The sequence below is a fragment of the Ascaphus truei genome, unplaced genomic scaffold (genome assembly GCF_040206685.1).
Source record: "Ascaphus truei isolate aAscTru1 unplaced genomic scaffold, aAscTru1.hap1 HAP1_SCAFFOLD_1355, whole genome shotgun sequence".
Classification (NCBI taxonomy): Eukaryota; Metazoa; Chordata; class Amphibia; order Anura; family Ascaphidae; genus Ascaphus; species Ascaphus truei.
In genome coordinates, this window is record NW_027454234.1 from 21,966 (window position 1) to 85,000 (window position 63,035).

At 41.7% G+C, this 63,035-nt stretch overlaps 1 protein-coding gene across 1 annotated transcript; it reads right to left on the bottom strand.

Annotated features, from left to right (window-relative positions):
• Positions 1-32,609: 32,609 nt before the first annotated feature.
• Positions 32,610-60,332, bottom strand: LOC142475738 (centrosomal protein of 135 kDa-like). The gene is made up of 17 exons (XM_075581481.1): positions 60,197-60,332; positions 59,200-59,423; positions 57,471-57,626; positions 55,162-55,323; positions 54,791-54,868; positions 54,188-54,339; positions 53,080-53,195; positions 51,068-51,222; positions 49,988-50,043; positions 48,780-48,948; positions 47,513-47,623; positions 46,490-46,675; positions 39,625-39,834; positions 37,754-37,956; positions 36,731-36,835; positions 35,542-35,697; positions 32,610-34,609 (listed from the first exon to the last, which is right to left on the bottom strand). The coding sequence occupies exons 2-17, from the start codon at positions 59,392-59,394 to the stop codon at positions 34,588-34,590; spliced, it is 2,232 nt and encodes a 743-aa protein (XP_075437596.1). The 5' UTR covers positions 59,395-59,423; positions 60,197-60,332; the 3' UTR covers positions 32,610-34,587.
• Between the last annotated feature and the right edge of the window lie 2,703 nt (positions 60,333-63,035).

The following is a 63,035-nucleotide window of genomic DNA, read 5'->3' on the forward strand; positions in this document are numbered from 1 at the left end:
CACCCTCTCTATCCACCTTTAAGACCCACCTTAAGACACACTTGCTTAAAGAAGCATATGAATAGCACTGCGATTATACTGGACACATGATACATAAAGCTTGGCCCCCTGCAGACGCACTTACCAGAACTCCCTCCTACTGTCTCTATACGTTCTCCCTACCTACCAATTAGACTGTAAGCTCCTCGGGGCAGGGACTCCTCTTCCTTAATGTTACTTTTATGTCTAAAGCACTTATTCCCATGATCTGTTATTTATTTGATTACCACATGTATTACTGCTGTGAAGCGCTATGTACATTAATGGCGCTTTATAAATAAAGACATACAATACAATACAATTCTGTGCTCGGTATGGAATTAAATTAAAGGGGAAGTCCCAGCCGGCAAAGTAATCAATATAATCAACTTCCTAACAAAGGGTCACTGGCCCTTAAGGTAAAACATTGACTTTCTGTATGAATTCCTTGTGAAAACATTTTATTGTCTTCAGTTTCCTATACATTTCTTACCTGGTCATTATTGTTCTTCCCCTCTATCTCTTTAGTTAATGATAACAGAATAATAATTCAAGGTAAAAAATATAATAGATTACCAAACATGGCATTTTATAGATGTATTTACAAGCAGGATTATCATAAAAGAGATTAGATTACAGATCACGAAAAACACTCCAAAGTAAAATAGAAACGATTATTTACTACTGCCTGATTCTGTTTTCACAAAGGGTGCCAGTTATCTGCAGTAACCCCCCTGCTCGGCTCCTGGGGAGTTTACATCAGTGTCTGTATTATTTGGCTACTCAGAAGGCATTACCTTACTCACAGTGCTGGATTCGTGCGGCTGGGCGTTGGTAATGCAATGATGGGCGCCAGGAACTTTATTCATTCAAACAGCAGCTTTATTATCCTTTGGACACAGTCTCTCATAGATTATACACATTGCATCTGGTATGTCCACTTGGGTGTCTTTGGCTATACTCTTTACACGGCTTCCCTAGCGGCCCCTATTTCACCCCACTAGGGCGGTGCTGGGGCTTTATGCTTATTGTGTTACCTATGGGGTCCCTCTTCTCTACAGTGTCGTTGTGCTCCATATCCACTGGGCCGCTGTTGGGCTCTCTCTATGATCAGTTTACCTCGGGCACTGACTGCTACCATATGGCTTTCTGGCTATGGACCCTCCGATGGGGCTGGTCCAAATATGCCCTGGGGCTGCGACCTGTGGAGCCTCCTCTGGGCATACGCTGCCTCCCTGTGAACCTTTAGATGAGTGTACAAATACTGTACGTAAAAATACTTCAACGTTTTTAAAAAAGCAAATCATGACAAATTGTATATGGGGTTTTTAAATAAATCAGTGCAGTAGTACAAGATAATACTGACTGCAATTATCTATTATTTAAACTCCTAATGCATCCCTTTTCTCCTCCGCCCCCTCACCCCCTCATCTCCTCTTAAACCCCTCCTCTCTCCTCCCCTCCTCCACCTCCTCTGTCATCCACTCTCCTCATCTCAACCCTCTCCTCTCACCCACCCCCTAAACAATGCCTACCTTCGGTGGAGGAGGACCACGGGAGAGGAGGACTGCGGGAGTGGAGCAGGGCGGTGGAAGAGGAGATCGAAGAACAGGAAAAGGCGGTGCACAGCTGGAACATTCAAGAAATGGGTCTGGAGAGCACAAATTAAAAAAAGGTTCTTTAATCAGCATGGATAAAAAAAATGGAGGACCACTGGGTCTCTACCCAGCGTGAAACACGTTGGAGAGACCCAGTGGTCCTCCATTTTTTACTAAGGGCTGAATAAAAAACCTTTTTTCAATTTGTGCGCTCCAGCCCCACCGCCTTTTCCTGCTCTTCGATTGCTGCTATTTCACCCGGCAGGCAGCACGCTCACACCCTACCTCCAGCAGCCATCCAGTATGTGACTATTTTTTCTTCATTCAAGTCTTGAGATTGTGCCAGGTTGCTACCTTGGTGTTCCAGCTGGGCGGGCGCCCGCAGGCGGCTGAGTAGATCTCCAGGACCCCATTCGTTCGGTGGTCTCTATGATCTGGTGCTAGTGCCTTGTGTAGTCCCTGCCAGACACCAAAGCGACCTTTCGATTTTTAAAATATATTACCACACTGGACTTTCACAGAGAGTGCTTGTGTATAACACACGATATACGTTACATTTATCTCCTAGGCTTGCTGTTTAAATAAGGGAGGCTTTTTTATTTAATTGAATTGATGAACACTTATCATTCTTTTGAATTATATTGCTGGGGATCTTGTTATGCACTGGCCACGGACGTGTTCTATCAAAACACAGTGGCAGAGGAGGGCGGCAGGAGAAGAGGACGGAGGACCGCCAGAGGGGAGCAGGGCAGCAGAGAGTTGGACGTCGGAGCGAAGCAGGGCAGCAGAGAGTTGGACGTCGGAGCGAAGCAGGGCAGCAGAGAGTTGGACGTCGGAGCGAAGCAGGGCAGCAGAGAGTTGGACGTCGGAGCGAAGCAGGGCAGCAGAGAGTTGGACGTCGGAGCGAAGCAGGGCAGCAGAGCAGGACGGACGGGGAGGAGCTGCGCTGTTACAGCAGTAGACACCAGCAGTCAGTTAAGACTTACGAGTTGGACCACTGGAGCACGCTGCTCCTCTGCCATCCTGCTTCACTCCCACAGTCCAGCTCCCCTACCGCCCTGCTCCGCTCTGGCGGCCCTCCCTCCCTCTTCTCCCACCACCCTCCTCATTTGTCGCCACCCTGCACCGCTCCAGTTGTCTTTCTCTCCCAGCGCCTCCCTTAAAAAATCTTGCGCCACCCCAGTTTGCACACCGCTGCCATATACTATACTTATGAACCCATATACATTATACACAATGAGATCCCTCTTCTTCCACTCCTCCTGGGATCTGATCTTCCGGAAGCCTCTCCCCTCTATATATCTTGCCACGCTGTCACTATCTCTAGGCAGAACAGGGATAGGCTATGACGCTGTCTAGTCACCCAGCACCATGTGATGGAAAAGCGGCTTTATTTTGTGTGGGCCCACACAGTTAACCCCATTAGACTCTAGTAATCCCAAAGGGGGGTTACGCTGCTTTTAAGTTTGAACCTATTGTCAGTGCTATTAGTTCATTTTGGTCCAAGGGGACACTGCCCCATCAGAGCTTATGACACCATCTCGACATGTTAGCAGGCCCGTCCCTAACAGTAAGTAGGTGAGGCACAGCCTAAGGGCGGTATGTCTCGGGGGGGAGGAAAAGTGGCAACTAAAGGAGCAAATGCTCCCCCCTACAAAAAAAACATTCCCCTAGATGAGAAGCAGGGGGTCCCCGGAGCTGAAATGAACGTAGTTCAACTCCGGAGACCCCCTGCTTCCCACCTAGGGGGGAAACATTTTTTTTTGGGGGGGGGGGGAGGAGGGGGAGCTAATAGTGCTTGCCTAAGGGTGGCACATAACCTAGGGACAGGCCTACATTTTATCCAATGGTGCATGTCGTATTATAAGTGTTTAAACATTTGTATAAGGTGCCATCATATTCCACAGCAGAACACAGAGAGAGTAGCATAATATAATAACCAATGTTCCTATTGTTACACATACTGATAGATAAATAAGATTACAATGAAGAAGGGGGAGGGGCGAAACACAAAGATATAGAGGGGGAAGGGGATAAAAGCTGCTGTTGCTGAGGGTCCATGACTGAGTCTCGCAGTTGGAATAGCCTTCATTTGCCATGGGTGACAGGTGCTGTGCGGAGAGGTAGGAGGTGGAAGGACGTCAGATCTTTATTAATCTCTAGTCAGCACAGAATTTACATGTTGACCAAGGGGTAATGAATCGGGCAATTAAAATATGCGGCAGTGTACTTTCGTGAAGTGATCGCAAAGATCATGGGAAAGATACTGTGGTCTTGTGACAATGGTATGGATCTCTTTGAGGGCCTTATTCTACATACGCCAAAGCGACCATTGAAGGACGTTTTCGGACAAAAATCCACATTGAATTTTGTGATGTCGCGTCAGTGTATATAAAGAATTACCCCGAAGTGGGGTGAAATGCCATTTAAAAAGTAATGTCACAGGGAATGAAGGAAAAACAGCACAAACCTTTTTAACAAGGGGCGAGTCTCTTTATAAACATTTTTATACAGGCATACCCCGGTTTAAGGACACTCACTTTAAGTACACTCACGAGTAAGGACATATTTTCAATAGCCCCGTACCCATGTCCGTACGCTTTGCGAGTACGGACATGTATTCTGCCCTACAGACCGCCGTAGTAGTGACGCGCTGATTCCCCTCGCCCAATAGGCAAACGGCAGCTCGCGCATGCGCCTGTCAGCACGTCCTGAACAGCAATACCGGCTCCCTACCTGTACCAAAGCATCGATAAGTGGAAAAAAGGTAGTGCTTCACTTTAAGTACATTTTTGCTTTACATACACGCTCTGGACTCATTGCATACGATAATGCGGGGTATGCCTGTAATGCTATTTGCACCAGTGTCATATATGTCTGTGATGACATGAGGAATTTATTGAACAAGTGTGATGAGCTTAGTTTGGAGTTACGTGTATGTGCAGGTATATGTATAGTAAGAACTGTGCGGCTTGGGCTACTTTTCCTGAGTGTTTTCTAACTTGGCTTTCTCAGTCACCTTAACAGTGGTGTAAGCAGAGATTTTGGTGCGTGTGTGTAGGAAGCAGGGATCTCCGGAGCTGAACCGTGTATATTTTAACTCTGTGGACCCCTTGATCCCCTAGATACGTGTCACGGTAACTTGTGATAGGATATAATATCCACAAATAACTGGGTTGAATTGAACACGACTTAGATATAATAAAGATAGTTTATTCCTTAGTTAGGTGAACACACAAAATAATACAAATAACAGACAAGGTATAACACTTACTTAGGGGTTGGGTAATGAAGCAATCAGGTACAGGATTGGCAATTCATACAGCAATCAGGCATCAAGTAGTTGGTAAAATCGAAGACTCTGAGCATAGGGCTGACACTGGTTTATATGTGATTTCAGTCCTATACACAGTCATTGAGTGCAAGTCATTGGAGGACAATTATCTGCATCCAATCTCTCCTTGCCAGCTAACGTGGGAACATTGATAGATCATGCCCCCCAGCTAGTTGGCACATGCGTACTTCTGGCCCTTGGGGTCTCATTTCTTTAGTCCCACACAAAAGTCAGGGCGCCTACATGTCTACCAGACCTGAATTTGGTCAGGGAATCCTTTGTCTGTAAGTGTGAATTACAGCACTTACAGACCACTCAAGTCCTGCGTTTCTCTGCCCTAATGTATACAGCCAGAGTGGCTGAGCCTTTGATCAGGGGGTCTGTTGTAGACAATGGGTCGCCCCCCTGAACATTTACATTAAACAGAGCCAGTAACTTTCGCGGGCTTTTATCCCCGCTTTGAAATAGAGTACAATTTTCAATATCTATATATATTAAAATAATCCGTTCACCTGGGCCGAGCGGGCTGAAACTTGCCAGACCCTCATGCCGGAGGGGACTCTCCATGGTGGTCAAGTTTCAGCTCGCTGCGACCCACCGGACCGGAGATACAAAATTACAGTTTAAAAACCCTTTTGAACACAAGGCTTTTTTCCGCCATGCAAGTCAATGGCAGAAACCCAAACTTTGCAATTACCCCGACTCCATTCTGTTGCCCCGAGAGGGTCGGTATTTGCCATGCAATCCTGCTGGAACTAGGACTACATGGTGGCCGAATCTCAGCCTTCTAGGTTGAACAGAACCGGAGTTATGGGTTCTGGGTTTCTGCTCATTCTGACTTAGCTGTTTTTACTCGCGACTCTTCCCTCCGCCATTAGAGTCAATGGCGTGACCCTCGTGGCGAGCGCGACCCTTTACGGGGGTCCTTAATTCTCGGACCCGGTGGTGGTTGAGTGTGGGGGTTCTTAGGGTCTAGGGGCAACAATAATTTTATTCCTGGGTGCCCTAGAACCTAAGTTTCCCACGCCAATTGTACGTGAACTTGACCTAGTGTGATCAAAGCTCTTTTTTAGATATTGTATCCGCTTCTGCGGTCTGCGGTTTGGATGGCTGCCAACACGTTCCTGGAGGTCGGCGTCGAGGAATCCCCATTGAAATGAATGGCTCCATTCAGTTACAATGGGGAACCGCCGCTCCTCCTCTCAGGCGCCACTTGCAGGTCTTCTACTGAAACGGGCCCAAATCGCCGGATTCGCCATAGGATTGTATGGAGCTGCAATGGCGACCTATGGAGAGCTGCAAAATGGAGCCTGAAAAGGCGGGAAAATGGAACAAAGGGCTATAATCATTTCATAACTATTAACCCTTCTCCTCCCGAACGGATCCCAGTGTGAGTGTTGGTGCAGACACTGGAATGGGGGAAATACATTGTTACAGGGGAATACACATTTGGGTGCTGAAGCAGGGTAAAAACACATTACTGGACCGCAGTCCAGTTAACCCCTTGCCTCCCCAGTGAGGTCAGGGGGTGGCCATATGGGGTGCAACCCCTTTAATACCGGGCCAATCCCCCTCTCCCTCAACAATACGTATCAGGGAAAGTCCTGCCGGTAGCATTCCCTTTATGGGAAACAAAATGGTATTTAAATCTCCTGCACTACGCGGGCATTTATTAACCAGAACGGAACCGGTGGCACCTTCCCGGGTAATTTGGAAGCCCCCCACAAAAAAGGTTTTATGTTACCTTACACAACCTGCTAATTTTCCCTCTGGTATAGCTCTTGTTCAGCTGCTGTTGGCTTTTATAGTTCTTATCCAAATCGGTAACGAGCATGATTTGTCATCTCATTATTGATTGTCCATGCAGCATCCTTAACCTTCTAATCAATAATGGCAGGTGGGACCAAATAGTGGCAAAAAGAGGGTTCTCCCAGAGGTAAGAGTAGAATAGATGTTCTCTGGTAATGTCATTACAATGCTTTTCTTTCTGCTTTAAACCATTACAGGCATACCCCGCATTAATGTACGCAATGGCTCCAGAGCATGTATGTAAAGTGAAAATGTACTTAAAGTGAAGCACTACCTTTTTTTCCACTTATTGATGCATGTACTGTACTGCAATCATCATATATGGGCATAACTGATGTAAATAACGCATTTGTAACAGGCTCTATAGTCTCTCCACTTGCGCACAGCTTCGGTACAGGTAGGGAGCCGGTCTTGCTGTTCAGGACGTGCTGACAGGTGCATGCGCAAGCTGTCGTTTGCCTATTGGGCGATATGTCCTTACTCGTGAGTGTACTTAAAGTGAGTGTCCTTAAACCGGGGTAACACAAGGTGGTAGGAAAAAATAGGCACTAATACCCAGGAAACAAAAAAGAATGAATGATATCCAAGAGAGCGTGTACCCATAAAACTAATAATATTTAATGGATCATCCAAAAAACAGCTACATCACGGGGTATGCAAACCCCCACCAACGCGTTTCGAGCGTAAACTCTTTCTCTTGCTGTGCAAGAAAATCTGAAGCCAGGAGGATATCACCAACCCTTACGTGAGTATCATTTTATCACCTTGCAAATCCTCCATTCCGATACTATATGTCTGGAAACTTTATTGTGAGGTCCCTTACTGCATTGTTTGTGGAGACCCTAGCCTGCTAGTCGGATTACAATGGAGGAGTGATTACCATTACGTCATTACCACGTGTTTATGGGTTGGTAAATCCCTAATCCATTATTCAGGGGTGTTTACCACAGCAACTTTTCTTGTACCTTATTATATTTTTTTTGTTTATACAATTGATTGGCTTTTTTGTAGAGCACAACACATTTTTTTCTTAAACCGGGGTATCCCTGTATTCATCCCACGGGCAGTACAAAAGACACGGAGTCATCCCTTAAGGTTGGAGGAAAGGAGATTTCACCAGCAACAAAGGAAAGGGATCTTTACAGTAAGGGCAGTTACAATGTGGAATTCATTACCCATGGAGACTGTGATGGCAGATACAATAGATATGTTTTAGAAAGGAAAGGTATACAGGGATATACCAAATAAGTAATCATGGAAAGGATGTTGATCTAGGGAGTAATCTGAGTGCCAATATTTGGAGTCAGGGCCTTCCTTTCAAATGTATGTTTCCCCTAATGAGATATCATTAGATGATATTTCACTGTGATTTTTTTTTGTTTGCCTTCCTTGTGGATCAATATACTGTAAGTACAAATATAAGATAAAGTATCAGTCGTCTAAATTTAGCATAGGTTGAACTGGATGGACATATGTTTTTTTTTCAACCTCATCTACCATGTAAACGATGTGTTATTGTTTTTGTAAATGAAAGCAGCCATTCCCCTCTGAAGTTGATAATCATATCATTTAACTCATATAATGCTAGTATCTTGCCCCCTGAGCATTTGCTGCTCGGTTTAAAAAACAAAACAAAAAACATGTTTTTATAGTGGTAAAAATGATTGTTTTCTTATTCTCTAGCATCTGAGGTTGCCATGGGAACCTCACATTGCACTGGGCTCTGGGGAGACATCCATTTTGACCTCCCAGACTTTATTTCCACTGCTCAAAACTCCTGAACGACTCAGCAGAGACTGCCCCAAAATCAAGAATGAATCATTGAATATACAATACGTATTGCATTTGTTGCGCTCATGCCCGACCCATGAAAGAGATCTAGGGCTATTCCAAATTTGCAGTAATCCGGGTGTTGACCTGCAGTGTGTTTCAAGATCTTCTGTCAGCAATGTGGATAAAGTGATACTTTATAGGTACATGCAGCTTGCCAAAAAAACAAACCTTTTGTACAGGAATGAACAATCTAATTGGCTTCTTTAAACAAATCTACCCATGCTAAAAGCAAAGATTTTGTGGCAATTGTTTTGATGAAAATGAATTGCACTTCTTTGAAGTTTCAAAATGGGGGAGTGTATATTAGTTAAGTATTTCTTCTGCTCCTGCTCCCCCCCCCCCCCTGTCCTAATAAATAAATAATAAAACAAAAAATGTAATACTTATAGGTGTTAGATTTTGGTAAAAATGGCTTCAATAACCAGATGTTACCCTTAAAACATGTCACTGCCATTCTTACATGTTGGTCCTAGGAGAGATTGCCCCGTCAAATTACAATTTCCAAGCTAAATACAGTAGGCTCTGTGAGGTTATAATTGCTCAGCAATACATGTTACCATAATAGAATGCAGTTTACTCACATTCAGGAAAACGCTGCTTGCCTGACAACTAAAGCCAACTGAGATGGAAGCTCTTGCATTTCCAGCTAAATAAGAAAAGCAGTGACCAAAGCCTTCGCACAAAGTGACCTCTTCAAACAGGAGAGTCTTGCTCATGATGTCATATGCAAACAATCCAGGAAGGTGACCTTGGGCTTTCTGACTTTTGATGTGTCCTGTGGGGCAGGGATGGCAACAAAGCATTTCAGGAGTTCAGAGGGAGCAGACAATGACCTCTATTTGAAGGGAAGGGTAATTGCCCATCAGATCATTTGAGTGTGCAGCAAAGCAAAAGCTGTAAATAGCACTATATACAGTATGTATAAATAAATAAAAATATATAACAAATGTTCTACAGTTTCAAGTTACATCAATACCTACTGAACCAACATCTGCTAACATCAGATTTACTGTACATTTTAATTGCGATTGTATTTCACACCCAAATATTACTGTGCTAAGATGTCCATGTCTTATAAATAAATGATAATAATACACAGAAAATGTAATAATAGTAATTTACAGGCTTCAGCTTCGTTGTCTTTTCCTTTTTTATTATCATGTATTTAAGTTTTGGAAAAGTATTGCTATTCTTAGTTATTTTTTTCACAGTTTTCGGCTGATTTAGTAAGTTTGATAATGTTCAAATGAAAACGATCTGAAGTATTACAGATGGTTCTCCCATCAAGCACATTACTGCCATCTACACCAACGTTTGTTTTAATTGTTATTGAGATACTTTACAGTTCACAGACAGCTGCATTTACAAAATGCTGTGATTCCCATGGATCAAACGGATTCTGTGGCTAATAAAATGTATGCAACAAACGACAGAGAAGCCCAATGCTACATTCAATATGACAAAAATACGCAGTAAAATACTTATATATTCTCTTGAAAAAGGGTCATTTAGTTTAACCCTTTGGCCAAAGCATTGTAAGCCTGTGAGCCACGACAAGGCAGACCCTGTTTGCAAGTCCTAACACTACCAGATAAAATACTAATATACCTCTATTAGGATTAAAATTCTCATTTACCTCTATTAGGAGGGAGAAAGACCACATTGGATCTACATCCAGTAGACTGAAAGGACCTGCTGACTTGGGAACTGGGGAGGGGCGGGGTTAAAACCTGGGAAGAAGGAGCCCTAACCCCCAACAGCTGAAGCAGCTGAAAATAAACTTCCCAAGTGAGTAGGTCCTTTCATTCTACTGGATACAGATCCAATGGTGGTCTTTCTCCATTTCTCTCGCTTTCGCCAAAGGGTTCAACTAAATGACCCTTTTTCAAGAGAATATATAAGTATTTTACTGTGTATTTTTGTCATATTGGATGTAGCATTGGGCTTCTCTGTCGTTTGTTGTATACATATGCCACGCTCAATAGCTCTCCTTTTTGACACTTATATACATATATATATATATATATATATATATATTGTGGGGGCTCTGGGGTTCCCAAAAAGAGCTTGCTGGGGTTCTCTGTGTTTTGTTAATAAAATGTATGTTTTGAAATATTGCATGTATCCCTAACCAGAAAATTAGGTGTAAGCATTGTGCTCCTATATAATCATGAGACTTTGGGTAGCAAAACATCCTCATGATATCAAAATAGTAGCCTGGACATGGAGTCAGGTGGTTATGCTACATTTATGCTTTAAAGATGCATACGAAATGATGACAATAATTCACATTTCTTTTGAAAAAAAAAGTGCGCGAGAGGGATATGATCTAAGTGGTTAGGTCTCGGTAAATGTGATATTTTTTTGTTTGAAGGTCATTCAAGGACAAGATAATTTCCCCTCCCTGTAAATTAGGATGCAGAATACAAGTGTAATTTGTGCTAGTACATCATAGCACTGCAAGTACTTCCAAAACTGTCAGAAAAAAAATCGTAAAAGCCTTTTCATGCATATACTGTATGTTATCCGCGTGCACTCAATGTATCGATCCATGATGTTTATTCTTTAAGATAGGTGGTCTTGAAGCTTACGGGAGCAACGGATGAGGTCCCTGAGAGGATGGATCTTGGTTAATAAGAATGTGATGTTAATATGTAGTATGTTAGTCTGATAAAATGAGAGTCACTACCTCAAAATGTGACAGACTTGAGGGTTACTTGCCAAAGATTTTTCCCCCCGTTATTGCTCTGGGAATATAGAGAAACATATAAAGTAGCAATTTTAGTTACATGGCATCACTGGAATATAAATATGCTGCAACATATATACTTTGCACTAAAAGCATCTTGTGTTTAGAGAGCATAAAACCAGAAAGATAACTGGAGAGCATCTTATAATTATGTCCCTGACACTGCTGCCAAACCGACCGCTTTCAGCAATCCTTCAGATACCTGTTACGGGGTAGGGCTTTAGGTGTTGTTATTTCTCTTTGTTACAGGTTTCTGGGGGCACTGTGAAGAGCGTCACACCAAACCCTTAAGACCAACATTGGCACTATGGATCCAAAAGATGCTGAGATACCCAGCAACATATCACACGTCCAATACCACCTAAGGATAAGGCCCCAGTGCTCGTTCCCGGCAGCAGCGCGACCTGGTGGACTCCAGGCAGCGTGCGACAGGGGAGGTGTGGCGGGGGCGCGGCCATGATGCAACGCAGCCGGTTCATTGGTTGAACCACCGCCGTGATGTGGCCAGCGCTCCATCGCCACAAGCGAAGACAAAATCCTTGTCTTTGCAAAATGTGGTCACGCATCGCGCCGGGGCGGGCAGGCAGCTACTGGGGCAGGCCCAACAGAGGGCCGTACCTTGTGTGCGCCGCGCATGCCGTCACAGCCGCGGCCACTTGGTACCTAGCCTAATACCTTGAAACGTAAAGGTCACGATTTACTGAGCTGTGCTAAGCAAAAGGTGCATTTCACACCATACAAGTGAATGAGCTGCCTTATGGTTGAACAATAATTAGTACATGTGGCCTGGAATGTTGTTTAAAACAAATAAGCAGTGCTTCACCTTGATCACTTTTAAATCAGTGGCCAAGTACAGAGCTAGGATTCGTCTGAGTACAGAGCTAGGATTCGTCTGAGCCAGTCTTAATGGCAGGGTTACGAAAAGGTGCTCAGGCGGCTTTATAATCAGCATCACTTGCTTCTTAATGGGTCTGGATTGTTCATAACTAGAGATGAAAGTACTTTAAGTTGTCAATGTTGGAAGAGGTTGCACTGTACAACCCTCCTGCACTAAGTAGGTTACGTGAGCTTTTATTCAACTTTTATTCTGCAACACAAAAGCAAAGAGATTTCGCTTCTGTTTCATGTGATCGACTTGGCTCATAACCGACCACTGAAATTCTCTGACAAATCTTAGTCTAAAAAATCCTAATAACAGATTCTATTTCCATATATTACATCGAAAACAAATACATATTTTAACCTCTGGCGTGTTATAGTGGGATAATCTGTGATATTCTGCATCATCACTGCCATTGAATCATATGCAAAATCTATAATATTCTGCTTTATAATGCAATATTTTGCATTATCAAGTGCAATACAATGTTCTACATCTGTATGTTAACATTATATGCCATAAAGCATTTATGTACACTGTGCATGTTATTCCTCAAATTGTTGGGTTTTGCTCACTCAGAATCGATGGGTAAAGGATTAATACACAATCTATTTTCTGTATAAAATAAGGAACATTAGATGGTAGTATGGTTGGCAGAGTAAAATAACAGTCACATTCATTTATTTAATGAGTAGTAAGGTTACTCTAACCAGATTTTAGTCAGAAAACCAAATGGTTTACACAGAATGTATTGGGCTATTTCAACATGTTGTAGCATTTGTATTATAGTTATAGTGGTGGATTTCTGAAGCCACTAAACGCGGTTTTTATGCAGTGCTCAACAGATCAGCTGACAACTTAATGAAATGAAAATTAGCTGAAGAATATTTACTGGCGGCTTCACAGCCACAAACAGCACTTACCCTTTCTGCCTGCCCACCCCCTCCTTCCTTCACTGCAACCAGCAGATCGGGTTCAGAACCACTAATGAGGAGGCATTAAATTTTCACAAAGCATGGAGGTAGTTACTAGGTTTCCTTTAACCCTTTAACAGCTGGGTTTTATATTACCTGTTTTTCAAGTGACCGAGAAGCAAAGGCGTGAACAATCAATGAATTCAACCCAGGAAAGAAACGCATCAGTTTGCTAGGAAATACACTTACAAAGCTCAGTACATGGAGTAATGTGAACCAACCTTAGTTTTACCCCATCTGCCTTGTCCCAGGCATGTCAAAATTAAACTTTCTATGGCTGTGTCTTTATGCTTCAATTTACTTTGCAAAAAAAAAAAAAAAACCACAATGACCATTCCAGCTACAAAAGGGTTAATTTGCTTTCTATAGCTTCCAGTGTCAAAATGGTAAACTCCCTATAGATTTGAGAATGCACTATCCCACCAACAGCAAAGGGTTACATTGCTTTGTTTCTTATTCTGCGCTCTTTGCTTGTATGTTAATCTTTCTAAACAATAATTGTGCAACTTGAAGATTTTTATTTATATATATATATATATATATATACATACATATATATATACACATATACATACATACACTATATGTGTGGAGAGACAGAGATAATGTATATATCTATATACATTTCTAAATTAATGTTGAATCATATATACATGTCGTCTACCCAAAGACAGTCCCTCATATTATACCTATAGGGAATCTAATACGGTTTCAAAGCTCACTGACAGATTTACCAATGCATATACTGTACACTGTTAAAGGTACCCGAGTTGTGACAAAGGCACAGAGGTTTGTTAAACAAAGCAAGAATCCTGCTGCCGAGCATAGAGATGTCTCAGATAGAACAAACCCAGCGATTACGTTAGTGGGAAATATATCTCCGATGAAGAGCTGATCGTTAAAACACTCACAATAGAGGCTTTCATTGTGCAAGGTACTGTAGTAAATGAAGCAATGACACAGCTGATAGATAAGGGGTGTCTGGCTCCTGATCACGAAGGCTGTCCCTGGTCTCAAGAAATCACACACAACATACAAAGTATTGCATGTGGATCACAGCTGGGTCCCCTGTCACAGTGCACATATCCATGGATCCCCCATATGTACAGTATGAGCACATATCCATGGACCCCCCATATATACAGTATGTGCCCATATCCATGGACCCCTCATATGTACAGTATGTGCCCATATCCATGGATCCCCCATATATACAGTATGTGCCCATATCCATGGATCCCCCATATGTACAGTATGTGCCCATATCCATGGATCCCCCCATATGTACAGTATGTGCCCATATCCATGGATCCCTTATATGTATGTGTTCTGTTCCATACATGTGTATGTGTGCATATCAATGGGTCCCCCGAACCTGCCAGGTTACATCCAGACCACTGATTTAACCCCCATCAAAGCCGGATTGGGGGGGGGGGGAGGGAGGATTTAGGGGGGATAGCCTGCAGCGCATTGCAGATCCCATATCTTGACACTTGCAGGCTGGGTTTAACCCCCGCATAGCGGTCTAATATGGTCAAGGATCTGCAGGCAACATTGGAGGCTGAAGAATGGGTTATTTAATGAAGCCGGGAATAGGGGAGACCGGGGTTTCTGATGCTAGTAGTAGAAACTCAATGTGAGAGCACCGAATCCACCCTAGAGCTGGGCACAATCAGGGGGGGGGGGGGGGTCTCTGCCTTTAACATTGCAGCCTGGGGGACCCAGGATTTCATTCAAACTGAGGTCTCTATGCAATTGTTGAAGTTAAAATGTTTGAATCCAGCCAACATCAGGGATCTGGAGATAACAATGCAGCACGTTGGGAGATCTACAGAGAAAAGACACATACATCTGTAATTTCTCATGGCCAGAAACAAAGCAATCTTACCTTACTCAGACGTGCTCAGTGCTTCATCCTAGTATGATAAGTGTCCCCTTGCTGTGCACTGGAAGCAGCAGCAGCCTGTCTGTCATTAACAACCCTGCCTGTCATGCAGCCTCCATTGCTTTCCCTAGAGCTGAGGCTGGTGCTGCCACACTATGGCAATGTGAGATCAGTCACATGCTCCTACACAGCACATCTATACAGCCGCCAGGCAATGCAAAAGCATGACACTGGCTTATTGCTGCACACACATGCACACACCCTTCATACCTATGGTCCAAACAGACGTGAGTAAGGACACAGCAAGCGTCTGTTTAATACACATCCCTTACCTTGAGGCTGCTCATAATACACACAAGTGGAAATGCACACGATGTGGGATGATCAGTGTGCTGCAGCCTCTCCCAAAATGAGCTGGAGGAATTTATTAACATAATTATACTGTGCCTAGTGCAGATGGTGTGCACAACTGTGCACATTCATAAGTACAACTTGAAAGTCATATACAGAAAGAGCTTACCATTTAGTAATGGTACTCACAACACTGATATAAACAAATATGGGTCTCCTACTTCAGAGGCCAGTACATGAAATAAAATGCCTGTTTTCCAAGGGGTACACAATATAATTGTGGTACCTCAGACAAATGGAAACAGAAGTCACACAGAGCTGTCATTGCATAGGAAGCCAGGCATAAGGGAATGTATAGTTTTTATATGCTGATGTTTACTGCAGATTTAATCGCAAAATCGAGACAATCACATTGAATCACATATATGAAACTAAAACGAATGCTTTCTACCTATTACTAATAAGCGGAGAGCTAAGAACAATCAAAGGTTCATTTTTCACTTCGGTTCAGTATTTCTTTGAATGTGAATAATGTAGGTAATTACCTTAACTTTCTCATCAAATTTAGAGCATATCCTCAGGTTTTAGTCTACAACCAAATGCAAAAAAACCAACAACAAAAAAACAAAGTCCTACAAAGTTATGCTTATTTCTGGAGTAACTACAACACATAAGCACCTTTAGCTAGTGCAGTGGTTTCCAACTTTTTTTTTTGGTTATGGAACCCTAAGTGAAATTCTGAGGAACCCCGACCCTCTCTAATAGCGCGTCTGAGATCAGATGCATTGTAAGGAACCACAAAACTGAGGATTGAGGTATACCTACAGAGAGTTCCATAGAGGTTGAGGAGGAAGTATATAAAGAGGAGGAGAGGTCAAGAAGAATCAGGATGGAATAGTTTCCTGGCGATTGGGCAATATGAAGGTCATTAGCTACCTTGGTGTGTGCAGTTTCTATTGTTTATGTAACGGATTTTCTGACCTGGCCTGACCCAACCAATCTCACATTGGCCCCTGTGGTCTAACCAGTCCCCATTACATGGTCGTGTCTGGTGGTGCACCTGTTGGCAACAGGACTCCTGAGTCTCCTGCATGATGTTGTGTGGGGATTGCCAACCCAGACAGGCAGCTGAGGTAGTGTGCATGAGTCCTACCTACATACAGTGCAGCGCCTCCACCTCATCAGGATCTCTGCGTCCGCAAGGAGATGGTTCTGATGAGGAACTCCTTCTTGGTGGTGCCTTCCACTGTGGAGTAACTTCACACTCACACATTGGGGTTCTTGTGAACAAGGGCATCTTTATTGTTGCTTGTTGTATGGGCCAGGTGCCCCTTGCAGCGGTTAGCTCAGCCGCACATCTTGCCGTGCTGTCCCTTAGAAAGGTACGCCCTCCCAATGGAGTGGGATCCCCTATCCCCTCAGGGAGATCACCCCTGTGCCAGGTCCCTGGACACAGCGTGGCCTTGTCGGGCTTGATGCTACTTGACGTAGAAACGGGCCACTAGTTACTGCACTAGTGGGCCCTTCACTCACAAGTTTCAACCCAGACTTATTCCTTCCTCCAACCACTAACTTTTGGCAGTGCTGTGCCTTATATACTTCAGGAACTGGCACAGCTCTGATGTCACTAACGATGGACTCAGAGTATGCAGCCACTCCCCTCCATGTATATGACACCTCACCAGGGTGTGAGGGCAAACCTCCATGATTACTGCTGGCAACCCTGTAACTTACCAGGTTTACTGCCAGCATGAGAGGACACTGTAGGCCATTTTACAGTATGGCTACATGTATGCTGTGTGAAAGCCTGATTGGAGAGGGTCAAGTTGGAAATGGGAGTTGAGAAAGTGAACAGTTCTTATGTAACTTAAATATCATGGAAAATAATACAGTGTAGTTACTACAAGGTAATATTACTCATTTATTCCTTCAGGGTTATATAACCTCATCTCACGGCAGTCCAATGCTGAATTATAATGCAATGACATTTCATACCTCCAGTAATGTTTAAATCTCCCCATAATCCACTATGAAAACTGGGAGTGGAAATGTACAACACTGTGGTCAACAAAGAAAAGTAAGAGGTAATGTTCGTCACTAGAGACCAACTAATGTTACATCTTTTAGAACTACTCAGGCCTTGTTCTGTAGTCATGTGTGCAAAAGAAGTTGGATTGTTAAATAAAAAAAAAACTACTTTGCCTTTTAACCCGAACACCTTGTATTGTTACTAATCTCTTACATCGCGCTGTAACTCTCAATTTTGCCTCAATTATTTTTAACGAAATCCACTTTCCTTCATCAAAATTCCAGCGTAATACACAACGACAAACTATTCAGGAAATCCCCACGCTCAGCCAGTTAGATAATCAGTGAAACTGGTGCTCTGCTAAAGGGTAAATAATCCCAACAACTAGCAGAGACAGAAAGGTACTCGCCAAACTAGTGGCACTCGGTTAACTCAATTGTGAAGAGAACAGAAACACTGTAATAAAACATAACTTTTAATTTAAAAAAAGCACCATAACAAATGCTGTGAAGCCGTAGTAGAAATATTATAATTAAACCCTAAATTGATTCAATTTAAATTTACAAATGAAAAAGTCCTGTCCTAGAGGCAGTCGAAGTTCAGGAAACCGAGAGAACCTGCAAATACTTATTCTGTTGTTGGTAGTATAGAATAAAAACCACCTAAGGACAAATAAAGACTGGATATAATAGTCCAATGGTAAATAGCAATTGCTTTAACACCCTGCAATTGTAACAACCGCAAAGATACTGAAATGTGTTATAGCACAATATATAGCCACACCAGACCACCAAGTAATTTCTACTGATAATAGTAACAGACTTTATTAATACAGGCGGTCCTCGTTATCCGTTGGTCCGTTATCCGTCAAACGGATTATCTGATGAAGAATTAGGTCTCGGCCATGTTCCCTGCTTGCTGGCGGAAGCGCGCTGACACGCGCTCCCGCTCAGCACTGAGCCCCTACAGCCGCAATTAGAGCGGCTTTAGTAGGGGCTCACCTATACTTCCACAAGCGCGCAGAAGCATAGGTCTTAGGGGAATTTAAAATTCCCCCGCTTGCCGGCGCGACAGGCCGGTCACGTGAGAGGTTCGCCCAATGAGGGCGAACCAGCTTCGTGACGTCACTGGCCCGCCCCCGGCCAGTGACGTGCCCGCCCCCGGCCCGCCCCCGGCCTCTGACAGCGCGTGCGGTAAGCAACCGTAAGGCCAGGGAAAGCACCCGCTTTCCCTGAGCCTCAGCGAGCAAGCAGGGAGCCTGGCCGAGGCCTAATGGGTGCTACTATAGCGTGCAGTCTACCGGTGATCTGTGGTCCACTTTTGTCAGTTTAAGCCTCCCGTGCATTCTGTCAGTTTAACCCTCATTTGAATTCCTATAGTCAGTAAACTGCAACAAAGTTTGTGCCAAATTTTTGAACTGGTGTTCTTTTTTGTCATGGAAATACCTATGAAGACAACAGTGACTGTTACTTTCGATGCCAAAATATGCATTTTGAAGAAAATGAGAGGCGTTCCTAATGAGCTATTTCAATCACACCTTGATCACATTTGCTGGAAAGTGCCAAGAAAGGATGCAGAAGATTTGTTTTTACAATTTCTAAAAAACATACAAAGTGTTTATCGTTACAAACAAATGAGCTATATTGTTCCTTTGTAGTATAATAAAAACTAATACATACCATATTGTTCCTTTGTAGTATAATAAAAACTAATACATATCATATTGTTCCTTTGTAGTATAATAAAAACTATACATACCATATTGTTCCTTTGTTTAGTTGATAAAGTAGACTGCACACTATAGTACAGGCCTGCACAACTCGTAAAGCGAGAAGGGCCGAACTGCTCCAAGGAAAAAAATTTTGGGCCGCACGGGTAAAATCATCATCATCATCATCATCATCATCATCATCATCATCATCATCATCATCATCATCATCATCATCATCATCATCTCTCCTCCAGCACCTCTCATCATCATCCTCATATCTCCCCCAGAACCCCTCACTATCAACCTTTGCAATACTCCCCATCTATCTCTCCCCCTCACCCACACACATAATACTCCCTCTCCACATCAAACACACATCCCACCCCCCTGCACACCACACACATCCCACCCCCCATGCACCTCACATCCTTCTCCCCCCCTGCACCTCACATCACTCTCCCCCCCTGCACCTCACATCACTCTCCCCCCCCTGCACCTCACACCACTCTCCCCCCCTGCACCTCACACCACTCTCGCCCCCTGCACCTCACATCATTCTCCCCCTTTGCACCTCCAATCACCCCCCTGCACCTCCAACCACCCTCCTCTGCACCTCCAACCACCCTCCCCCCCTGCACCTCCAACGACCCCACTGCACCTCCAACGACCCCCTCTGCACCTCCAATCACCCCCTGCACCTCCAATCACCCCCCTGCACCTCCAACCACCCTCCCCCCCTGCACCTCCAACGACCCCACTGCACCTCCAACGACCCCCCTGCACCTCCAACGACCCCCTCTGCACCTCCAATCACCCCCCTGCACCTCTAATCACCCCCCCTGCACCTCCAATCACCCCCCCCGCACCTCCAATCACCCCCCCCGCACCTTCAATCACCCCCCCCCCGCACCTCCAATCACCCCCCCGGCACCTCCAATCACCCCCCCCCCCCTGCTGCACCTCCAATCACCCCCCTGCACCTCCAATCACCCCCCCCCCTGCACCTCCAATCACCCCCCCCCTGCACCTCCAATCACCCCTGCACCTCACCCCCTGCACCTCACATCACCCTTCCTGCACCTCACCTCCCCTGTACCTCACCTCCCCTGCACCTCATCCTCCTGCACCTCACCTCCCCTGCACCTCACGCCCCTGCACCTCACCCCCCTGCACCTCACCTCAATGCACCTCACATCACCCCCGGGACCGCGGGGAATCGCCGCCATTTTTTTTTTTAATCTCATCGCGGGCTGCACAGAGAGGCCGGGCGGGCCGTATGTTGTGCAGGCCTGCTATAGTAGAACAGTAGAAGTAGACTGCACGCTATAGTAGAACAGTAGAAGTAGACTGCACGCTATAGTAGCACCGAATAATGTATTCCGCGGAACGCATTATCCGATGCTCACCGCCATGGATTAACATTGGATCCGCAATCCGACATTTTTCTATTTCGCGGCGGTTTGCGGGATGGATTCCAGCGGATATCTGAGGACCACCTGTACATTAGTAGTGTCCTGATATTTATGTCGGTACTGTACCTAATCATGAGTGACTCAAGGAGAGGGGTCCCTGTTATGAGCTCCTACAGTATACCTCTATGCCCTTTGATTAAAGTTGTTGGTCTGTGTGCTAGGAACAATCTAGATCGAGTCTAATTTTAGAATATTAACATTTATGTTTAATGTTAAAGTGTTTCAGTTCTCTTCACAATTGAGTTAACTGACTGCATACATAACCACTCACAAAATTAACAGTACAGTGTTGTTTCTTACTAACTCACTTAATTGGTTAGTTTACATACCAGGGACCAATTTGGCAATCACAAAGGAGAAAAACATCTTCAAAATAAGTACTGGAAGCTGTATGGTTCTCTCCATTCAAGTATGATTGTTACTCAGTTCAGAACATTCATGTTTCGTCATTATGATATCATAAGGTTTATTGCTTCAAAAAGATGTATTCACAGTTGTTTTTAAGAAGAGTGTCATTGATGCACGGTCCAGTGTTTACTCTGATAATAATTTGCCTCTGGAGTTAAGGGATATTGGGCAAAGCTCTGATGGCAGGTTACTAAAGTGAGGACTTAAGCAGGGGGAGTGCTGGCTCCTTGGAACTTCCTATAAAACAAATAAAGAACATGTATTATGTATATTTTAAAACAATTGATCAAGACCACATTTTGTCAAAACTGCACAAGTTATAATAGCAACCAGAGCTGCTGACAGAGGGGAAAGCTGTCAGAGCCTAGCTGGCCGACCCCAAAAGTTGGTCCCGAACATCTATTGTTGGACGCCTAAATCTGCCGGGATCTCTCCCTCACGGAATTGGTCTGGACAGCCACGATCTATGCTCAACAAGTCACTGACAAACTGGAAGCTCCCACCCTCACCTCACCCTTGACAAGACGAGGATCAGGTCAGTCCTTCAATCCTAGGTCACGGGGAATCTGTCAGCTCAACTGTTAATCTTATTATAATATTGAACTTACTCTCTCCTCCCCCCTTCTATAACCACCCCCAAAATGCTCATGGTGTAAGTGGAGCAAAGAACCTTGTTTGCATTGATGCAGTAACAGAACGTGACAAGGAAAAAGGGAAAACTGAGAGCACAGCAAAAAGCGTGGAACTGGAGGCCAGTAGAAAAAATAACAAAAACTTTATTGAAACATGCCTAGTTTAAAAAGAGAAACCTCTAATGCGTTTCTCGCCAAGGGCGCTTTGATAAAGTGCCCTTGGCGAGAAACGCATTAGAGGTTTCTCTTTTTAAACTAGGCATGTTTCAATAAAGTTTTTGTTATTTTTTCTACTGGCCTCCAGTTCCACGCTTTTTGCTGTGCTCTCAGTTTCCCCTTTTTCCTTATCCTGCACTTCCCTGTGGATGCACGCTGCTGCTGCTGCTGCTGCTCTTTGATTCACCAGCGGTAGATTTTGTGAGTACCCCAATCATTGAACTGTATGCTGCGTTATTGCACGTCACTAGGGGATTTGGTCTGGCATTGCGGGGGTCTGCTGATTCCCGTCGGGGGACCTCATGATCGCAGTGGCCAGCTTTTCCCTGTACTTATGTGATTGCCTATGGGCTTCATTTGCTACAGCTACAGCTTTCCGCTTTATACTCAGGACTCCGGTACATCGAGGGATAATGTGGATGCCTCCGCGTGATGCACGCGTGTCTACTGGGCTAGTAATGCCACACACTGAGGTTCATTCCTCTCATTGCTACAGAATGTGACAATGACGCAATTTGTGCTGTTTTTTAAGCAGTGCTTCAGTTTGCGACATTTGATACAATGTACATCCCCCTTAGTTTCCTCATGTATGTATGAATTCAGTTTGGCTTGTAGCACCTGTATGAAGAAGAAACGTGGAGAGTCTGAAGAATTATACATACATAGATACGTACATACATACGTAAAAAGCAAAGGACTTGTATCCAACATGTGTTTTTTATTTGTACAGATAAAAAATGAAATAGCATAATAAGTTTAAAGCCAATCAAAAACATTAATATGTGACAGATTAAGTAATCCTCTTGCATACGTATGAGTAATGATGCGCTTTTTGTGCGTTAATTCTGTACACAACATTTTTTGGTTGGTTTGTTTTCTGCGGGGTGGAGATCACTTAGTAGATAGCAGATGAGGTTGGAAAAAAAAAAGAAGACATATGTCCATTGAGTTCAACCGGTTAGACTGCGGATACAGTGAGCGCATGCGCCGTGAACAAAAGGCCGTACAGTGGCGGCCGAGCTCTGTCTAATGTGGCCGCAACCGCAGTTTTGAAAAAGCGCGGGCGCCGCGTGGCAGTCTCCGGCCGAAACCGGGCCGGGTTTCGTCCAGTTTCCCTGCGCCTCGGGCGCTTGGAATAGTAAGCGCCATAGCGCTTATCTATTGAAGCGCGGGAAACTCCGTTTTTAAAACAGAGAATGGACTCGCGGCTAGCCCGCTGCGATCCCCGCCAGCTCCCGTCTTTCTTTAGACTGAGCTCGGCCGCAGCAGTACCTCTATGAGGCAAGCAATAGAGCTCGCGATTCTCGGCCAGACAAACCACTTTATGTTTGTCTCGTGACGGCCGGGTCACGTGTGCGGTCCAGCCAATGAGGGCGAACTGCACACGTGATGTCACTGCTACGCCTCCATGTCACCTCAGACCTCAGTGCAGGTTTCACGCGAGCATTACATTTAGAATACAGATACTTTATCCTATATTTGTACTTACATTATATAGAGAAAAGCAATCAAACCCCTCCCCCCCCCCCCAGTAAAACATCATCCAATGATATCTCATAAGGGGAAAATAAATCCCTTCCTTTCTCCAAATATTGGCAATCAGATTTCTCCCTGGATCAAATTCCTTCCCATGTCTACTTATTTGGTATGTCCCTGTATACCGTTCCTTTCTAAAAAGATGTCAAACATTTTTTTTTTTATATATCTATTGTATCTGCAGTTACAGTCTCCATTGTAACTGCCCTTACTGTAAAGAACCCTTTCCTTTGTTGCTGGTGAAATCTCCTTTCCTCCTACCTTAAGGGATGACCCGGAGTCCTTTGTACTGCTCTTGGGAAGAAGTTATTTTGAAAGCTCCTTGTATTGTCCTTGAATATATTTGTATATAGTTATCATATCCCTCTTTTCGACGCGTTTAGAAAATAACGCCTCTTTTCTAATGTAAATAAAAGTTGATGCATTTACTATAATGAGCAAGGCACTTAGAATTGTGACACCCTTTATTGTACCCGTGTGACAATCCCTGCAAAAAGTTACATGACTGGAGTCACAGGGAGAGAGAGACACCTGACCAAAGTCATACAGAACCAAAGGTCTCACTTAAAAGGCCAGTGTGTTTAAGTAGTAGGTTTTTTTTTCCTTCACATTGCTGTGTTGACAGACCCACTGAGGCCATTCTCCCTCCAGCAGAGGTAAATGAGAATGTGCATAGGTAGTGGTAGGACCTGCTTACTGGTCATGCCTTGGTGTGGTTTGCAGGCTTACCACTTTGGCCAAAGGGTTTAACTAAATGACCCTTACCTCAATGTCAGTATTCTCATGAGTATTTAACTATATATTGTCATATTGGATGTAGCAATGGGTATTTTTGTCCTTTGATGCTAAATATATGTTCAATATATATACCTGCCAACTTATTTAAAACTGGGATTCTGGTTTATAACACAGTGATGGGGTCGGTGGTTCCTGGAATAAGAGTGTGCCTTGCTTATTCAATTTCTGGTACTCAGAAGGTACTACTATCCCAATTTCATGGAAGTCTTTTTGTGAAGAATCTTCATATTAAACAGACCCATCACCAACCCCATTAACGTTTTAATACTCATTAAATAAATGGGGTTTTAGCTGCAATAATTTGGTCCTATTAGAGCTCTTTGGCCATATATTGGTCCAAACTGGCTAATCACATGATCTAATCAGAACTCTCTTAGCACTAGTACTGAAGAACATGCTGTATTGTATCAAACAAATTGGAAAATTAATTACTTATATTCTATTGTAGGAAAACCGAAATTACAGCAATGTTGAAGACATATTAGAACACAAAATTATACTAAAAAGGTACAATGTGCTTTTCAAAATGTTCATCAGGAATGCGCTGAAATGCATTGCAGGTCTTTGCGGCATTGAAGGAGTTTAAATTACATCATAAGAAAAAGACTGCCACTTTATTCTGTAGGGGTTTAAAACCTTCGAGCGCACGCCAGTCACAAAGCAGTTAAGCCTGTAAAATCAGATCAGTCGTACATTTCATATTCTTTGGGGGTTCTCTCATTTACTAAGTTAATGCAGTCGAGACAGCACAGACACAGAAATAAGATCTTCTACACATTTCATGTATTGGTAAAGTGAAATCAAGGTATATGTAAATGCCCTTAATAAAAGAATTCAATATTTATCTGTGGGCAGATCGACTTTTCGGCCCCAACTTGGACCTTGACTTGTACCTTACTTCCCTGTGGCGGGTGATTGGTGTGTACTCGAGGCATTTCAATGGCGTTGTGGGAGTGCACCTTTTCTTCAAGTATTAAAGTGAAATCAAGAACATGCAACAGCAATGCACATCTTACCTTTTTAATGAGTTACCAAAAATGGGTTGAGTTTGACACAAATGTCAAATGTATACCACATTGCATTGCAATGCTCAGAGGTTTTGTAGTTTTTCCATTAATCTTATGGTAAATAATTTACATCCAACATCGGTATTAACACTACAATCAAGAAAAATACATCGCATTGTTTTGAGATAAGTGAGAGGTCCCTGGGAAACTCACTTAATTACAGTGCTTGTGGTATTAAAAGGATACTGCAAGATCTTCAGGGATGTTATTCATTATTATACAGTACCTTTATTGTTCTACAATATACAAGCAGGGGTGCGCAAACTTTTCCATCTGCGCCCCCGTCTGCTCTCCCCACCCCCTTACCTGTTCTCAGGCATCTTCGGACGTCACGGCATCATGTGACCCCGCGGCGACATTTGACGCTGCGTTGCAGTGGCGCAGCATCTCCAGAAGCCACCAGAGACCAGGTAAGGGACACAGAGGCCTCGCTCGTGCTCCCCCAGCATTTAATTGAAATGCTTTGGGGAAGAGCACGGGGCCTCAGTAAGCGCAGCGCACCCCTGATATACAGCACCGCAAACAATAAAGACCGACTAACGATTACCATGGTAACCAGCCACTGGAGATTTAAAAAAAAAAAAAAAAACAATAAACATTTTCTTAAACACTAGAAAAGTGACATGACATCTTCAGCCCTTGTCGATCCACTGCTGGATGAAGGTCTCCCCAATGATTTTCTAGGTACTGTGCTGCATGACTCTCCTGCACTTCCTGATTTCAACCTCCCACAAACACCCACACGCATTTGTGAAGGAATTATAGATTAGACTGACCAAATGTTCACTTACACCAATTTTAAAAGGAAGAAACCGAACCGTCAGATTTAATGTATTTCTAGAATGCATGCTTTTGTAAAGAAAACACAGTTAGCGGTGGAACGTGGTCCATACAGTATAGAATAAGAAGTATAATAAGAAATTATTCAAACCCCAATATATTCCTACATGCAAATTTGATTATTTGCAACAAATTTGTTTCTATTTGACTATTTTTATTATACAGCCTGTAACTGTTGAAAATATAAAAAAGGAAATTATATCTTGCAAATTTCATTCACTATCACTCAATTCATAGTTGGCTAATCTGTAATGAAAATATTACACAACAGCAGTAACAAGCACAGAGAGGGAAAAGCATAATCTTTTTGGAATCAGGCAGTATCAGGAATGAAAAGTCTTCCCCAGGTAGGCGGGCCTCGTCTGCAGAAGAATTCATAAGGGAATTCCTATTCACAAAATAGAATGTAGTTGTCCTTTCACACATCGTAATACCCCAAACAAAAATACTCTCTCTATATATCTCCATGTATATATCTACAAAAAATAAAAATAATGCTGGGTGCACACAAACAAAGAGCCACAGACCTAAAAAAATGAATAATATATACTTATCAGAAATTCAGGTGCTTGCAGACAGACGGGGAACACCAACCAATCTAATAGATACACAAAAACATGAAGTTCGCAGCACACTCAATAAATCATCAGGTACTTTTTCTATTGAGTGTGCTGCGGACTTCATGTTTTTGTGTATCTATCTATATACAGACACAGCAAAATAATCTAAAAGTAAGTAGTGGATGATCGCAACTTGAGACAATATTGAATCAGGCTCTAAGAAAACTTCCAGAAAATTTGAGATCGAGGTTTTATTACAGATTATGTAACAGAAATTGGTAACCATGTTGCTCTGTAAAATTCACCCACACAACTCAAAACAATACTGGGTCATTCACAGCAGATTATAGGAGTGTGGGATACTCATTAACATGTTATACCATTCATTAAATACTTTCACAGCATAAACAAGGTTCTGTATTGTGCCGTTCTGTATGGGATATGTATTCAGATATATTATCAAAAGTCTTGCATATAGACGTATCTATTTAGACACTTGCTGAGTTTTATGTGCATTCACTTACCTGATGAAAGGCCCATGGCGACCGGAAACATTGTATTTTCTGCATGCCCCAGCAAATAAAATGCTGTAAATCACTCAGATGTTCCGATCCTTCCTTGTAAGGATCATTTTACAGGGAGTTTGAAGTCAGAGTTCTGCCATCTCTGTTCTTTTGCAGTTTTATAGAGTGGCCAGTTAAGGAGAATGCTACTGTATTTACTTTTTTCAAGAAAACACTGTAGCCCTCTCTTAAAGCTGCAGACCAAGCAATACCCTACATGTGTTTTTATTTACAAATAAATCAGTTCTGTACTATGAGAAAATACTTGTAGCATTTAAAAAAAAAACAAACAAAAAAAAACCTCTGGATGATATTTTTGTATTATAATGTAACAAGCATTTTTTGTTTCTATAACAACCATTTACAAAGTCACATCCCTTTCCTCTTCTGAAACAGGCTCTGGGCACAACCCTTTTTGAGCCCTGCCCTCTCTAGCAGTGCACCAATTGTATCTAGTGACTGCCTGGGCACATGATCTTCCCCACAGAATTTTGTATTTTTGGTCCTCTTCTGCTGCACTGACAGCCATTTAGTGAACCCCCGAGCCAAATCTACGCCGATCGATCACAGGACAACAGAGCGATCGGCAACTTAGCTAATTACTTATCACTGTGTGGAATGTACAGGCAGTCCTCGGTAATCCGACACAATGTGTTACTCAAAATGGCGTTGGATAGCGAAACATCTTAAAGCGAAACACATTTTCCCACAGGAACACTGTTTAAATGAAAGTTTCCGTTCCTGAAGGCATTTTTAACACAAAATACACCAAATATTTTATGAAGGCAATAAGATATGCAGCACACGCATACATTATATAGTGTATATACTGTATTATATATATATATATAATATAACATAATAATATATTATATAGCATAGTATAATATTATATACAGTATATATATATATAGATATATATAATATAACATAATATAATAATATATTATATAGCATAGTATATATATATATATATATATATATATATATATATATATATATATATATATATATGCTCTTACGATGCTTTGCAATGTTGTTTATGTGTATGTGTGTATATAAATATATACACACATACACATCGTTGCAAAGCGTTGTAAGAGCGTTGGATAAGCCGTTTTGGCGTTGTAAAAATGAACATAGGTATGCATTGCATAGCGTTGGATAAGCCATTCGTTGTAAAACTAAGCGTTGTAAAACGAGGACTGCCTGTATTGATGCACACATTAAAGGTGGGAAAATGGCAGCTTGGACTGCTGCTTTAATATAGCAACAGGAGAATCTATTTTAAAAAAATTAAAAAAAATAGAAAAACATTTTACATATGCTAAAGGGACCACAGGATGACCTCTTGGTAATCACATGCGGCTCTTGGCAGCAGGTTGCCCAGCACTGCTGTGGGAGCTTGGGAAGAGATCAAACCCTAAAACTAGGCATTGATCCCGATGAGGACTAACCTTTGGACAGTTAGGGGCACAGGATAGATCAAAGAATTGAAATAAAGCAAATGCAGCCTTATCGGGCACAGTTTGGATCCAAGATCCAACTGTTGTCCTCCTACTGTTTCTGTACGTTCCTCCTACATACCAATTAGATTGTAAGCTCCTCAGAGCAGGGACTCCTCTTCATAAATGTTACGCTTGTCTGCAGCACTTATTCCCATGATCTGTTATTTATATTATTTGTTATTTATATGATTACTATGTGTATTACTACTGTGAAGCGCTATGTACATTAATGGCGCTATACAAATAAAGACATACAATACAATACAAGAAAGGACCCATTTTAAAACTGTTCAACAAAAAATGTATAAAAATAGCAATAAACATCACAAGCAGAACATTACAAAGTGACATAACCTTCCAAAAGTTATGATTTTTACAATTGGGACCTTTGACTTACATGCTTTTATTATAGAAATTGGTGGAAATATATTTTTTATTTATTTATATTTATAAAATGTTTTACCAGGAAGTAATACATTGAGGGTTACCTCTCGTTTTCAAGTATGTCCTGGGCATAGAGTTAAAATGACAAATAATACATGGTTACAAATACAGTTCCATAAATGAACAGGGTATACATTATATACAATACATTGCATGCACAGTTAAATAAGATGTATATTATAGGCATACGAAACAGTTACAGACCAGATTAAAATGTGAGGCAGCCTTAGTTTTGAAAGAACTTAAACTGGTGGTGGCTGTGAGAGTCTCCGAAATACCACCTAGTTACAAATGGAGAAAACCTGTTTCAGAAATGGTGGTGTAATAACGTCTGAGACCTACAGTATAGGGGGGAGAACATACGACACCATCAAAAGTATGTAAATAACAAAAGGACAGACTTCTTCCATCAAGGCCATGAAGTTAGACAGAGCTGCAGCCTCAGTCCCACACTTTTTAACATATACATCAATGAGCTTGCAGCAGCCCTAGAATCCTCCTCAGCACCTGGGCTCCCTTTGGCTGGCACAGAGATTACATTTCTACTATATGCAAACGATCTGCCCCTACCGATACCAACAGAACAGGGCCTCCAACAGAAACTGACAATACTGGATAAATTCAGCCAGAACTGGGCGCACTGTGACAAAACCAGAATAATGGTATTCCAGAAAAAATATCAAAAACATCCAACCAAATCACAATTCACACTGAATGACCACACTGGAACAGACAGCGACCTACACATACCTTGGTCTAACAATCAGCTCATCATGGAAATTCAACCTGGCCATAAATACACTTAAGGAGGCCAGCAGAGCATTTAATGCAATAAGGAAACAGCTGTACCACCTCAAACCACCAATAAGAGTCTGAATGAAAATATTAAACAGCATCATCATCACCTATCCTTCTGTATGGCAGCGAGGTGTGGGGTGTTGTGACATACCCAGACTCCCAAAATGGGATAGCAGTCCAACCGAAATACTGCATATGGAATTCTGCAAACACCTTCTTCAAGTACACAGGAGTACATCAAACAATGCATGCCGGGCTGAGCCGGGCCGCTTTCCTCTACTGCTCACTGTACAGAAGAGAGCATTGACATTCTAGGTTCAACTAAACAACAGCCTTGCACAGACTTACTGCTAGAGAGCAATGAAAAGCTAGGAGTTCCTCACTAAACCCCGTGCCATCAAACAACTTGTCCTCTCACTCCATGAACAAAACCCCACATAGATTAATAACATGCCAAAAAAAAAAAAAATCAACTAAATCGCCAGCAAATGAAGGAGCAGTATGTTACTATGTGAGAAAATGATATCCAGCGCTCAAAGAAGCTGGAGACCTACCAAAGCCTACAGAGAGAATACACTCTGGCACCCTACCTATGAAGGTAAAAGACCCAAAGCAGAGACAGACCGTGTGTCAGTACAGAATAAGTGCCCACAGCCTGGAAATAGAAACAGGCAGACAGGCAGAACTGGAAGACTCGGGAGATGAGACTGTGCCAGCGACGTGAGATAGAAGATGAAACACACTTTCTGCTGTGCTGCACACAATACTCTGAAGTGAGGAGTGCCCACTTGGAGAAACTCACAGCTCTTATTCAGAACCCGTCACAGGCTAAGTCGCCCACTAAACCCCACATCCCCGCGTGTAACGGTTACCCATGTACTATGTAATTATTATACCCTACCCCCTGTTATTCATGCTTTGGCAATACTGAAATGTTATTTCGTCATGCTAATAAAGCTCAGTTGATTTGATTAGTATACTTCATGAACGTCCAACTCAGCAAGTCTCTATATAGATACGTCTCTGTATGCAGGATTTGGGATATTTAAATATAGGTTCAATATACATTTATAATTGCACAATACAGGACATTGTTTATGCCATTAAAGTTTTTTCAATGAATGGTATAACATGTTAATGAGTATCCCACATTCCTAAAATCTGCTGTGAATGACCCAGTATTCTTTTGAGTTGTGTGGGTGAATCTAACAGAGCAACATGGTTACCAATTTATGTTGCATAATCTGCAGAAAAATCTAGATCTCAAATGTATAGGAATTATCCTGTACCTCTCTACCCTTGCCACCACAAAATACACATGGAGAGGTAACACTAAATGCAAAAAAAAGTTGTAGATGCAACACTACAATTTTTAAGGATCTTCAATTAAAACATATAGACATGTATCAAATAATTTGTCATATTAAATATGCATTGGGGTTTCTTTGAGTATTTGAGGTCACTTTCCCACTAGCACAATTAATTATAGAAATATATAATACAGTGGGATTAAGTTTTGAGTTCGCTAAAATTGTGCATCTCTACTATAACTAACATTTTTGATTTCACATTTAAGATATTTGTAACAGAAGTGTGTACTGGACCATCCTTGTGTATTTGAGGAGCAAAACACGATTCATGAATTTCAGTCCACATTCAGCCCTTGGGCTCACGGGTTATAATACAGATCTGATGGCAGTGTCTTTATAACCGTGTGTTAATAATTCTGTTTTTTCATCTGGCAAAACTATATTTATTTATAAAATATTTTACCAGGAAGTAATACATTGAGAGTTAGATTTGAAAGATTTGAAAGAACTTAAGCTGGTGGTGGATATGAGAGTCTCTGGTATATGAAAGCAGGCCTGTGGATGTATGTATGTATGTATGTATGTCTTTATTTATATAGTGCCATCTATGTACATAGCGCTTAGCAGTAATACACGTGACCTAATATAACACACAGTGGGGAAAGGCACCTGGAGACCTAAAAGTAACATTAGGAGAAAGGAGCACTTGCTACTCTACTTATATTTGAGGTTTACGTTTGAGAGTAGAGGTAATAATTTCAACACACTATAATATTTTATTAAGGAACCATTATTTTTCTTTTAACGAAGTCTTATTGAGCACCAAGCAAGTTTCCCTTTTCTCTACCATGGTTTTGTACAGTGCTAGTGTCATAACTGAAAATAAATATCTGGTGCCAATCACACTTGCATTTATTAGGACACGGGAAAGGTTGCTTGGTATGTTTTCGAATCTTACACCCTACTAAATCTATTTGGAACCAAAAGGGGCTTGCAATGCATAATATATTTGTTTCCTCCCTGCCAGAGAAATTTAAAGACACTCTTTTTGATGTAGCTATAACACATTATTTCCATGGTGAATAACACAATATAATTGTATGATTTATTTAATCCCTTTGGTTATCCGTTTCACAGTTCACATTTTATTCATTTTGGAAAATATCTGACCAATATATTTTGCATATGCTTAAGGACATAACACAAGGTTTCTAGGTTTGATTGCAGTAAGGTATTGCTTACAAAAACACAAATGGGTGACAGAAAAACTTAATTTATTTGTTGGTAATAAATATTCAATGATATAAAAATAAATATGCATCAAAACACAATATTATAAGTGGCATAATTTACATTGTAGAAAAAATTCACATTCTGTTAGTACACCTGAATTAAATATAATTTTTTTTACAAACAGCATTTTTACATGGAGTAAAAAAGACAGAGCACAGATTAAAAAGTTAACACCAAATATAATATACACTGAAATATACTTAATTTGGTTACAAATGAGCTGCAAAAACGGGGGGGACAAAAATCTAACAGGAAACTGTAGGAAGTAACAATATATGACAACTTCTAATTAGATTTATACATTAACGTGTGATAGTGCTGATTAAGTACTACTGCTTGGAAACTGCCAATGACTTGGACAGGACTTTCTCAGAGAAGGTGTCCGATGGGCAACGTCATACATTAATGACTAGCCCATATAATGTTACTTCGTGTATTAGTCACAGATCGCATGGTGATGAGTTATGGATGGATACTTTTCCCAAGTTAACTCTGATAAAATGACACTGTACTCCTTGTAGTTTACTACATATACATTTTTGAACGTTAGCACTGGCCTTTAAACGTTATACGCATATTAAGTGGGGAAAAAACAAAGCTACAGAAATGGTCCACAATAATTATATTTCTCACTCAATTTTCTCAAGAAAAGTGGTTATGAATATACCAGATCAGGGGTGGTAAGTAGTATTGCTGCAATAGTTATTGGCAAGTTATACAGTATCCCGGATTTTTAAAGTACATGTAGGTTTTGTGCTGATGGATCAATGTTATGTTGAGAAACTATTTGTTTATACTTCAGCAATACATACAAGTTTTATTGCAATAAAGGATCAGAAGCCATGCATGTGTAATCTCTATGCAGAAACATGCTTAATAGACTAAGAAAAAGTTTGCCACTCGAGAAACGTGAAAATTACTTTAAACAAAAACATCAGGATACCCATAAGGATCATAAATATTGTTATACTTCCGTATAGTTATTTCATACCACACGGTGTATAGGTGTATGCCTCGAATTTCCCAGATGCAAGGGTAAAAGTAAACATATTTCAGGCTCAATGTGGAGGAATTAATATTATACGGCATTTTGTTTGTGCTCCATTACTATGATAATAAGATACAATAATCAACAAAATGGGACAACACAAAAAACGTATACAGGTAGTCCTTGCTTTCCGACGTTTTGCTTTAAGTTGGATGCGTTTTCCGACGGCACATAATACAGTCTAAAAACTCATTATCCGCCGCGGTTTTCGCGTATCCGACGGAAACCACCGCTGGTTAACATGGGTCCCGATTTCTGACTGCACCCGTCTCTGACGCGGGTTTGCGGGACGCATTGTGTCGGAAAAGCGAGGACTACCTGTACCCGGATCTGTGAAATAAACATCTACAGTTGAAGCAAAAACATGAACTTTGACACAAAATTAATACGTTACAATACAGGTAAATATACAGATGTTTACATTATTAAAGCAAATCATTACTAACTAGGAGGACGGCATTCACCGTTGCTCTGACTGGAGGTATTGCACCAACACTGGAAATTTATGGCCAGCTCTTAGAAATAGCTTGGAGGCTCAGCAAACCAGAATAATCATCCCAGCACTCGTCAATACAACTTCTAAATCTAGGACAATTGATCCCTTCAAATTATTTTAGAGACATGCACAATCCATAATGCACTGAAACTGTGGAAGAGCTTAAATCTTCTGAGATTTTCTCCGACTTGTTCACAGTATAGTGTGTAAACATCACATAGATGCAACAATGCAACTGTATCTCAGTAATTTATTAATAGAGATGTGTATATAAATTTAATTATTCAAAGGCTTATATCTGTGTCAGCGCATATTGTAACATGGAGACCTGAATAAGGGAGGAATTCACAATCCTTAGCAAATGTTCCGAAAACGTGTGTGATATTTATATTGTGGTTTCATCTTTATATTGCTTTAGTTGCTTCCGTTACTCCTTGAAGCTCACACTCCTGTATAAAACAATATTAAAAAATAAAGCATGTCAATACCATTCTAATAGGCCAAATGTTTATTATACAGTTAACATGAGCAATAATAAATATATACACACACTATAAATATATATTAGTCTCGACCCGTTGTTGGGCTTTAGGGTGAAGGTATCCGCTCCCCCAGTCAGCGGCCCTGCAAGTCTTCGCTCTCTCTCTATACATACTGTGACATAGTCGCAGGATAATGGGCAGCTTTCTGTCTAATTTATAGAAGAAAGTGCAGACTTGGTATGGAAGTGATCCATTCCACAGTTTCACAGTTGCTGAGACTGTGGGATAGAAACTCCTGGCCAGAGATTAGTGGTTCTGGTTTTTCACTCACCTGCTCTCCTAATTGAGGAAGAGGAATATATGGCAGTTAGTTTGGCTGCTTCTCTCTATTAGAGCCTGGAGGCTGGGAGGAAACTGCTGATCCCCAGTATCCGGTTCGGGGTAGACGGAACCCTCACTTGTTGCAGCATCTGAGGGCCTAATGGGACGCTGTCCCCATCTCACAGTTAAGGACTCAATGTTATATCTGTGTGTTATTTTAAGTTGGTAACTGGCTTATCCAGCCAATATTGCAGATAGGGATATGCATGTGAGTTAGACTCCTGACAGGAGTAGATGTTTCCTTTTATGATTTATTTTGTTCTTAAAGTGACAGTGTTTAATAAAATGTTTAGTGTAACTAATGGAAGAATAAACCGCTGAAGGTTGAGGGCCCCTTGTGTGTATACACGTGTTTGTCCCCCTTTTATACAAACTAAACCCTAGAAGACTGTGTCAGGAAGAGCCTGGGCAAACGGCAGCACTACATAAAAAGGGAGCCGTTTGCCACAACACATACATAACAAAAACATTTTTAAAACGTGTCAAATGTATTTCTAATCTGATGACTAATCACTTACTTCTCCGCCGATTTATCTGCTCCCCGATCAACAGCTCTTAAAATGGAGCGCTCAGGAGACTGCGAGGGGGATTTCATTGTTGAAGTAAGTGGTGATGATGTGCGCACGGATGATGTGGACAGGCCATGCCGACGCAAATCTTGAACTGCGCGTTCTCTGTCAAACAAGAAGCAAGTCTGGTAAACCCCAATAAACCTAAATGCCGAACTCTCATCAAGCACAGGTTTCACATCGAGTCCCAGAATTCCCATTACTGTACATTCACAGACATTCTTATTATACCAAACCATTATTTCTATCATTTTTGCTTTAGTCAATTCACACTTCCTACACTTTGACCGAACATTTTCAGTTAATCCTGACAATTGTTTGTGTAGCTTTTACATTTGAAATGGATGTCCACAGCATAGAAAATACACACACACATTTAAATAATTATTTTTTAGTGTGCGTTCACCAACAGTATTAAAGACATTGCATAGTACTGTACTTTGTAACATCAGAGACCAAAAGAATATACAATAAAAACATTATATGCAGAGAAACTTAAGGTTGTTATGCTTTCAAATATCTCTCTATACTACACATAAATAAATAAATATAGACAGAAGGTTGCAAATTTGCCACAATTTGTCTACGCTTTCCCAAAAGAACACTGTTGGAAAGGCTGGTCCTTTAAAGAATAATTCATGGTTGTTAAGGCTATGTGATGCTTAAAAATAATTATTCACCATATTAGCCGTTATTACCCAATATAGCCAACATGAGGAAGACATTTTGTACGGTTTCTAAGAGTTGTATTACCCTTCAATTCACCCACTACTATAGGACTGATACTTTCTAGTTATCCCAGATTACATTAAAGCACAAACAAGAACAATAATAATTATTATAATATTAATTGTAAAATTCCCCAATACTTTTCCATTTTGAAAAAAATAAAAACCTGATAAATGTTATTGAATTAGAAATGGTATCTAGAAGTATTCTTAGTATGTATGACATTGTTACTATTACTTATAGCGACATCAGTAACCAGTCAAGTTATTTTCTCTTCGACAATTTGGTGCATAACACAATAACCAATGTTTGTTCAGTGTGGATTTCATTTTGGATTATCCAACCAAAAATTGTCTAGTTTAACTTTAATAAGCATAAGTATAAAGTATAACGTATAAAATATACTTGCCTCTCAAATCGCTCTGTGGTAAGTTGTCTTTTTGCAATGTCGTAATCTGACTGCAGCTGCCCAAGTTTATTTCGAAGCATGGCTGCCTCTCGGGAATGACTGTTGCTAAAATATAATTGTTTCAGAGTTCTTAAACAATAACGACCATTTAGGCAAGAAATGGTGCACCACAAAGACGTGTGCATGAACACCGGACATTGCAAAAGCAAATTAAAGAGCGTGTTGAGCTACAGAGAACAACAGCAACAAGATAAATAAAATACTTGGTAAGTAGCCTTGAACCTTTATATTAACTTTACATATCTTAATGTTCGTGGACATTTTACGCATTTGTGTGAAATTAACTTTTCCTGGCATGAATGCTAAAGAAGCAGCTCAGTGGAGGTCACTGGCCTTGAAGCATGTGTACCCAGTTCGAATCCCAGTGTCGCCTCAGGCTCCACAGGTAGAATGTAAGCTCTTTGGAGCAGGGATACAGTGTCTAGAAAATATTATTTACATTCCTGCATAGATTGTCAGCGCCATAACAGAAAAATTGTTGAAATTATGTGAAAATCTTTCTAAATCAAGAAGGAAGAAATATAGTCACAAAAGGATTGAGAGTACTCCTAGAATTCCTCGGACGTCACTCCCTCGGACGAACACCCTCGGACGTCACTCACAACCCATTCAATGAAGCCACTGTGAAGTAGGGCACACCACTATTATAAAACTGTAGGTTACGGGAAGTAGGAATAGGCACGACACCAATAAAATGCAATAATTGGAAAGGATTGGTGCCTATGGTGCAATTGATTTTCCTTTGTTAGACAAGTTAAAAGCTTGCCAACAATATAATGATGCTCAGTACCGCTATACATTGAAGTACATGTATTTCCAAAAAATAGCGATCCTCCATAGGTTTGTGTACAATTATTACCATTATATATCAATATTTTCTATTTTCTGTGAAGAAATTCAGCAATGAAGGTGTTAAACTAACACTTTGTAAAACATGTTGCATAACCATGCTTCAACACTCACAGTTTACTTTCTGAAAGTGTTAGTCTGTCTTTAAACAGCTGGATTTCAGAATCCTTCTCATGGCACGTTAGATGGCTCTGGAACTCTTTCTCCCGATTAGTTGCCAGCAACGTCTCAAGGTTTTTGATTGTAAGTCGTTCACTCGATAGCTGTTTTTTCAGGAGCTCTGCTTCGGACTTCATATCCTCCAATTCGTCCAAGACCTGAAGTAGAAGACGTGAAGATAAAAAATGTATATGGATTGGGGAGGGGGGGGGGGGGGGTTCCAAGCACTAAAAGGTAATGAAATGATGACAAAAGGTTGAATGCCAAATGAAAAATAAATTGTATTATAAACAAGATATGATGCTGCACACAGTGCCCAATATTAGGCTACAGGTAGCCTGACCAATCAATAAAATTGTACAATACAGTACATGAAGAGGGGGGGGGGGGGATGGGGAACAAACAAAACAAGAAAGACAAGGGAAGGAAAAACGAATAAGCATAAATCAATAGTAAGATGATGGAGGGAAAAGCATAAGAGGGGCAACGTTTCAAGGCAAAAATGCCCCTTCTTGTTGCATCACCTTGGTTTAACTATGTCCTCTGGTGATTATCATTTAAAAACATTGTTCAGACGCCTGCCTCCAGATTTAGTGCATCACCCCATAAACCATATTAGACTTAACGGTGATCTTTTTTTCAGTGTTCAGTGGTAAGTCACACATACCCGGATTGCAATAACATTGGTGTGGCATACACCAGTTTTATTTCAATAGAGGGAGGATTATTTGTAGGAATTGAAGGGAAGTACTACGGACCTGTAGGGTCTGTGGGAACGGGCTTGAAGGGGTATTTTTGCTTCGAAACTTTGCACCCCTTATATTATCCCTCCATCATCCGACTATTGATTTATGCTTATTGTTTACCCTTTCCTTGTCTTTGTTTTTGTCCCCCTTCCCCATCCCACTCCCTCTTCATATACTGTACAATTTTATTGATTTGTCAGGCTTCCTTTAGCCTAGGGGTGCGCAAAGTGGGTGGCGCGGGGTTTACAGAGGCCTGTGCCTTTCCCAAAGGCATTTAAATGAATGCTGGGGGAGCTGCAAGGCCTCTGTAAACTTCTCATTACCTTGGTTCAGACACCCGTGTCGCCATGGCAACGAGTTGTCAACTGACTGCGGGGTTATGTGACGTCACGTTGCCGTGGCAACATGACGTCATGACGCCAGAGCCAAGCTAAGCAGGGAGGGAGGGTGGGGTGGGCCGTGAGTAGATGGGGACAGCCGGCAGGGGGGCGCAGCGAAAAAAATATTGCGCTCCCCTGCTTTAGCCTATTGTTGGGCTCTGTGTGCATAATCATATCTTGTTTATAATACAATTCATTTTTAATTCGGCATTAGCCTTTTGTTTAAAGGCATTAAACCAAGAGATATAAGATAACAATACAACATGAAATAAATATCTCTTGGTTGTACTTTGTGTACAAGAATAGTAATTATACAAGAGACAATTATTTAATCTTTTTATGTATATTCTTATGTATAACATTTATTCTAAGTGTTAGCATTTAGTCTTTCCAGCCATCATGACCCACCAGCAATTTGGCTCTCAATTTGTATGACCCCACTAGTTATATATATACAGGTTTGGTGTCTGTTAATATGCATGTTCATTCTTATTTACATGTTGCTTAGCAACAGGGGCTATAGAAGTGTAGAGCTTGTGCTGATTGGCCACCCCTGATGAAGTCACATGGATTCAGAAAATAAGGCGTCTATTAATTTAATTACAATTTGATAACAGAAACAGAATCTGAAGGCAGATAAGATAAACTTGGCACCTGTAGCCTGTATGCGAGCGGCTGTGCCTCGCTCTTTGATACTTACCCTTTCATGTTCCATGTTTTTGGTAGTCAGCTGTCGTGAGAAATGTTCTTTGCTAGAATCCAGCTTTACACACAGTTCTCTCACAGAAGATAAATCAGACAAAATTGAAGTTTTTTCATTTTGTTCATGCCTAAGTTGTTCTTCGAGTTTGGACATTGTTTTGGCCATGGATGAGATTTGGGATTCATATGCTTGATGAGCATTCATATGCTGTGAATGAATACAAGTGGAAAACAATTCTACAAATAAAAAATGATTGCTGAGGCCATTTGCTTTTCTTAAAGCCATACATGAAAGAATATCTGTGACATAACACCCGAGTTGCCCCAAAGGCGTCAGCCAAAGGACAGCCAAAAGATGTCACTGTTTGGAAATGTTACAGCTGCTCTATTGCAATGTGAAACTCACCAACCCTCTTATCCCATGTACCCAATGTTTCAACGTACCCTGCCTTATAAATTGTAAGCTACATGAGACAAAGCCTCTTCTAACACATTGCAGGCCTAGCCGACATTTTCTAACACAATTTTAATCTGGTCTGTAAATGCTAGAAGTATAATATCCCACGTGCAGCACAATTATGTCACTGGAGATGATAATGCAAACACTGATATACAGCAGCTGCATGGTTTTTAGCCTCCAAGTCCTTAAAAGGCATAATAAAATGGTTTATGACCTACTACATATGATTCTCGTTATTCAGGATTACAACATTAACACATTCCTACTATTGTAAGAATTAATATTTTTTTATTATGTCTTGTGCATTTTAAACAGGCAATTTTTTTACAGCTTGCCTGCAAAACACACTACAGTATATATAAAAAGTGATGAGCTGTTCAACTTATTTGACCAAGCTTATTTTGTTGCATGTTTGACACCTTTGTATTATTAAACTATACTTTCAGATAGTGGAGAATTTTCTTTGTGCTTACCAAAGTTAGCAAAAGTTAGGTACTGTATCAGCCATGTTGACAGTGTTTGGAAATAGGATCACACTTGGAAGACATATGCTTCTGATAAGATCACATTTCATATGAAATCTTGCTTGGTGCATTTATCAGAAGAGTACAAGCCATATCTTTCAGTATAATTTCCATACTACTGTTACTAGTTATAGGCTATATCCCAAAAGGGTAAAAGCTCACTTGAAGCAGTTAAAATATTAATGATGAGGCTTGTACAAGTGGACAGTGTGTGAATTTAGTTAACTTGATTAGATTATTTAAATGTTGCAACTTAAGTCAGCTGTATTGTCAATTCACCTAAAACGCTAGAAATAAAAAATTATTTTGTCACTTATTAAAATAAAAATAAAAGGTTGAGTAATAGCAGTGGTTGCTGAAAAGTAATTGGTTGTTTCCCTACTACAAAGTATTTTGTACGTTGGCCGTCTTTATTATGCCCTTGATACTGTTTTGCGTATATGGGCTTGGAATAACACTCTGCATTACAGAACCTCAATGTTAGGAAATATGTTTTGCATAACAGAGGATTAACATACAGTATTGAGGCTCTGTTACACAGAATGATATTCAGCTCCTCATTACTCAGGTTCTCTACATGCAGGGCCTGGTTTGGTTGCAATGTTGTAAGAGCGCAGGAAGGCAGAAAAGATCAAATTTAGTTTAGCAGAAATGTAATTTCCTTCAGTCCATCAGGCAGCACCATGAAGTAGAACAGGATCAAATTTATAAAGGGCACCTCCCCCTCTACCTGGGCAGTGTTGTTCATAGCAATACATGGTTAGGTAAATACATTTTTCAGACATGATACCTTCAACATAAATTGATTTAACAGTAACCTGAGGGAAGGCAAAGCTACGGCTGCCTGATGGACTGAAGGAAATGAAATTTCCAGTAAGCTAAATGTTATCTTTCCGTACATCAGGCTGTATCATGGGATTTATTACAGCAAAAGCAAGGGAGGGAAACCAAACAATAAGAAATTAATTTATTACAGACTGTAAAACTTTTCTACCAAAGTCTGCTTCTTGGGATGCTTGTACATCCAACTTATGTTTGGCAAAGGCATGGATATTTTTCCATATAGCTGCCTTGCAGATCTGTTCTGCTGACACCTACAGGTACGCATTCTCTGCCCGAGACGTTGTTGCCACTCTTGTAGAGTGGGCTTTAAGGCCTGTTAGTATCTGCATGTTGGATTTTTGATCCGCTAAGCGTATCGTCTGTATAATCCATCTTGCGATAGATATCTTAGAAGCCTTCTTTGTTTTCACCCCAGGAAAAAAAATTAGCAGATTTTCCGCCTTCCTGAGTTATCTGCTGGTATTCAGACATCTTCTGACATCCAGTGAATGTAGGGTCCTTTCCTTCTCATATATTAGTTTTTTTTTGGGGGGGGGGGGGGGGGCAGGGGGAGGGGGAGCTGCAGACAGTGAAGGAAAAAATTATTTTCTTATTTGTGTGAAATAAAGATGATACTTTTGGACGTATTGTCCTCAGCACTACTTTGTCTTCATGTATTGCCATATAAGGATCCTTTACTGAAATGGTGTGTATCTCACTGACTCGTCTAGCAGAAGTCACGGTGATTAAGAACACATCTTTAAAAAGACATGTTACGCATATATTTTTTGTAAGGGTTCAAATGGTGTATCACAGAACTTTTAGTACCAGATTCAAATCCCATGATGGAATTGCAGCTCTAATACTAGATCTTATGTTCTGAATGGCTCTGACAAATCTCTTTTTCAGAGTTCTACTATATGTGCCACTGGTTGCATCTGTATTGCTCCTATTGCTGAGATTTTAATCTTTAATGTTTTCCGTTTTAGACCTTTCTACCAGGATCACAATGGGTTCAGTTTCTGAACTGCTGCCTTTTGTGCTGCACCATTTACTGAACTTTTCCAAATGCGTGTAGATTTTGATGGTCACCTTTTTATGGGATTATGTCTTTATTACTGGTTAAGATAATCCTTGTTGCTTCATTATCCACATTTTCACGTCCAGGCTGTCACTCACAGTTTTTCTATGTTGGGGTGATGTACTGGACCTAGAGACTGAAAGTCCTCGCCTTTTGGTAATTTCCAGCATGGTTCTGCTGGTAGATCTAATGGGTCTGTGAATCTAACCCTTCTGGGTCAATATGGCATGATCTCCACCATCGCATAGTCCTGCTTGATCTTTTTCAGGACTCTCGGAATCATCGGAACTGAAGGAAATATATAAGCCAGTCTGAAATCAAACTTCAGGGTCATTGTATCTAGATATTCTGGACAGTCTTTCCGGTAGAAGGAACAGAATCTGTTTACTTTTACATTCCTCCTCCTTGAAATCAGATTGATCTCGGGTCGACCCCCCACACATTTGCAAACTACTTGAGGGAAAATAAATAAATAAAATAAAAATAAAAAACTTTCTGATGCAGAGATCACTCTCCTTATAAAATTCCCTAACGTCTGAGGAAGTTTGCCTATATATTTTCTTTTCTCCCTGATGTGTACGGCTGATAACATGAGAGAGTTGCTTTCTGCCAATGAGAGTATCCTCATGGCTTCTCCTAGGATAGGAGTGCTGGACCTCTTGTACCCGCCCCATGGCGATTTATGTATGTGCTCGTTACCACGTTGTCCGTCTGTATTCTGATAGGTTTGCCTTTCAACTGTGCTTGGAAAACTTCCAGCACTTTGAAGACCGCCCTTAGTTCTAGCAGGTTTAATGGCAATCTTCTTTCTGCAAGATGCCATTGCCCTTGAACTGTGCGTTTCTGCCAGTGTGCTCCCCATTCGAATTGACTGGCGTCTGTGTTGAGCACTTTCCACTCTGGATTTTCCAAGGGACGATCTGCTAGCAGACTGCTTCTTTGTTGCCACCACCTCATAGAAGTCCTGGTCCATAGAGATAGTGAGAAGTGCTTCTCTAGTGACCTTGCGACTGTTTCCCACTCCCTTAGGACTTCGACCTGAAGTGGACACGTGCAATCTTTCCCATGGCACTGCCTCTATGGACGCTGACATAAGTCCTAGTCCTCTTATTGCTTCACGAAGCGATATGGTTGAGACAGTCCTGAGGTATCTGATGTGTTTTATCAGATTTTTTGCTTTGTCTGATGGCAAAAAACTTTTGAGAACGGTATTGAATTGTAGCCCTGGAAAAATAATGTTTTGGGTTGGTCTCAATTGGCTTTTCTCGGAATTGATGACCCAGCCTAACGCCTGCAGGAACTCCTGTGGATGTGATTTTTCAGAAGTTTATGTAAAGTTGCTTTCAGTAACCAAATTGTCCAGATTGGGTTCTACAACCTGATCGCTCCCGCCACCACTAACATTACTTTTGTGAATAGTGTGGATGAGGATGATAGGCCGAAAGGGAAGGCCTTGAATTGATAATTTTTCACTGGTCTCTCTGTGAATTTGATTGAGTAACCTCGCTCTATTAGCGGATGTACCCACCGATCGGTTATTTACTCCCACAGAGTAGTAAACTGCTGGGGTCTTCCCCATAATTGATGACTGATCCTTGGAAATATGGCGTCAGAAGGATGTTGGTCTCTGGAAGTTTGAGGCCGCAATTAATCTTACTCTTGTGGATCTTCCCCTTGGTCTAGTCCTGGAAGAAAATTGCCCTCTAAAGCTCTTGTATGACCTGAATTCTTTTTTAGATGGTCTCGGGCCATGAAAAAAAAAAAAGGATCTGTGAGCCTGTTACAGGGTAGTTTCACTGTCTAATTACTTTGCATGTGTAGCTGCTGAGTGGGTTAAATTCTCAGTAACGTAATTAGCCAGCTTCCAGCTGCATGATTAGCAGGGTTTAAAGGAGGCCTGAAACTTGCTCCAGTCTGTGGCTTACCCTGGAACCCTGAAGGACCATGCTGCTACTGAAATCACATATACCTTTTCTTGCTTAAAGACTGAGCCTTGCAGACCAAGGCCTCAGTCATGTTATGGACGGTTTGAACGGACTATTTTAAACCCAGCTGAAATTAAGCTGCTTTATGTTATTTTGTACATACACTGAAAGTATGCTCTTTTTGTGTTAAACGTTTTAAGGCTAAAATACACTTTTTACCCCCACTTGTCATTGCCTACTCACTGCAACAGGGCCATATAAAGACTTATAATCTGTTCTACAATTTTGATCCCAATAGTGAGCCTTTGAATGGCATGGAACAAAGTTTGTTTTTGGAAGCTGCATCCGCTATCCAAACTTTAAGATGCAATGCCCTGCGGGCTACTGTTGATAGGGCCATGGACTTAGCCGTTAAGCAGGTGGATTCCACAGATGCATCGCATAAGTAGTACATGCTCAGACTAAACAAACCTTAGTTGTTAAGCCTTCTTCTACTTGCATCACCCATGCTCTTAAAGATCCTGTAACGCAGGCTGATGCTACATTTGGTTTGCATAGAGCACCAGCAAATGAAAAAAAAATTCTTCTTAATACACCCTCTAGCTCTTATCCATAGGATCATTTGAAGCTTGAACCATTATCTAAAAGAATGGCCGACCTTCTGGATAAACAATTTCTTCAAAGTACAGCTCTCCTCTAAGACAGAGAGACAAAGTAGAGCTCTACTCACATGTTCATAAATGCAATTCTCCATTTAATGTGACAGCCAAGAACAGTGGAAAGACGTTTCAGGTCTGATGACAGGTTCATATAACTGTAAACTTCTCCTTGCCGTGGTTCAGACGTCTCCTGGTGACGCGTCACCATGGCAACGCGACATCATGACACCAGAGCCAAGGTAAGCAGGGGGGCGCAGTGATAAAAGATTGCGCTCCCCTGCCATAATTAATTAATAAGGAACAGTAACTCCCCTCTCCCAGTCTTACCTGATTAAGAAGATTTCCCCCCCCTGAATCTTTACCCTTCCATTAACTTGCCAGACAGTAGTTAAGTGGTTAATCCGCTCAGAAGCCGCTTTCCTGCACTTCTGTGTCTCCAGGGTGTGCCTTCCCTCTCACATCACTTGTCTACCTGTATTTTCCTGGTTTTTAAAGTGCCCGCTGGTCACGTGATGGACTACAACCGGAATGGACGTGACACTTCCTGTCTGTGTCCATCTTGTGCCTGCGGCTATCTTGGTACAAGAGGGCTCTGCAGACATCGCAAGGCATTAACTGCGTTTGGTGTGATGCTGCCCGCCCCCCTTTTCTGGTCTGCTGCAGCACTCGCAGTGCTGCAGGGGGTCCTGGGGACACTGGCTGAAAGATGTCACCAGCCCCCAAAAGGTAAGTGACATCTGCCGCCATGTAAAGGAGAACCAGCCTCACCTTGTGAGCTGGCTCCTTTCCCCCTGCTTCTATGCTTTAGGTAAAAGGGTGTTCTTAGCACCCTCCTCCCCAAGTAACTCACCTTTAGGTAGGGACCTGTAGCAAGATACACCCCAAGGGAGCCTCAAATTAAAAAAAAAAAAAAAAAAATAATAATAAAAAAAAAAAAAAAAAGAGTAAAATCTCTCTGTGCAAGCTCCTACCACAAGGTAGGAGAGAGAAAAAAAATCACTGCACAGGTAAAGGGGGAGGTGCCCGATACAGGGCACGTGCAAGTTGGATCTTGTCCTACTTCAGGGAGGTGGGGATTACTACCCACGTGCTGCCGATGAACGGAAAGGAAATCACATTCTTTTTTTTCTTTGGAAGCAAATTCATGTACTCTGGGTAAGCTGCCAGCACGAGTTCCTGTTGTAATTCTCTGAATATGTAGGATGGTCATGTTCACAATTCAAAATGGCTAAGCTACAAAATGTCACAAATTCGCTATATAGACAACTTTTTTTTTTCTCCTCGTAAAACAAATCAATCAATAAATGACCACGGTGTGGTTCATCTACTGGTCGTTAAATTATTGCCCCGACAAATGTTGCTAGAAGGTCCAAACAGCACGAGATGCCTTACCTCTTGGATTTCAATTTCAAAGTGCTCCATTCTCTCCCGAAGATGCCTTCTATCTGTATCCACAGAGAGCAGTTCTAGTCTTATGGAGCTGCTTTCACCCTCAGCATTTTGGGCTTTGATTTCCAAATCTTCAGCTTGGCTATGGACCATCCTGAACTGATCTAGGAGCTCACGATTCTCTTGCTCCTGGAAAACATGGTGCATAAAACATATAAATATATTAATCAGAGCTGCTATCAAAATACGTCAGCTTTTCATGTCTGCATGAGGTTCAAATCAAGTTATTGGATATCACCGTCTATGAAAAATTATCAACACATAATTGGAATACAACATAAAAAAAAAAAAAAAAAAAAGAGTGCAATTACTGAAAAAAGTTGAGTGATCTTACTGCAGAAACGTCATTACTCCTCAAGTGCATGCAATACAGATACCGGGCATTTTGTAAAAGACATTAGACATGAGGGCTGAAACAATGCCCCAACTGCGCTAGCAAGAATTACGATTACCCAGGAAAACATATTTTTGTTATCATACAAAGATGAAATGAAATATGCGTAGTATCTTTTTTTTTGCAACATCTTACTCCCCAAACTGTATTGCCTCCTTTACACCACGCATCTCACTGCCTCCCCCTTCCTTGCACAAAATTGTCTCCCCAACACCTGTCACCTCCCTGACTCTTGTGCCCGTCTCTGCACTTTACTGCTTTCCTCCCCTTTGCATATCAATGCCTCCAATCTTCAGACACTGCATGCTCTGTCTACCCAGTCCCCCTGCAGACCATTGGGAGCCTGGAGCAGCAGGTTACTAAGCCGCAGAGGTGCAAACGGAAGGGAAGGTCCCCACTCAGTGACATGCTGCTACTTTACAGAAACAGCATCTGCAGTTTACTTTGGTGCCAGTCGGGGAACTCATCTGGAAGGAAATGGCATTTGCCATTGGCAAGTGGGCAAGTAATTAAAATAAAAACCTGGACATAATTTAGGATTTGTAGCAAATGAGGTGTGAGTTTTCTCTTACCTTGGCCGCCATTAAAGTTTCAATTCTAGAAACTTCAGAAATGTAACCATGAACTCTTAACTTTAATTCTCCTTTTTCATGCAATGCGGTTTCTAGTTCCATGGTAACTGCCTGATGAAAATGACAAAATCAAAGTCAAACCAAAACTAGACTGCAAGATAATACATAACTCAAAGATCGCTTATTAGTGTCCCCAAACATGAAATACTGTAACTGTTTATAGAAACTAGCTTCTAGCTAGCTCTGTAATATTATATTCAAACTGCCATTGGTTGTGCCAATAAAAAAAAACAATTGGTATGTAGATGGCTGTGTGACATCCTTCTGGATCACACTAGGTGAAGCTGCGATGTAGGGAGTATACTATTTCAAGGATTGTGCAGCTCTGGAGGCTTTGGCTACGGAAGAGCACATCTTTTTGCAAAAACTATCGTATCTACTGTATACAGGACACCAAGGTCCAGCTTTGCCAATTGGCCAACAGGGCTTTCTTGATTGCTAATAGAAAGGTACCGGTAAATTAGGATAAAAACTTACATGTGCTTCTGAATAAGTTATCCAGCTGATTAAGGGATACTGTACATGTTCGCTGGAAAATCATAAATGTGTCCATTTGGAGTAAATGGTGTTAAATTCCACTATTAATTTCCCCTTGTACTCTACTTCACAAAAGTCAGTACAGCCGGTCCTCGCTTATCTGCCGGAATGCATCCCACAAACCGCCGTCGGATAACGGAAAGTCGGATTGCGGGTCCATGTTAATCTGCTGTGGTGAGCGTCGGATAAGCGGTTCCGACGTGGATAATGCGTCCAACGGATTGCATTATGCAGCGTCGGATAAGCCATTCGACGGAAACCGAACTGTCCGATACCAAGGACCACCAGTACTCCAATGATCACAAAGGATCCTACGGTACTGTTCTATTTAATGCTTTAATAAATAAGCCATGATACCCTACTAATGCAGTGCGATGATAAATGGCATTTTAACACAAATTGAACTGTTTTGTCTCCTGTTTTGTGATCATTCATTTACAAAACCTTTCCTATACAACCATGATAAAGGCAGTCGCCCTAAAAGTTATCAACAGAAAACGTGTGTGCAGCAAAATTGATTATGTTCGAAAATACCAGTAGTAAGAGTGAATGTACTTTATTAAATTAACATGTCTAGTAATGCATTAAAATGTAACTGTAATAGCACCCTTTATTATAGATCAACACATACAGAAGCAGTGAAGTAATTGCACAGATGTTGATATTGCACCTGGTTCTCTCTGGACATTGTTGCCAAGTCATCTTGCAATCGTCTGTTTTCCTTGAGAGTAATGTCTCGGTGCCTCCCATTTTCTGCCAGCTCCGAATAAGCGGAGTCGAGCTGACGACGAAGACTCGACACCTCCCGATCTTTATTACTCAGGGAGTCCTTCAACTGACTGTCAGGAGAGGGTGGGTTACTTTATTTTAGAGAACACAACCAGGACTTTCTAGTTTTAGTATTTGCAACTATCATACATACACGTTTAATAGTAGTATCAAAAGAGCATAATAAAGAAAACCAACATGTACGCAATGATTTGTTGTGGGGAAACAACCAATTACTTTTCAGCGACTATTGGTATTACTCAACCTTTTATTTTTATTTTAGAAAAAAAGAGTGTCACATTATTCATAGTTGTTGTGTTGCGACATTTAAATCATGTAATAAAGTAAACTCAATTTACACACTGCCCACTTGCACAAGCCCTCCCCTCAATATTTGACCGCACAGCTCCACACATAAGTACCTAAAATTCAGGAAAACCGATGCTACACAAATCCTGCTATCTGCAAGTTCAAAAGGGGCGACAGGTCAAAAGGGCACTTCCTCTACGTGAAAGCACAGCGCGGGATTTCCTCTACTTGATTCACATTACTACATGTAGATGAATTCATTATTTATTTTGAATTACAGGCATACCCCGGTTTAAGGACACTCACTTTAAGTACACTCGCGAGTAAGGACATGTCGCCCAATAAGCAAACGGCAGCTCGTGCACGCGCCTATCTCAGTAGCAACTGCATGTGTAACTTCATTTCACATTAGTATATACATAAGATTTTTTTTCTTTTTTAAATCAAGAGATTTCAAATTCTTAAATATCCCTCCTGTATAGGCAACATTGTTGTTGGCTTGATCAGTGCTTACAGTAGATAGTAGAAGTAGATACATATTTTCAGTGTTGCCTACTAGCCTTATAAGTACGGAGTTAAATTCTCTTACAGTGGTAGCATTTTTTATTTTTGAATAGCATCGATGCGATTGGATAGAAAAAGTCAACAAATAATGTCCACTGGAATCAAAATCATTAAATAACTTGTTTAACATCTCACTTTTGGTTTTACTGTACAGAAAGAGAAAAAAATCCTAGTTGCTAACTTTATTTGCTACAAAAAAATACAACAAGGAACAATAAAGTGATAATGATTACTTACTCAATTGTGGACTCCAGGTCTGAAAGAGTAAGCCTTAAATTGCTAATGGTTTTTTCCTTTAAAAGAGAGAACACAAAAGTAATGAAATCACAGAGCAGCAAACGGAGGCCAAGTGGTAAAAAAAAAGCTCAGTGCTCCACACAAGGCGTGGGATGGTTGGTTGCCCATTTACCGATGCAGCCACGAGTATTAGAACTCTTGCCTCAGAGACTCTGGGTCAGTCTCACAGTAAATGCCTCAACTTTGCCTCAACATTTCTGTGAGATTCTTAATGGCCCATTGGATTAACACAGCAGGGGTCCCCTACAGTTCCTGTTTGATGTGTTAATCCGATGGGCCATTAAGAATCTCACAGAAATGTTGAGGCATTTACTGTGAGACTGCTCCAGAATCTCCCAGGTACAAGTGTTCTAATACTGGTGGCTGCATCTGTATATTGCACGGCATTTCCGTGAAACTGCGGAAACCTCATTCTCTTGCTGCATAGATGCAGTGTAGAAGCCAAAAAGGGTGACCCCTCCCCAGAACAGTAAATGTGGAACTGACATTTGGAAATTCCTCTTCCCCCAAGGAGGAATAATCTAAAAGTGCCAGGGGCTTCCAATGGTATAGTGTACTTTATATATATATATATATATATATAAAAATAAATAAATAATAATAATAAATAGAATGTGCGAATATTTTTTATTTTTTTGTAAATTGCCTAGAAATGGTGTATAGTCTGGGAGAATGTTAGCTAATATAAGTCGATATATGTGCTAGACTAAATTAGCCACGGAGAATGTCGCTGTGAGATATACATATCAGTAAAAACAACTGCAGCATTTCCCCAGCCACACCAGTACTCCATACAGTAAAAAAAGAAAGCAGCTACACCAATTCTAATATGGTCAGCAAAGCTTAACTTAATATACGTTTTGTGCAACAAACAAAACTTCAACAATGAACAATAGAATATATCACCAGGAGCACATGAGAAACAGGGCTTTGCCAATGTATTAGAAAAAGCAATTCAGAACAAAGTACAAAAACCACATACAGTAACAGCATAAAAACATCAGAACAGAAGTCACCTACTTTATTATTCAGATTATCATCTAAGCATGCGATACGCTCAGTTTTGTCATCAACGGTCTCCTGCAGATTATCTTTCTCCTTATCCAGCAAAGAAATTGTGTTTCTCAGTAAGTTCATTTCATCACTTTGTGAAGAACTCTTGTGTTTTAATTCATCTGCAAGTAAAAAAACCAAGGTAGGAAATATTTTGTACTTTAGGCCGCGTCCATGCTGCACGATCAAAACAATGTAAATGCATGATATATGTGCATATACATGTATTTTTATGCCAAACAGAAAAGACAATAGATGCTTTAACTTGCTAGTTAAAGAATAATTGGTATGTGGCAGAGAGGAGGGGGCAGATATATTCTAGTGACTCATGGCGGCTGGTGAATAATTCATTTGCATAAACTAAGTGCCTAATGTGTGAAAAAAAAGGACATTTATTGTGGTTTAAAATTAGAGGACTAGTGATAATGTATATATTTTCTTTGGATCTTATCGTGCGAAAATCATTTTGTCATTGTATGATTGTAATAGATTCTCTATAGTTTTTTGGGGGTATTTTTTTGTACACTTTATTATGAATTGCTAATTAACCTTATTGTATATTGATTAATCATGATTACATACATATCTGGTAGTGGAAGGTAATTTAGTTCAATTCTTTGGTCAAAGAATTTTGCAAACCACACCATTGTAGCCCCTCCTTTGCAAGTCCTAACACTACTGAGAGGGAGAGAGCCTCTTTACTAGAGTGCCAAGTGCCAAGTATACCAAGTGCTGGGGTATATGCAAATGTACTTAATTTGCATATATTTTGCATACCTAAATTTGCATATGTCCCAGGAATGCTTTTTGTGCACAGGTGTCTCTCCACGTGTATAAAGGTCTGTTTGGGAAGGTATAGTGAGCACTTGGGACTCTAATAAAGTCTCCAGCAAAAGACATATTTCAGGTTTGGGAAAAACTTTAGAAAGTTCAGTGAAGTAACAAAGGAGGGAGGAGGTGGTATGATACCTTTAATTGGACCAACAAGTAGTTGAAATGTTACAAGCTTTCGAACTTCTCAGGGGCTTTCACCGGAACCTGTTGGACCCATAAAAAGTAAACCACCTACTCCCCCTCTCCCTCCTTTGTTACTACGTTGAAGAAAGGACCAACACGGCTACACACCCTTTTTTGCTTAGAAAGTTTGGTTGAACCGAACTCTAGTGGCAAAAGGTGGAATTGCGTGCTTTCGTGCAAACTTTGTATAACCATGTTCGCACATCTTTCACAGATTTGCAAAGTAATAGAAAAGTTTGTGGGAAAGTTCGGACTTTCGCACAATTGCTTTGCTAAGTTCGCCCATCTCTATTTGCAAAGCAATGGATAGGATAAAACAGAGGGCTCTGCATTCTTTACTTAAAGTAAGGGAGTTTGATCTCTGGACAGCAGAAGAATGAAATCAATGTTTACATTGTAGAATTTAAATGTGGATTCAATTGGGTGGGGGGGGGGTGGATTGTGCACAATGTGTATAACTAATTTAATGTTCTAAACAAAACACAGGCATGGCTGAAAGGTGGAGAACGTGCAAAAACTGCACAGGTTTTGTGGTTTTCACTTTATGTAGTTAAGAAGCCAAAAAAATGGTGCACTAACGTATAAAACTTTGTATCTCAAATTAAAGCAGTTTGTCTTTACCCAAAACTTATATGAAGAAAGTTTATTTATGTTCCTCAGTTTAACAAACTCATGCTCAGCCTTGTCTTTGTCATTCCGCCCTTTCTGCTCTCTTGAGATAGGACGTATGAAATCACGACAGTAGCCAAGAGGTTCCAGTTAATCATAAATGGTTCCTATGGCTTCCCCATATGTGGCTCGCAGGGGAATTAAACTCACTGCTAAAAGGCAAAAACATTTTCATATCCCTCACAAATCAAAGCGTTGCTGACCTCTGCTCCATTACAACATGATATTCATTATATGTTTGTATTTTGGGATTTCACTACATTAATCATAGGATATGTATGCAGCCGATTTACCTATTCTTTCTTCTAAAGTTACAATTTCTTCTTGGAATAACTGCACTTCATTAGATTTTACAGCAAGGCGATGCTGAAGATCTTCCAAGGACCTCTGCAGCTGTTCATTTAGTAACCTGAGGCATAAAACAAGTCACAGTAATTTTGTAATGAATTACTTCGCTTTAGCACTAGATTTACCTGAAATGCAAAATATGTTCCAGATTCAACAAATCATCAATGGGCTAAAATGCAATCAGTTATCAGTAAACAGTGAATTCTAAAAACATCGATTTTAGCACGTTAAAGAAGCCAATGTATATTGGAGTAGGGGTGGGCATGCAAATTATGTCACTATACGCCAAATGATATACTGTAGTGAAAAGGATAATGTTCTATTCATATTTACACAGCTTAGGGGTGCTGTTTCCCCTACACTTTTTTCTCTATTTTTTTTACATGGATATGAAGCAGGGTTCCCCCAGAGCTGAAATATGCTCCTGGTTCTTACTTACCACTTAAGGTAGCACCAGTAACTTGGGCCAAAAGGAAACCAACATGTCATCCGCCTCAGCAAGCTATTGAGCAGTGGGACACATGGATTTAAATAACCAGGAGATACCTGGGCTATCTATCCTGGTAAGTATCTCGGAGCTGTAAAATTCACGCGGTTCAGCTCCGGAGTCCCCCTGCTTCCAACCCATTAAAAAATAAATAAAGGGGGCCCAAACAATGACCCTTAGAAATGACATCAAAAAGGGGCCCAAGAGGGTGTTTTGGAGTTTGTGGTCACTATACTGTGCTGTATACTTGTACTGTAGTCCGTTTGGTCCTGATAAAGGTGTTTTTCTACACCGAAAATTGAGTATATAATAAATGTTTGATTTTTTTGTTCATAGAAAACTGGTGTCCTATCCTATTAGTCATTTGGCCTATTTACACATGGTTATTTTTTATGCAATTGGGGACTGCACCTCTAGCAGACTAGCATATGAGTAGTATGTACACTCTGTAAGCTTTTAATAACTACTGAATCTGCACATTCAAAAACAAGAAAGCTTGGGAAGCACCTACTGTACTTCATTAAATAACTGCAGGTCATTAATTTACATTGTTATTCTTTACTAACCTTAAAGAGCTTAATTCTGCTCTATACTGCGAGGAGTCATCCAACGTCAGTGCTAGATTAGCAGAGTGCGATCTTGCCTCTTTCTCCAACATAGCTAATTTTTCTTTTAGTTCTGATACAGTAGATTTTAATTCAAACCTTTCAGTCTCAAGCTAGAACACAAATGGAAAACGTAAAGCTGTGTCGTTGCGCTTGAAAATATTTATATAAAATGAGATGGATAACCACTTTGTATTATGACCCATTTATATATACAATCCCATCCAAAGTGAACTTTACTCTAAACACCTTCCATGTGCTATTCTAATCTTCACCCCCGAAAAACGTAACTGTAAACCATTATGGCCTTATTCTACGGATGCCAAAGTGACTGTTTGGGCTGCTTTCGGACAAAAATCCTCATACATTTCAAAGTACCGGTGCAGGAGCGCGCACGTGATGGAATTAACTTCTACTGACTTAATTCAGAGCCGACACCAGGTATGGGTGCGCAAATCCGCTCCGGTGCTTGATGGATCTGCCATTTGGAGTTTGAAATATTGCTGGTGTAACAGGGAGACCATCGCTGGGGTTATACTTTCACATTCTTTATGAGACACTTACCACATGAATAGTGTTCTCAAGCTGAACTATCGTTTGGGCAAATTTAGATTTCTCAGAAGCGGCCGATTCCTGCTGAATCTAGAAGAGATAATTTCCAATCAAATCAGAGGCAAACACTTAAACTGTTCAAATGAAATGCGTCAGACCACGAAACACAAACAATACATATGAACCTTGCTCCAAAAATTATGAGCTCCGTTGCTACCACTCAGAAAAAACAAAAATACAGAATAAGGCTACTTGCACTCAGTCACATGACAAATAGAATAAGTCAATTTTAGGTTTATTGCTATATAAGTAATGACTTCCACCTCTGGGGATACACAGGCTCAAACGAAACAACTATACAACATAAAAAATAAGGTACTAACCTTTATTTTCTCTCGCAGACTTTCATTTTCAGTTGTGACTCTCCGCAGGTCAGAGATGGCGAGATCTCGTTCCTCTTCCACATCGAGCTGCTGACTCAGAGAAGTGGACTTCTTATTTGGTGGAGACACTTCTCTCCTTAACATGCTCACTTCATTCTGGGCCTGTAAAAATGTATAATACATTGTTTTTGCAGCTACCTTCTGGAGGAAAGCACATCAAAATAAACAAACATACACACCGCTTTCGAAAAACACCGCTGTCGACTGCTTACCTGCGGCGGTATCCCTTGGATTCCCCCAGCCTTCTGCTCTCGTCGCCTTTTCTCCCGCAGCACTATTCAAAATGACTGCGTGGTATCATATAGTATGAATAGTGCTGCAAGAGAAAAACATGATTTTAAAGGCGACAAGACAGCAGAAGGCCGGGAGACGCCGTTAGAACCCAGTCGCATTTAAGTGTCGTGGGGGGGGGGGGGGGGAAGGGCAAGTGGGTTCTCTCTCTCTCCTGTTATAACGCGGACTGAGCGTGGCTCCCGATTTAAAAACATCTCCAAGGTGTTTTTTTATATATAACATTCAATGCTTTATTGCTAACGGACACACACAGACACACAGACACACAGACACACAGACACACAGACACACAGACACACAGACACACAGACACACAGACACACAGACACACAGACACACAGACACACAGACACACCATGTGGAAATTGAACCCCTGGTACTTCATATGCTTGTGCAATTCTCTAACTGCTACACCACAGGGTTGGTGTGATGGATCTGACTCTATAAACAAACTTAACATCTACTGCACAGTGCAGTCAATCACCACATGAGAATATACCTCACACACAACCATAGGGTTGTATAAGGAGGAAAGCCTTCCATCCACACTGTGGTGTAGTGATTAGAGCAGTGGACTGGTATATGACACGATCAAGGGTTCAATTCCCCGGCAGTACTGCACACAAGCAAATGTTTATTATGGCTCTATTCACCGTTAGGCTAATATTAGTTAGAGAAAGGTCATGTGACCCACCTCTGTGCACGAAAGTCAAATTGAACTGTCTCCCCAAGTGCCAAGCTTGGGAGAGCGTATGTAAGCGCTGCGTGCCAAGCACATGGACGCAGCCTGATGAAGCAGGGAGAGGAGATCCCGGCCTCTTTATGTGGACCTGCTCAATAACGTATGTCAAATGTTTTTCTGTTCTGAGCAGAGTATCCATAGAGGCATTGTATGTTGTGGAGTAAAATGTATGATATGTCACGCTATAGTATAGAATGTTTATAGTGTATAATGTTTAGGATTAATATGTAGTATTTTATATATACAAGAGTAAAAGTTTGTTGCCCAGTGTTGCAAAGCGTGTCACCATGTATAAATATTTATAGAAACATTTTTTAGTGTGTTATAAAAAAAAGACGTACCTACTCAGTATTACTTAATTTGTATAGCGCCAGAAGTGTGCTCAGTGCTTCACAAAGAAATACAGTAAAGGGAATTAGTGTGGAGTCCTATACGAAATAATTTTCTACTGTAAATTTACCTTAATATGTGATGTATTTTATAACCTTTTACCATTCTCTCTCCAAAGGTGTCCCACTAAAACCGTGTTATAAGCGGATCGCGCTATAACAGGGTTGACATACACACACAACAAAACGGTATTGCAACTGTATTGATAATGGAGCCCCACACTTTGACAATTTGATTGCACCACTAAATAAAAAGGATGAAAACAGATGTCATGTTGCCTTAGCACGTGTTTGAGGGGGGCAACGGTAGGTAGTTTGGCAAGACAGCATGCAATGTCAGTTCAAGATACAGTAACTGGATATTGGAAATGGACTAAACGAAAGAATTGAAAATACAGTGTGCCGAATACCTTTACAACTGCACGCAGTTAACAAAATTGTAGCTCCGTGAATCAGATAGTATAAAGGCTGCATGCAAGTTATATATTTGTAATTTTAGCGTTTTTAAGGCCGCTCACCAAGAATAATGCTATTGGCAAAGCTGAAGTTACATTTGAATTGTAGTGAAAGAAAACCAAACCAGCATTTCAGAATAGAGATTTTAAATGCAATACATAGCTTTAAGCTGAACCCTAAATAAAGTCAGAATTACTGCAGAACCCAAAAATGGTTTGAGGAGATGCAACTGTGGGAAGAAAGGTGCAATAAATGTTGTGGATTATAAAAAAATAAATGTCAGATATTTATTACTAGTGCAACCTATGAGTAAAATGTTAAACAGTTTAATTGACTACTTATAAGAACTACCTTTTTTTGCACTTTACCTGGTCATAAAGTAAACGTATTTTATCTCTTTCCACTGTCAACACTCTCACATTGGACTGAATCTCAACCATGTGTTTTTCAAACCTGTCCAGCATGCTCCGGAGCTCGTCTCGCTCTCTGCTGACACGCCTCAGCTCAGAATTGTTTGCCCCACTCTGGAAAGAAAGTGGGTAAAAAAAATACAACATTTACAATGGACCATGCCCAGACCACAAAAAAAAGAAGAAAGAAAAAAAGGAAGCGTATCTGATTACTGGAGACAGACAGATAGCGAGTGAGTTAATTGTGGACTTGGAGATGGAAGAACATAAAATTATAGCTTAATAAAAACACTATAATTCCCCAACCCCCACCTAGAAGAAGACTTTTAAAAAACAAACAAAAAAAAAACACCCCACATGATTTATTAAACAGATGAAATACCACAGAAATCTATAAGGCAATGGGGTATTGCTCTATGATTAATCTGTTGGAATTCTTTGACCACTGGGAGACTGATCAACATCAGTATTTATTTAAATGATTTAAGTACGAAAAACATACATGTGTGTGTCCTGTGTGTGTGTGTGTGTGAGGCCCCCGTTTCAGCAGTTATCCCGCTATAAATGATTAATGGGCTGCTAACATTGTATAAATCAGCGTAGTGATAGAAATTGCAAGTCTTGCTCTGCAGCACTCCATGGATTACCGTAATTTCCGGTCTATAAACCGCTACTTTTCCCCCACGCATTGAACCCCGTGGCTTATATTCAGGTGCGGCTTATATGTGAATTTTTCCCGCTTTCTGCTCTCCCCCTCCCTCCCTCCCTAGTAGCAGCACGCTCTAGCATTGAGGCACTTCCTGCCTGCTGCTTGCTAGAGCGAGCACGTGCACTCCTGCTTGGACGGCAGGTATTTACTAAGTAATGTGAGGTGCTGGGGGGTTAATGTTAGGTGCTGGGGGCTTGATGTGTGGTGCAGGGGGGCTTGATGTGTGGTGCAGGGGGGCTTGATGTGTGGTGCAGGGGGGCTTGATGTGTGGTGCAGGGGGGGTTGATGTGTGGTGCAGGGGGGGTTGATGTGTGGTGCAGGGGGGGTTGATGTGTGGTGCAGGGGGGGTTGATGTGTGGTGCAGGGGGGGTTGATGTGAGGTGCTGGGGGGTTAATGTGAGGTGCTGGGGGGCTTGATGTGTGGTGCAGGGGGGGTTGATGTGTGGTGCAGGGGGGGTTGATGTGATGTGCTGGGGGGTTAATGTGAGGTGCTGGGGGGTTAATGTGAGGTGCTGGGGGGTTAATGTGAGGTGCTGGGGGGTTAATGTGAGGTGCTGGGGGGTTAATGTGTGGACCAGGGGGGGTTGATGTGTGGTGCAGGGGGGGGGGTTAATGTGAGGTGCTGGGGGCTTGATGTGAGGTGCAGGGGGGGTTAATGCGAGGTGCGGCTTATATTCAGGTGCGGCTTATATATGGCCAAAAAAAAATAATCTAAAATTCAATGTGTGCGGTTTATATACAGGTGCGGCTTATAGTCCGGAATATACGGTAGGTGAATATTAAACTATGCAGATATCTGATAAATGCTCATATCTTTGTTTTTATAGCATATACATTTGATTCAAAATGAAGCAGAAGATTATAGACCACATGGCAATATGTTTTTATGCATACCCAGATTGTCTTAATTGCCAATTGAACTCGGCAAGTACGAATGCTGCTTCAAAAAAGTAATTTTCTTAAGAAAACACACATTACCTTTTCTGGTGAAGTGTGCGACCGGCTGGTGTCCAGTATTGAATGGCTAAGTGAGCTGGATTTCAGGTTCATCGTGCGTTCGAGATTTTCCATCTTGCTTCTGTAGTAATCCCTTTCCTCTTCTAAAGTTTTTACAAATGTGTCCATTCGAGAAGGTGAGCGATCGCTGCGCAAGATACCATACTGTGTCCTCATTCTTTCTACTTCTAAAACCAGCTCTCGTTCTGAAAGGGACATTTAGTGAATAAGCTCTGACAAGTTATTTTTACACAGCACACTGAATTAGTACCATTTCAGCCATGTTCAGAAAGTTTCACCCATGGGTGTAAAAAAAGACTCCCCAATAATAGTAATGTATAAAAGTGCTATGACGGGAATGATTTGTGAAGACATTAATTACGATATTTCCTGAGCAATGCTAGCTGTCAAGCCCCTTCAATTCAAAACCACTTTTAAAATATATCCTTGTATGAGTATTGGGGAACTAAATCTAAAGAGGGCCAGAGGCGCAACTTTTTTAAATCGTAAAAATTATGATATTATTTGTAGCCGTTTGCCAGTTTAAAAAGATGAATAGACTATAAAACCATAGCGCTATGAAGTTATAACACAATTTTCACATTGTGTGCAGCTTTAAGAGTCTACAAAGCACCTTGGCGTGCTACTTTTTAAGCATGTGGTATCCGTTATATATTTAAATCGGTTGACTCAAATTGTTGAGAGATTATTTGTGGGTAGGACATGAATTAACTCTGTACAAAAACACTTACTGCAAATGTAAAACGTGCGACAAAATAAATAAATTAAAAAATTAAGCATGGGGAGAATTACTTATTTTTTCACCCTTCAAGTGAGGTCAATTAGTTTATTTATATAAAACATTTTTTGCAAGAAATGCCTTTTTCTCAGGGAATGACTATTATGGGCTAAATTGTCCTTTCCATGCCTTTTTTTTATTCCCTGTCTGGTACAAACAGTTATAAAACAGAAGATTCACCTGTAGCCACCTGTTTTTCAACCTTATTTGAAAGCCGCTGCTTTTCATGCTCCGTGTGGTTTAGAATAGATTCTAACTGAAGGTTTTCATCTTTTCTTTTCTCCAGTTCATCAGCTAGTTTATTCTTTTCAAATTCACATGTAGTTATCTCCTGGAACAAAAAGCAGTTTTATAGAAACCCAAATGGATTATAAAGTCTTATTTGGTTATTCTGTGGCAAGCAAAATTGAGCCCACAAAAGGGCTGCACATTGAGAGTGTGCTAGTGTGAATGAATTTTTATATATATATATATATATATATATATATATATATATATATATATATATATATATATAAATAATCAAAAAATAAATAGATGATACCGTTCTGTGGCTAACGAAATGCTTTTATTTGTGCGAGCTTTCGAGATACACTGATCTCTTCTTCCGGCGATGTTACAATGAATGAAGTAAGCAAAAGGTATACTTAAAAACAGTGTCTCTTGGAATGTTATCTGTGCTAGTCCTTCCCCCGGTGTGGATGTGTTTTATGGCTAGAGGTGTCAAATGGTTCCTGAAAGCAAGTGATGTAAGAGTGTGTGTGTGTATCTGTGTGAATATAAATGAATGGAGAGCCCACAGTATATACAGTGCTTTACAAAAGGTGTGTGTGGAGTGTGAGTGGATATAAATGGTGTGGGTAGGTGTGGAAATGTGAGAGATTGTAGAAACAACTAAAAGTGTGTGTGGATACTATGTGGTCCCTATAGGTGTATAGGGATGGAAAAACAAGGAGTATTAGTATGTGTAAGAGACAGCTGTGTGTGAATACATATAGCACAGTATGTACAGACATGGCCTATAGCGCTCATGGGAAGAGAGTTCACTTGTGTCAGTAATGGTCTCATCAGTGTGGGGTTGCAGACCTGCCTAAGACATGCAGATGAGCATACAGCTATATTTGCATATTTGCTTTCCTGTGGAGGGTTTTTATCACTTTTTTTACTCACCATAACTTAACTCAGTATTATATATATATATATATATATATATATATATATATATATATATATATATATATATATATATAGTGCAGAATAAAGCTTGTCCTATGACAGATTGTTAGTCCAATAAAAAAAGGTATCACCTAATACTGAAGAACTCATTTATTCTGCACAATCGCAACTGGACTAACACGGCTATTTTCTGATAAATATATCTATCTATTTATCTTAATATATAAAATCGAAAGGTTAGTGCTATCTGCGGTGAATCTGATTGGTCCTCAGCCTCTGGCCAATCAGATTGGTGGGTCTGACGTCATCCAACTGCCACTCTCTTCCCCCTCGGACATACACACACACACACCTCCCTGGCGCTCAGTCATCTCCCTCCCTCCCCGGCGCTCACTTCCCTCCCTCCCCGGCACTCATGTCCCTCCCTCCCCGGCGGGGGGACAGGCAGTGGGCAGGCTCGCGCCGCCGAGTGCCTAAGATGGCGGCGCCCGGAACGACTCCCTCGTGGCTCCGAGTGCCTAAGATGGCGGCGCCCGGAAGGACCCCCTTCCTTCTGCAGCTGCCTCGCGGCGGCGCTGCTGGGAGGTGGGAAACGGAGAGGTGACATATCTGTGTGTGTGTGTGTGTGTGTGTGTGTGAGGGGGTGGGGGGGAGTGGAGAGGAGGGACCTGGAAATTTTAAGCAACCCCCCCCCTCCTGTCCACTGCCCCCCCTCCTGTCCACTGTGCCCCCCCCTCCTGTCCACTGTGCCCCCCCTCCTGTCCACTGCCCCCCTCCTATCCACTGCCCCCCCACCCCTCCTGTCCACTGTCCCCCCACCCCTCCTGTCCACTGTGCCCCCTCCTATCCAGTCCCCCCACCCCTCCTGTCCACTGTCCGTGCCCACCCCCTCCTGTCCACTGTCCCCGCCCACCCCCTCCTGTCCACTGTCCCCGCCCACCCCCCTCCTGTCCACTGTCCCCGCCCACCCCCTCCTGTCCACTGTCCCCGCCCACCCCCTCCTGTCCACTGTTCCCGCCCACCCCTCCTGTCCACTGTCCCCGCCCACCCCCTCCTGTCCACTGTCCCCGCCCACCCCCTCCTGTCCACTGTCCCCGCCCACCCCCTCCTGTCCACTGTCCCCACCCACCCCCTCCTGTCCACTGTCCCCACCCACCCCCCTCCTGTCCACTGTCCCCACCCACCCCTCCTGTCCCCCCCCCACCCTCCTGTCCACTGTCCCCCCCAACCCTCCTGTCCACTGTCCCCCCCCACCCCTCCTGTCCACTGTCCCCCCCCCACCCCTCCTGTCCACTGTCCCCCCCCCCACCCCTCCTGTCCACTGTCCCCCCCCCCACCCCTCCTGTCCACTGTCCCCCCCCACCCCTCCTGTCCACTGTCCCCCCCACCCCTCCTGTCCACTGTCCCCCCCCCACCCCTCCTGTCCACTGTCCCCCCCCACCCCTCCTGTCCACTGTCCCCCCCACCCCTCCTGTCCACTGTCCCCCCCTCCTGTCCACTGCCCCCCCCGCATAACCCCCAATGCTCCCCGCATACCCCCGCAGGCCCCCACATACCCCCAATTGCCGCCGCAGGCCCCCACATAACCCCATTGGCCGCCGTAGGTCCTCGCTGGCCCCCTCAAACCTCCGATGTCTCCCGCAAGCCGCCGCAGGCCCCCTCAAACCTCTGATGTCGTCCGCAGCCCTCGATGACTCCAACATACCTCCGATGATGAGCGGGACTCCCGGCGCCATTTCTGGTAGTGTGTGTGTCTGTCAGTGTGTGTCAGTCAGTGTGAGTGTGAGAGTAGGATGACTGACTTGGTCTCTCTCTCTCTCACCCTCTCTCTGTGTGTGTGTGT

Bases quoted from the DNA above. Each gene is read 5' to 3' on its own strand.
- LOC142475738 (XM_075581481.1), bottom strand. From the start codon at position 59,394: ATGAGGACACAGTATGGTATCTTGCGCAGCGATCGCTCACCTTCTCGA. The intron at 54,869-55,161 runs GTTAGTACCTTA...TATCTCTTCTAG, and splicing joins GTCTGCGAGAGAAAATAAAG to ATTCAGCAGGAATCGGCCGC. The intron at 35,698-36,730 runs GCAAGTATATTT...CTTGTTTGACAG, and splicing joins ACCACAGAGCGATTTGAGAG to AGAACGCGCAGTTCAAGATT.